This window comes from Pan paniscus, chromosome 11 (assembly GCF_029289425.2).
Source record: "Pan paniscus chromosome 11, NHGRI_mPanPan1-v2.0_pri, whole genome shotgun sequence".
In the NCBI taxonomy this organism is placed as follows: Eukaryota; Metazoa; Chordata; class Mammalia; order Primates; family Hominidae; genus Pan; species Pan paniscus.
This window is the reverse complement of record NC_073260.2, coordinates 65741929-65814017: the sequence shown is the minus strand read 5'-3', so window position 1 is coordinate 65814017 and position 72089 is coordinate 65741929.

Here is a 72089-nt window from a genome sequence, read left to right as displayed (position 1 = left end):
AGAATGTAATGGAATGGAATGGAATGGAACGAATCGGAATGGAATGGAACCAACCCGAATGGAATGGAATGGAATGAAATGGAATGGAATGGATTGGAACGGAATGCAATCAACACGAATGGAATGGAATGAAACGGAATGGAATGGAATGGAATGGAAAGGAATGGAATGGAATGGAATGGAATGGAATGGAATGGAATGGAATGGAAAGGAATGGAATGGATTGGGATGGAATGGAGTGGAATCAAACCAAATGGAATGGAATGGAGTGGATTGGAATGAAATGGAATGAAATGGAATGGAATGGAATGGAATGGAATGGAGTAAAGGAGAATGGAATGGAATGGAATGGAATGTAATCATCCCGAATGGCATGGAATGGAATGGAATGGAATGGAATGGAATGGATTGGAATGGAATGAAATGGAATGGAATGAAATGGAATGGAATCAACCCGAATGGAATGGAATGGAATGGAATGGAATGGAATGGAATGGAAAGGAATGGAATGGAATGGAATGGAATGGAATGGAATGGAAAGGAATGGAATGGATTGGGATGGAATGGAGTGGAATCAAACCAAATGGAATGGAATGGAGTGGATTGGAATGGAATGAAATGGAATGGAATGGAATGGAATGGAATGGAGTAAAGGAGAATGGAATGGAATGGAATGGAATGTAATCATCCCGAATGGCATGGAATGGAATGGAATGGAATGGAATGGAATGGAATGGAATGGAATGAAATGGAATGAAATGGAATGGAATGAAATGGAATGGAATCAACCCGAATGAAATGGAATGGAATGGAATGGAATGGAATGGAATGGAATGGAATGGAATCAACCCGAATCGAATGGAATGGAACGGAATGGAATGGAATGGAATGGAATGGAATCAACCCGAATGGAATGGAATGGAATGGCATGGAATAGAATGGAATGGAATTGAATGGAATCAACCCGAATGGAATGGAATGGAATGGAATGGAATGGAATGGAATCAACACGAATGGAATGGAATGGAATGGAATGGAATGGAATGGAATGGATTGGGATGGAATGGAATTGAATCAAACCAAATGGAATGGAATGGAGTGGATTGGAATGGAATGCAATCAACCCGAATGGAATGGAATGGAATGGAATGGAATGGAATGGAATGGAATGGAGTAAAGGAGAATGGAATGGAATGGAATGGAATGGAATCATCCCGAATGGCATGGAATGGAATGGAATGGAATGGAATGGAATGGAATGAAATGGAATGAAATGTAATGGAATGAAATGGAATGGAATCAACCCGAATGGAATGGAATGGAATGGAATGGAACGGAATGGAATCAACCTGAATGGAATGGAATGGAACGGAATGGAATGGAATGGAATGGAATGGAATGGAATGGAATGGAATGGAATGGAATCAACCCGAATGGAATGGAATGGAATGGCATGGAATAGAATGGAATGGAATGGAATGGAATCAACCCGAATGGAATGGAATGGAATGGCATGGAATAGAATGGAATGGAATGGAATCATCCCGAATGGCATGGAATGGAATGGAATAGAATGGAATGGAATGGAATGAAATGGAATGGAGTGAAATGGAATGGAATCAACCCGAATGGAATGGAATAGAATGGAATGGAACGGAATGGAATCAACCCGAATGGAATGGAATGGAACGGAATGGAATGGAATGTCATGGAATGGAATGGAACCAACCCGAATGGAATGGAATGCAATGGAATGGAATAGAATGGAATGGAATGGAATGGAATGGAATGGAATGGATTGGAATGGAATAGAATCAACCCGAATACAATGGAAAGGAAAGAAATGGAATGGAATCAACCCGAATGGAATGGAATGGAATGGAATGGAATGGATTGGAATGTAATGGAACGGAATGGAATCAACCCGAACGGAATGGAATGGAATGGAATGGAATGGAATGGATAGGAATGGAATGGAACCAAACCGAATGGAATGGAATCGAATGGAACGGAACGGAACGATATCAGACCGACTGCAATGGAATGGAATGGAATGGAATGCAATCAACACGAATGGAATGAAACGGAATGGAATGGAATCAACAAGAAAGGAATGGAATGGAATGGAATGGAATGGATTGAAATCAATCCGAATGGAATGGAGTGGAATGAAATGGAATTGAATGGAAAGGAATGGAATGGAATGGAATCAATCAAAATGGAATGGAATGGAATGGAATGGAATGGAATGGAATGGAATCAAACGGAATGGAATGGAAAGGAATGGAATGGAATGGAATAAACCCGAATGGAATGGAATGGAATGGAATGGAATGGAATCAAACGGAATGGAATGGAAAGGAATGGAATGGAATGGAATCAACCCGAATGGAATGGAATGGAATGGAATGGAATCACCATGAATGGAATGGAATGGAATGGAATGGAGTGGAATCACCAAGAATGGAATGGAATGGAATGGAATCGAATGGAAAGGAATCAACCGGAATGGAATGGAATAGAATGGAATGGAATCAACCCGAATGGAAAGGAATGGAAGGGAATGGGATGAATCAGAATGTAATGTAATGGAATGGAATGGAATACATAGGAATGGAATGGTACCAACACGAATGGAATGGAATCGAATGGAACGGAATGGAACGGAATCAGACCGACTGCAATGGAATGGAATGGAATGGTATGCAATCAACACGAATGGAAAGAAACGGAATGGAATGGAAAGGAATGGAATGGAATCAACCCGAATGGAATGGAATGGAGTGGAATGGAATGGAATCAACCAGAATGGAATGGAATGGAAGGGAATGGAATGGAATGGAATGGAATGGAATGGATTGAAATCAATCCGAATGGAATGTAGTGGAATGAAATGGAATGCAATGGAAAGGAATGGAATGGAATGGAATCAAGCAAAATGGAATGGAATGGAATGGAATGGAATGTAATCAAACGGAATGGAATGGAAAGGAATGGAATGGAATGGAATCAACCCGAATGGAATGGAATGGAATCAACATGAATGGAATGGAATGGAATGGAATGGAATGGAATGGAATGGAATCAACAGGAATGGAAGGGAATGTAATGGAATGGAATGGAAAGGAATCAACCGGAATGGAACGGAATGGTATGGAATGGAATCAACACGAATGGAAAGGAATGGAAGGGAATGGAATCAATCAGAATGTAATGGAATGGAATGGAATGGAATGAATCGGAATGGAATGGAACCAAATCGAATGGAATGGAATGGAATGAAATGGAATGGAATGGATTGGAACGGAATGCAATCAACACGAATGGAAAGGAATGAAACGGAATGGAATGGAATGGAATGCAATGGAATAAAACCGAATGGAATGGAATGGAATGGAATGGAATGGAATGGAATGGAATGGAGTGGAATGGAATGGATTGGGATGGAATGGAATGGAATCAAACCAAATGGAATGGAATGGAGTGTATTGGAATGGAATGCAATCAACCCGAATGGAATGGAATGGAATGGAATGGAACGGAATGGAGTAAAGGAGAATGGAAAGGAATGGAATGGAATGGAATCATCCCGAATGGCATGGAATGGAATGGAATGGAATGGAATGGAATGGAATGGAATGGAATGAAATGGAATGGAATGAAATGGAATGGAATCTACCCGAATGGAATGGAATGGAATGGAATGGAATGGAATGGAATGGAATCAACCCGAATGGAATGGAATGGAACGGAATGGAATGGAACGGAATGGAATGGAATGGAATGGAATGGAATAAACCCGAATAGAATGGAATGGAATGGCATGGATTAGAATGGAATGGAATTGAATGGAATCAACCCGAATGGAATGGAATGGAATGGAATGCAATGGAATGGAATGGAATCAACCAGAATGTAATGTAATGTAATGAAATGGAATGGAATGGAATCAACACGAATGGAATGGAATGGAATGGAATGAAAAGGAATGGAATGGAACCAACACGAATGGAATGGAATGGAATGAAATCGAATGGAATATAATGGAATGGAATGGAATGGAATCCACTCGAATGGAATGGATTGGAATGGAATGGAATGGAATCATCCCGAATGGCATGGAATGTAATGGAATGGAATGAAATCTACCCGAATGGATTGAAATGGAATGGAATGAAATGGAATGGAATCAATCCGAATGGAATGGAAAGGAATGGAATGGAATGGAATGGAACGGAATGGAATCAACCCGAATGGAATGGAATGGAATGGAATGGAATGGAATCAAACGGAATGGAATGCAATGGAATGGAATGGAATGGAATCAACCCGAATGGAATGGAATGGAATGCAATGGAATGGAATGAAATGGAATGGAATCAACCCGAATGGAACGGAATGGAATGGAATGGAATCATCCCGAATGGCATGGAATGGAATGGAATGGAACGGAATGGAATCAACGCGAATGGAATAGAATGGAATGGAATGGAATGGAATCAACGAGAATGGAATGGAGTGGAGTGGAATGGAATGGAATGGAATAAACCCGAATGGAGTGGAATGGAATGGAATGGAGTCAACCCGAATGGAATGCAATGTAATGGAATGGAATGGAATCAACCGGAAAGGAAAGGAATGGAATGGAATGGAATGGAATGGAATGGATTCAACCTAAATGGAATGGAATGGAATGGAATGGAATGGAATGGAATGGAATCAACCGGAATGAAATGGAATGGAATTTAGTCAAACGGAATGGAATTGAATGGAGTGGAATCAACCCGAATAGAATGGAATGGAATGGAATGGAATGGAATGGAATCTTATCAACCCGAATGGAATGGAATGGAATGGAATGGAATGGAATGGAATGGAATGGAATGCAATCAACACGAATGGAATGGAATGAAAGAGAATGGAATGGAATGGAATGGAATCAACCCGAATGGAATGGAATGGAATGGAATGGAATGGAATGGAATGCATTGGGATGGAATGGAAAGGAATCAAACCAAATGGAATGGAATGGAGTGGATTGGAATGGAATGCAATCAACCCGAATGGAATGGAATGGAATGGAATGGAATGGAATGGAATGGAATGGAGTAAAGGAGAATGGAATGGAATGGAATGGAATGGAATCATCCCGAATGGCATGGAATGGAATGGAATGGAATGGAATGAAATGTAATGGAATGAAATGGAATGGAATCAACCCGAATGGAATGGAATGGAATGGAATGGAACGAAATGGAATCAACCCGAATGGAATGGAATGGAACGGAATGGAATGGAATGGAATGGAATGGAATGGAATGGAATGGAATCAACCCGAATGGAATGGAAAGGATGGCATGGAATAGAATGGAATGGAATGGAATGCAATCAACCCGAATGGAATGGAATGGAATGGAATGGAATGGAATCAAACGGAACGGAATGGAAAGGAATGGAATGGAATGGAATCAACCCGAATGGAATGGAATGGAATGGAATGGAATGGAATGGAATGGAATCAACATGAATGGAATGGAATGGAATGGAATGGAATGGAATGGAATCACCAAGAATGGAAGGGAATGGAATGGAATGGAATGGAACGGAATCAACCGGAATGGAACGGAATGGAATGGAATGGAATCAACACGAATGGAAAGGAATGGAAGGGAATGGAATCAATCAGAATGTAATGGAATGGAATGGAATGGAATGAATCGGAATGGAATGCAACCAACCCGAATGGAATGGAATGGAATGAAATGGAATGGAATCGAACGGAATGCAATCAACACGAATGGAATGGAATGAAACGGAATGGAATGGAATGGAATGGAATGGAAGCAACCAGAATGGAATGGAATGGAATGGAAAGGAATGGAATGGATTGATATCAATCCGAATGGAATGGAGTGGAATGGAATGGAATGGAATGGAAAGGAATGGAATGAAATGGAATCAAGCAAAATGGAATGGAATGGAATGGAATGGAATGGAATGGAATGGAATCAAACGGAATGGAATGGAAAGGAATGGAATGGAATGGAATCAACCCGAATGGAATGGAATGGATTGGAATGGAATGGAATGGAATCAACATGAATGGAATGGAATGGAATGGAATGGAATCACCAAGAATGGAAGGGAATGGAATGGAATGGAATGGAAAGGAATCAACCGGAATGGAACGGAATGGAATGGAATGGAATCAACCCGAATGGAAACAATGGAAGGGAATGGAATCAACCAGAATGTAATGGAATGGAATGGAATGGAATGAATCGGAATGGAATGGATCCAACCCGAATGGAATGGAATGGAATGAAATGGAATGGAATGGAATGGAATGGAATGGAATGGAATCAACACGAATGGAATGGAATGGAACGGAATGGAATGGAATGGAATGGAATGGAATCAACCCGAGTGGAATGGAATGGAATGGAATGGAATGGAATGGAATGGAATGGAATGGAATGGAATGGAATGGATTGGTATGGAATCAACCCGAATGGAATGGAATGGAATGGAATGGAATCAACACGAATGGAATGGATTGGAATGGAATGGAATTAACCCGAATGGAATGGAATGGAATGGAATGGAGTAAACGCGAATGGAATGGAATGAAATGGAATGGAATGGAATCAACAGGAATGGAATGGAATGGAAAGGAATGGAATGGAATGGAATCAACCTAAATGGAATGGAAAGGACTGGAATGGAATGGAATGGAATCAACCAGAATGGAATGCTATGGAATGGAATGGAATGGAATGGAAGGGAATCAACCCGAATGGAATGGAATGGAATGGAAAGGAATGGAAAGGAATGGAATGGAATGGAATGGAATCATCCAGAATGGAATGGAATGGAATGGAATGGAATGGAATGGAATGGAATGGATAGGAATGGAATGGAACCAACCCGAATGGAATGGAATCGAATGGAACGGAATGGAACGATATCAGACCGACTGCAATGGAATGGAATGGAATGGAATGCAAACAACACGAATGGAATGAAACGGAGTGGAATGGAATCAACAAGAATGGAATGGAATGGAATGGAATGGAATGGAATGGAATGGAATGGAATGGAATGGAAAGGAATGGAATGGAGTCAACCCGAATGGAATGGAATGCAATGGAAGGGAATAGAATGGAATGGAATGGAATGGATTCAACCCGAATGGAATGGAATGGAATGGAATGGAGTGGAATGGAATGGAATAGAATCAACCCGAATACAATGGAAATGAAAGAAATGGAATGGAATCAACCCGAATGGAATGGAATGGAATGGAATGGAATGGAATGGAATGGAATGGAATGGAACGGAATGGAATCAACCCGAACGGAATGGAATGGAATGGAATGGAATGGATAGGAATGGAATGGAACCAACCCAAATGGAATGGAATCGAATGGAACGGAATGGAACGATATCAGACCGACTGCAATGGAATGGAATGGAATGGAATGCAATCAACACGAATGGAATGAAACGGAGTGGAATGGAATCAACAAGAAAGGAATGGAATGGAATGGAATGGAATGGAATGGAATCAACCCGAAAGGAATGGAATGGAACGGAATGGAATGGATTGGAATGGTATCATCTAGAATGGAATGGAATGGAAAGAACAGAATCAACCCGAATGGAATGGAATGGAATGGAATGGAATAGAATCAACCCGAATGGAATGGAATGGAAAGGAATGGAATGGAATGGAATCAACCCGAATGGAATAGAATGGAATGGGATGGAAGGGAATGCAAAGAAGTCAACCCGAATGGAATGGAGTGGTATGGAATGGAATGGAATGCAATGGAATGGAATGGCATGGAATCAACCGGAATGGAGTGGAATGGAATGGAGTGTAACGGAATGGTATCAACCCGATTGGAATGGAAGGGAATGGAATGGAATGGAATGGAAAGGAATGGAATGGAAAAGAATCAACTCGAATGTATTGTAATGGAATGGAATGGAAAGGAATGGAATGGAAAGTATCAACTCAAATGTAATGGAATTGAATGAAATGGAATGGAATCCATGCGAATGGAATGGAATGGAATGGGATGGAATGGAATGGGACGGAATTGAATGGAATGGAGTCAACCCGAATGGAATGGAATGGAATAGAATGGAATGGGATGGAATGGAATCAACCCGAATGGATTGGAACGGAATGGATTGAAAGGGAATGGAATCAACGTGAATGGAATGGAATGGAATGGAATGGAATGGAATGGAATGGAATGCAGTTTAATCAACCCGAATGTAATGGAATGGAATGGAATGAAATGGAATCAACCAGAATAGAATGGAATGGAATGGAATGGATTGGAATGGAATGCAATCAACCCAAATATAATGGAATGGAAGGGAATGGAATGGAATGGAATGGATTGGAATGGAATGGAATGGAATCAACCTAAATGGAATGGAAAGGAATGGAATGGAATTTAATGGAATCAACCAGAATGGAATGGAATTTATTTGAGTCAAACCGAATGGCATTGAATGGAATGGAATCAACTCGAATGGAATGGAATGGAATGGAATGGAATGGAATGGAATGAAATGGAATGGAATGGAACGGAATGGAATGGAATGTTATCAACCTGAATGGAAAGCTATGGAATGGAATGGAATGGAATGGAGGAGAATCAACCCGAATGGAATGGAATTGAAAGGAATGGAATGTAATGGAATGGAATGGAATCAACCAGAATGGATTGGAATGGAATGGAATGGAATGGAATGGAAACAACCGGAATGGAATGGAATGGAATTCAATGGAATGGAATGGAATCAACCCGAATTGAATGGAATGGAATGGAATGGAATGAAAGGGAATGGAACGGAACCAACCCGAATGGAATGGAATGGAATGAAATCGAATGGAGTAAAATGGAATGGAATGGAACGGAATGGAATGGAATCAACTCGAATGGAATGGAATGGAATGGAATGGAAAGGAATCATCCCGAATAGCATGGAATGTAATGGAATGGAATGGAATGGATTGGAATCAACCCGAATGCAATGGAATGGAATGCAATGGAATGGAATGAAATGGAATGGAATCAACCCGAATGGAATGGAATGGAATGGAATGGAACGGAATGGAATCAACCCGAATGGAATGGAATGGAATGGAATCAACCTGAATAGAATGGAATGGAATGGAATGGAATGGAATGGAATGGAATGAACCCGAATGGAATGGAATGGAATGGAAGGGAATGGAATGGAATAGAATGAAACCGAATGTAATGGAATGGAATGAAATGGAATGGAATCCACCCGAATGGAATGGAATGGAATGGAATGGAATCAACCCGAATGGCATGGAATGGCATGGAATGGAATGGAAATGAACGGAATGGAATAGAATGGAATCAACACGAATGGAATGGAATGGAATGGAATGGAATGGACTGCAATGGAATCAACCCGAATGGAATGGAATGGAATGGAATGGAATCAACCGGAATGGAATGGAATGGAATGGAATGGAATGGAATGGAATGGAATGGATTGGAATGGAGTGCAATCAACCCAAATGGAATGGAATGGAAAGCAATGGAATGGAATCAACCCGAATGGAATGGAATGGAATGGAATGGAATGGAATGGAATGGATTGGGATGGAATGGAATTGAATCAAACCAAATGGAATGGAATGGAGTGGATTGGAATGGAATGCAATCAACCCGAATGGAATGGAATGGAATGGAATGGAATGGAATGGAATGGAATGGAGTAAAGGAGAATGGAATGGAATGGAATGGAATGGAATGGTATGGAATCAACCTGAATGGAATGTAATGCAATGGAATAGAATGGAATGCTGTGGAATGAACCCGAAAGGAACGGAATGGAACGGGATGGAATGGAATGGAATGGAATGCAATGGAGTCAACCCGAATGGAATGGAATGGAATGGAATGGAACGGAATGGAATCAACCCAAATGGAATGGAATGGAACGGAATGGAATGGAATGGAATGGAATGGAATCAACCCGAATGGAATGGAATGGAATGGCATGGAATAGAATGGAATGGAATGGAATGGAATCAACCCGAATGGAATGGAATGGAATGGAATGGAATGGAATGGAATGGAATCATTCCGAATGGCATGGAATGGAATGGAATAGAATGGAATGGAATGGAATGAAATGGAATGGAATGAAATGGAATGGAATCAACACGAATGAAATGGAATGGAATGGAACGGAATGGAGTCAACCCGAATGGAATGGAATGGAACGGAATGGAATGGAATGGCATGGAATGGAATGGAATCAACCCGAATGGAATGGAATGCAATGGAATGGAATAGAATCAACACGAATGAAATGGAATGGAACGGAATGGAATGGAATGGCATGGAATGGAATGGAATCAACCCGAATGGAATGGAATGCAATGGAATGGAATAGAATGGAATGGAATGGAATGGAATCAACCCGAATGGAATGGAATGGAATGTAATGGAATGGAATGGAATGGAATGGAAGAGAATCAACCCGAATACAATGGAAAGGAAAGAAATGGAATGGAATCAGCACGAATGGAATGGAATGGAATGGAATTGAATGGAATGGAATGGAACGGAATGGATTCAACCCGAACGGAATGGAATGGAATGGAATGAAATGGAATTGCTAGGAATGGAATGGAACCAACCCGAATGGAATGGAATCGAATGGAACGGAATGGAACGATATCAGACCGACTGCAATGGAATGGAATGGAATGGAATGCAATCAACACGAATGGAATGAAACGGAATGGAATGGAATCAACAAGAAAGGAATGGAATGGAATGGAATGGAATGGAATGGAATGGAGTCAAATGGAATCAACCCGAAAGGAATGGAATGGAACGGAATGGAATGGATTGGAATGGTGTCATCTCGAATGGAATGGAATGGAAAGGAAGAGAATCAACCCGAATGGAATGGAATAGAATGGAATGGAATGGAATCAACCAGAATGGAATAGAATGTAATGGGATGGAAGGGAATGCAAAGAAGTCAACCCGAATGGAATGGAATGGAATGGAATGGAATGCAATGAAATTGAATGGCATGGAATCAACCGGAATGGAATGGAATGGAACGGAATGGTATCAACCCGATTGGAATGGAATGGAATGGAAAGGAATGGAATGGAAAGGAATGGAATGGAAAAGAATCAACTCGAATGTAATGGAATGGAATGGAATGGAAAGGAATGGAATGGAAAGTATCAACTCGAATGTAGTGGAATTGAATGAAATGGAATGGAATCCAAGCGAATGGAATGGAATGGGATGGGATGGAATGGAATGGCATGGAATTGAATGGAATGGAGTCAACCCGAATGGAATGGAATGGAATGGAATGGAATGGAATGGAATGGAATGGAATGGAATGGCATGGAATTGAATGGAATGGAGTCAACCCGAATGGAATGGAATGGAATGGAATGGAATGGAATGGAATGGAATGGATTGGAATGGAATGCAATCAACCCAAATGGAATGGAATGGAATGCAATGGAATGGAATCAACCCGAATGCAATGGAATGGAGTGGAATGGAATGGAATCAAACCGAATGGAACGGAATGGATTGGAATGGAATGGAATCAACAAGAATGGAATGGAATGGAATGGAATGGAATGGAATCAACCCGAATGGAATGGAAGGGAATGGAATGGAATGGAATGGAATGGAATGGAATGGAACGGAATGCAATCAACACGAATGGTATGGAATGAAAGGGAATGGAATGGAATGGAATCAACCCGAATGGAATGGAATGGAATGGAATGGAATGGAATGGAATGGATTGGGATGGAATGGAATGGAATCAAATCAAATGGAATGGAATGGAGTGGATTGGAATGGAATGCAATCAACCCGAATGGAATGGAATGGAATGGAATGGAATGGAATGGAATGGAATGGAATGGAATGGAATGGAATGGAGTAAAGGAGAATGGAATGGAATGGAATGGAATGGAATGGAATGGAATTATCCCGTATGGCATTGAATGGAATGGAATGGAATGGAATGAAATGTAATGGAATGAAATGGAATGGAATCAACCCGAATGGAATGGAATGGAATGGAATGGAACGGAATGGAATCAACCCGAATGGAATGGAATGGAACGGAATGGAATGGAATGGAATGGAATGGAATGGAATGGAATGGAATGGAATGGAATCAACACGAATGGAATGGAATTGAATGGAATGGCATGGAATCGAATGGAATGGAATGGAATGGAATCAACCCGAATGGAATGGAATGGAATGGAATGGAATGAAATGGAAGGAAATGGAGTCATCCCGAATGGCATGGAATGGAATGGAATGGAATGGAATGAAATGTAATGGAATGAAATGGAATGGAATTAACCCGAATGGAATGGAATGGAATGGAACGGAATGGAATCAACCCGAATGGAATGGAATGGAATGGAATGGAATGGAATGGAATGGAATCAACCCGAATGGAATGGAATGGAATGGAATGGAGTAAACGCGAATGGAATGGAATGAAATGGAATGGAATGGAATCAACAGGAATGGAATGCAATGGAAAGGAATGGAATGGAATGGAATCAACCTAAGTGGAATGGAAAGGACTGGAATGGATTGGAATGGAATCAACCAGAATGGAATGGAATGGAATGGAGTCAAACCGAATAGAATTGAATGGAATGGAATCAACCCTAATGGAATGGAATGAAATGGAATGGATGGAATGTTATCAACCCGAATGGAATGCTATGGAAAGGAATGGAATGGAATGGAAGGGAATCAACCCGAATGGAATGGAATGGAATGGAAAGGAATGGAATGGAATGGAATGGAATGGAATCATCCAGAATGGAATGGAATGGAATGGAATGGAACGGAATGGAATTAATCCGAATGGAATGCAATGGAATGGAATGGAATGGAATGGAAAGGAATGGAATGGAATCAACCCGAATGGAATGGAATCGAAAGGAATGGAATGGAATGGAATCAACAAGAAAGGAATGGAATGGAATTAAATGGAACGGAATGGAATGGAATGGAATCAACCCGAATGGAATGGAATGGAATGTAACTGAAAGGAACCCAATCAACCCGAATGGAATGGAATGTAATAGGAATGAAATGGAACAGAATTAACCCGAATGGATAGGAATGGAATGGAATGGAAACAACCCGAATGGAATGGAATGGAATGGGATGGAATGAAATCGAATGGAGTGGAATGGAATGGAATGGAATCAACTGAATGGAATGGAATGGAATGGAATGCAATGGAATGGAATAGAATGGAATGGAATCAACTCAAATGGAACGGAATGGAAAGGATTGGTATGGAATCAACATGAATGGAATGGAATGGAATGGAAGGGAAAGGAATGGAATTGAGTCAGCCCGAATGGAATGGAATGGAATGGAATGGAATAGAGTGGAATCAAACGTAACTGAATGGGATGGAATTGAATGGAATGGAATGGAATCAACACGAATGGAATAGAATGGAATGGAATGGAATGCAATGGAATGGAAAGGAATGGAAAGGAATGGAATCAACCCAAATGGAATGGAGTGGAGTGGAATGGAATGGAATGGAATGGAATGGAATGGAATTGAATGGAGTGGAATGGAATCAACCAGAATGGAATGGAATGGAATGGATTGCAATAGAATGGAATGGAACCAACCAGAATGGAATGCAATGGAATGGAATGGAATGGAATGGAATCAACCCGAGTGGAATGGAATGGAAAGCAATGGAATGGAATGAAATGGCATTTAATTAACCCGAAAGGAATGGAATGGAGTGGAATGGAATGGAACGCAATGGAATCAACCGGAATGGAATGGAATGGAATGGAATGGAATGGAATGAAACGGAACGGAATAAACCCTAAAGGAATGGAATGGAACGGAATGTGATGGAATGGAATCAACCCGAATGGAATGGAATGGAATCGAATGGAATGGAATGGAATGGAATAAACCTGAATGGAATGGAATGGAATGGAATGGAATCAACCCGAGTGGAATGGAATGGAATGGAATGGAATGGAATGGAATCAAACGGAACGGAATGGAAAGGAATGGAATGGAATGGAATCAACCCGAATGGAATGGAATGGAATGGAATGGAACGGAATGGAATCAACATGAATGGAATGGAATGAAATGGAATGGAATGGAATCACCAAGAATGGAAGGGAATGGAATGGAATGGAATGGAAAGGAATCAACCGGAATGGAACGGAATGGAATGGAATGGAATCAACACGAATGGAAAGGAATGGAAGGGAATGGAATCAATCAGAATGTAATGGAATGGAATGGAATGGAATGAATCGGAATGGAATGCAACCAACCCGAATGGAATGGAATGGAATGAAATGGAATGGAATCGAACGGAATGCAATCAACACGAATGGAATGGAATGAAACGGAATGGAATGGAATGGAATGGAATGGAAGCAACCAGAATGGAATGGAATGGAATGGAAAGGAATGGAATGGATTGATATCAATCCGAATGGAATGGAATGGAATGGAATGGAATGGAATGGAAAGGAATGGAATGAAATGGAATCAAGCAAAATGGAATGGAATGGAATGGAATGGAATGGAATGGAATGGAATGGAATGGAATCAAACGGAATGGAATGGAAAGGAATGGAATGGAATGGAATCAACCCGAATGGAATGGAATGGATTGGAATGGAATGGAATGGAATCAACATGAATGGAATGGAATGGAATGGAATGGAATCACCAAGAATGGAAGGGAATGGAATGGAATGGAATGGAAAGGAATCAACCGGAATGGAACGAAATGGAATGGAATGGAATCAACCCGAATGGAAACAATGGAAGGGAATGGAATCAACCAGAATGTAATGGAATGGAATGGAATGGAATGAATCGGAATGGAATGGATCCAACCCGAATGGAATGGAATGGAATGAAATGGAATGGAATGGAATGGAATGGAATGGAATGGAATCAACACGAATGGAATGGAGTGGAACGGAATGGAATGGAATGGAATGGAATGGAATCAACCCGAGTGGAATGGAATGGAATGGAATGGAATGGAATGGAATGGAATGGAATGGATTGGTATGGAATCAACCCGAATGGAATGGAATGGAATGGAATGGAATCAACACGAATGGAATGGATTGGAATGGAATGGAATTAACCCGAATGGAATGGAATGGAATGGAATGGAGTAAACGCGAATGGAATGGAATGAAATGGAATGGAATGGAATCAACAGGAATGGAATGGAATGGAAAGGAATGGAATGGAATGGAATCAACCTAAATGGAATGGAAAGGACTGGAATGGAATGGAATGGAATCAACCAGAATGGAATGCTATGGAATGGAATGGAATGGAATGGAAGGGAATCAACCCGAATGGAATGGAATGGAATGGAAAGGAATGGAAAGGAATGGAATGGAATGGAATGGAATCATCCAGAATGGAATGGAATGGAATGGAATGGAATGGAATGGAATGGATAGGAATGGAATGGAACCAACCCGAATGGAATGGAATCGAATGGAACGGAATGGAACGATATCAGACCGACTGCAATGGAATGGAATGGAATGGAATGCAAACAACACGAATGGAATGAAACGGAGTGGAATGGAATCAACAAGAATGGAATGGAATGGAATGGAATGGAATGGAATGGAATGGAATGGAATGGAATGGAATGGAATGGAAAGGAATGGAATGGAGTCAACCCGAATGGAATGGAATGCAATGGAAGGGAATAGAATGGAATGGAATGGAATGGATTCAACCCGAATGGAATGGAATGGAATGGAATGGAGTGGAATGGAATGGAATAGAATCAACCCGAATACAATGGAAATGAAAGAAATGGAATGGAATCAACCCGAATGGAATGGAATGGAATGGAATGGAATGGAATGGAATGGAATGGAACGGAATGGAATCAACCCGAACGGAATGGAATGGAATGGAATGGAATGGATAGGAATGGAATGGAACCAACCCAAATGGAATGGAATCGAATGGAACGGAATGGAACGATATCAGACCGACTGCAATGGAATGGAATGGAATGGAATGCAATCAACACGAATGGAATGAAACGGAGTGGAATGGAATCAACAAGAAAGGAATGGAATGGAATGGAATGGAATGGAATGGAATCAACCCGAAAGGAATGGAATGGAACGGAATGGAATGGATTGGAATGGTATCATCTAGAATGGAATGGAATGGAAAGAACAGAATCAACCCGAATGGAATGGAATGGAATGGAATGGAATAGAATCAACCCGAATGGAATGGAATGGAAAGGAATGGAATGGAATGGAATCAACCCGAATGGAATAGAATGGAATGGGATGGAAGGGAATGCAAAGAAGTCAACCCGAATGGAATGGAGTGGTATGGAATGGAATGGAATGCAATGGAATGGAATGGCATGGAATCAACCGGAATGGAGTGGAATGGAATGGAGTGTAACGGAATGGTATCAACCCGATTGGAATGGAAGGGAATGGAATGGAATGGAATGTAAAGGAATGGAATGGAAAAGAATCAACTCGAATGTATTGTAATGGAATGGAATGGAAAGGAATGGAATGGAAAGTATCAACTCAAATGTAATGGAATTGAATGAAATGGAATGGAATCCATGCGAATGGAATGGAATGGAATGGGATGGAATGGAATGGGACGGAATTGAATGGAATGGAGTCAACCCGAATGGAATGGAATGGAATAGAATGGAATGGAATGGAATGGAATCAACCCCAATGGATTGGAACGGAATGGATTGAAAGGGAATGGAATCAACGTGAATGGAATGGAATGGAATGGAATGGAATGGAATGGAATGGAATCCAGTTTAATCAACCCGAATGTAATGGAATGGAATGGAATGGAATGAAATGGAATCAACCGGAATAGAATGGAATGGAATGGAATGGATTGGAATGGAATGCAATCAACCCAAATATAATGGAATGGAAGGGAATGGAATGGAATGGAATGGATTGGAATGGAATGGAATGGAATCAACCTAAATGGAATGGAAAGGAATGGAATGGAATTTAATGGAATCAACCAGAATGGAATGGAATTTATTTGAGTCAAACCGAATGGCATTGAATGGAATGGAATCAACCCGAATGGAATGGAATGGAATGGAATGGAATGGAATGAAATGGAATGGAATGGAACGGAATGGAATGGAATGTTATCAACCTGAATGGAAAGCTATGGAATGGAATGGAATGGAATGGAGGAGAATCAACCCGAATGGAATGGAATTGAAAGGAATGGAATGTAATGGAATGGAATGGAATCAACCAGAATGGATTGGAATGGAATGGAATGGAATGGAATGGAAACAACCGGAATGGAATGGAATGGAATTCAATGGAATGGAATGGAATCAACCCGAATTGAATGGAATGGAATGGAATGGAATGAAAGGGAATGGAACGGAACCAACCCGAATGGAATGGAATGGAATGAAATCGAATGGAGTAAAATGGAATGGAATGGAACGGAATGGAATGGAATCAACTTGAATGGAATGGAATGGAATGGAATGGAATGGAAAGGAATCATCCCGAATAGCATGGAATGTAATGGAATGGAATGGAATGGATTGGAATCAACCCGAATGCAATGGAATGGAATGCAATGGAATGGAATGAAATGGAATGGAATCAACCCGAATGGAATGGAATGGAATGGAATGGAACGGAATGGAATCAACCCTAATGGAATGGAATGGAATGGAATCAACCTGAATAGAATGGAATGGAATGGAATGGAATGGAATGGAATGAACCCGAATGGAATGGAATGGAATGGAAGGGAATGGAATGGAATAGAATGAAACCGAATGTAATGGAATGGAATGAAATGGAATGGAATCCACCCGAATGGAATGGAATGGAATGGGATGGAATGGAATGGAATGGAATCAACCCGAATGGAATGGAATGGCATGGAATGGAATGGAAATGAACGGAATGGAATAGAATGGAATCAACACGAATGGAATGGAATGGAATGGAATGGAATGGAATGGAATGGAATGGACTGCAATGGAATCAACCCGAATGGAATGGAATGGAATGGAATGGAATCAACCGGAATGGAATGGAATGGAATGGAATGGAATGGAATGGAATGGATTGGAATGGAGTGCAATCAACCCAAATGGAATGGAATGGAAAGCAATGGAATGGAATCAACCCGAATGGAATGGAATGGAATTGAATGGAATGGAATGGAATGGAATTGAAAGGAACGGAATGGATTGATATCAATCTGAAGGGAATGGAGAGGAATCGAATGGAATGGAATGGAAAGGAATGAAATGAAATGGAATCAAGCAAAATGGAATGGAATGGAATGGAATGGAATGGAATCAAACGGAATGGAATGGAAAGGAATGGAATGGAATGGAATCAACCCGAATGGAATGGAATGGAATGGAATGGAATGGAATGGAATCAACATGAATGGAATGGAATGGAATGGAATGGAATGGAATGGAATGGAATGGAATGGAATCACCAAAAATGGAAGGGAATGGAATGGAATGGAATGGAATGGAATGGAAAGGAATCAACCGGAATGGAACGGAATGGAATGGAATGGAATCAACCCGAATGGAAAGGAATGGAAGGGAATGGAATCAACCAGAATGGAATGGAATGGAATGGAATGAATCGGAATGGAATGGATCCAACCCGAATGGAATGGAATTGAATGGAATGAAATGGAATTGAATGGAATGGAATGGAATGAAATGGAATGGAATGGAATGTAAGGGAATGGAATCAACAAGAATGGAATGGAATGGAACGGAATGGAATGGAATGGAATGGAATGGAATCAACCCGAATGGAATGGAATGGAATGGAATGGAATGGAATGGAATGGATTGGAATGGAATAAACCCAAATGGAATGGAATGGAATGAAGTGGAATCAACACGAATGGAATGGAATGGAATGGAATGAACACGAATGGAATGGAAAGGAATGGAATGGAATGGGATGGAATGGAGTGGAATGTAATAAACCCGAACGCAATGGAATGGAATGGATTGGAATGAAATGGAATCAACGAGAATGGAATGGAATGGAATGGAATGGAATGGAATGGAGTAAAAGCGAATGGAATGGAATGAAATGGAATGGAATGGAATCAACAGGAATGGAATGCAGTGGAAAGGAATGGAATGGAATGGAATGGAATCAACCTAAATGGAATGGAAAGGACTGGAATGGATTGGAATGGAATCAACCAGAATGGAATGGAATGGAATGGAGTCAAACCGAATAGAATTGAATGGAATGGAATCAACCCTAATGGAATGGAATGAAATGGAATGGAAAGGAATGTTATCAACCCGAATGGAATGCTATGGAAAGGAATGGAATGGAATGGAATGGAATGGAATGGAATCATCCAGAATGGAATGGAATGGAACGGAATGGAATCAATCCGAATGGAATGCAATGGAATGGAATGGAATGGAAAGGAATGGAATGGAATCAACCCGAATGGAATGGAATCGAAAGGAATGGAATGGAATGGAATCAACAAGAAAGGAATGGAATGGAATTAAATGGAACGGAATGGAATGGAATGGAATCAACCCGAATGGAATGGAATGGAATGGAATTGAAAGGAACCCAATCAACCCGAATGGAATGGAATGTAATAGGAATGAAATGGAACAGAATTAACCCGAATGGATAGGAATGGAATGGAATGGAAACAACCCGAATGGAATGGAATGGAATGGGATGGAATGAAATCGAATGGAGTGGAATGGAATGGAATGGAATCAACCGAATGGAATGGAATGGAATGGAATGCAATGGAATGGAATAGAATGGAATGGAATCAACTCAAATGGAACGGAATGGAAAGGATTGGTATGGAATCAACATGAATGGAATGGAATGGAATGGAAAGGAATGGAATTGAGTCAGCCCGAATGGAATGGAATGGAATGGAATGGAATGGAGTGGAATAGAGTGGAATCAAACGTAACTGAATGGGATGGAATTGAATGGAATGGAATGGAATCAACACGAATGGAATAGAATGGCATGGAATGGAATGCAATGGAATGGAAAGGAATGGAAAGGAATGGAATCAACCCAAATGGAATGGAGTGGAGTGGAATGTAATGGAATGCAATGGAATGGAATGGAATGGAATTGAATGGAGTGGAATGGAATCAACCAGAATGGAATGGAATGGAATGGATTGCAATAGAATGGAATGGAACCAACCAGAATGGAATGCAATGGAATGGAATGGAATGGAATGGAATCAACCCGAGTGGAATGGAATGGAAAGCAATGGAATGGAATGAAATGGCATGGAATTAACCCGAAAGGAATGGAATGGAGTGGAATGGAATGGAACGCAATGGAATCAACCGGAATGGAATGGAATGGAATGGAATGGAATGGAATGAAACCGAACTGAATAAACCCTATAGGAATGGAATGGAACGGAATGTGATGGAATGGAATCAACCCGATTGGAATGGAATGGAAGGGAATGGAATGGAATGGAATGGAATGGAATAAACCCGAATGGAATGGAATGGAATGGAATGGAATCAACCCGAGTGGAATGGAATGGAATGGAATGGAAAGGAATGTAATGGAGTCAACCTAAATGGAATGGAAAGGAATGGAATGGAATGGTATGGAATCAACAGGAATGAAATGGAATGGAATGTAGTCAAACCGAATGGAATCGAATGGAATGGAAAATACCTGAATGGAATGGAATGGAATGGAACGGAATGGAATGGAATGGAATGTTATCAACCCGAATGGAATGGTATGGAATGGAATGGAATGGAATGGAATGGAAGGGAATGAATCCGAATGGAATGGAATGGAATGGAATGGAAAGGGATGGAATGGAATGGAATCAACCAGAATGAAATGGAATGGAATGGAATGGAAAGGAATGGAATGGAATGGAATCAACCAGAATGGAATGGAATGGAATGGAATGGAATGGAATGGAATGAAACGGAATGGAATGGAATGGAATGGAATCAACACGAATGGAATGGTATGGAATGGAATGGAATCAACACGAATGGAATGGAATGGAATGAAATGGAATGGAATGGAATGGAATGGAATCAACCCGAAAGGAATGGAATGGAATGGAATGGAATTGAATGGAATGGAATGGAATGGCATCATCCCGAATGAAATGGAATGTAATGGAATCAAACCGAATGGAATGGAATGGAATGGGATGGAATGGAATTAAATGGAGTCAAACCGAATGGAATGGAATGGAATGGAATGGAAAGGAATGGAATCAAACCGAATGGAATGGAATGGAGTGGAATGGAATGGAATGGAATGGAATGGAATGGAATGGAATGGAATCAACCGGAATGGAAAAGAATGGAATGGAATGGAATGGAATGCAATGGAAAGGAATGGAATTGAATGGAGTGGAAAGGAATCAACCCGAATGGAATAGAATGTAATAGAATGGAATGGAATCAACCGGAATGGAATGCAATGGAATGGAATGGAATGGAATGGAATCAACTCGAAAGGAATGGAATGGAATGGAATTAACCTGAATGGAATGGAATGGAATGGAATGGAATGAAATGGCATGGAATTAACCCGAATGGAATGGAATGGAGTGTAATGGAATGCAACGCAATGGAATCAACCGGAATGGAATGGAATGGAATGGAATGGAATGGAATGAAACGGAATGGAAGAAACCCTAATGGAATGGAATGGAATGGAATGGAATGGAACGGAATGTGATGGAATGGAATGAACCCGAATGGAATGGAATGGAATGGAATAGAATCAACCCGAATGGAATAGAATGTAATGTAATGGAATGGTATGGAATCAACCCGAGTGGTATGTAATGTAATGGAATGGAATGGAATGATAAGGAATCAACCCGAAAGGAATGGAATGGAATGGAATGGGATGGAATGGAATTGAATGGAATGGAATAAACCCGAATGGAATGGAATGGAATGGAATGGAGTCAACCCGAATGGAATGCAATGTAATGGAATGGAATGGAATCAACCGGAATGGAATGGAATGGAATCAACCCGAATGGAATGGAATGGAATGGAATGGAATGAAACAGAAAGGAAAGGAACCAACCCGAATGGAATGGAATGGAATGAAATCGAATGGAATAAAATGGAATGGAATGGAACAGAATGGAATGGAATCAACTCGAATGGAATGGAATGGAATGGAATGGAAAGGAATCATCCCGAATAGCATGGAATGGAATGGAATGGAATGGAATGGATTGGAATCAACCCGAATGCAATGGAATGGAATGCAATGGAATGGAAAGGATTGGAATGAACCCGCAAGAAATGGAATGGAATGCAATGGAATGGAATGAAATGGAATGGAATCAAACGGAATGGAATGGAATGGAATGGAATGGAATGGAATGCAATGGAACGGAATGGAATCCACCCGAATGGAATGGAATGGAATGGAATGGAAACAACCCAAATAGAATGGAATAGAATGGAATGGAATGGAATGCAATGGAATGGAATAGAATCAAACCGAATGTAATGGAATGGAATGAAATGGAATGGAATCCACCCGAATGGAATGGAATGGAATGGAATGCAATGGAATGGAAAGGATTGGAATGAACCCGAAAGAAATGGAATGGAATGCAATGGAATGGAATGAAATGGAATGGAATCAAACGGAATGGAATGGAATGGAATGGAATGGAATGCAATGGAACGGAATGGAATCCAGCCGAATGGAATGGAATGGAATGGAATGGAAACAACCCGAATAGAATGGAATAGAATGGAATGGAATGGAATGCAATGGAATGGAATAGAATCAAACCGAATGTAATGGAATGGAATGAAATGGAATGGAATCCACCCGAATGGAATGGAATGGAATGGAATGGAATGGAATGGAATGGAATGGAATGGAATGGAATCAACCCGAATGGAAAGAATGGAATGGAATGGAATGGATTGGAACAGAATGGAATAGAATGGAATCAACCCGAATGGAATGCAATGGAATGGAATGGAATGGAATGCAATGGAATCAACCCGAATGGAATGGAATGGAATGGAAGGGAATGGAATGGAATGGAATGGAATGGAATCAACCGGAATGGAATGGAATGGAATGGAATGGATTGGAATGGAATGCAATCAACCCAAAAGGAATGGAATGGAATGCAATGGAATGGAATCAAACCAAGTGGAATGGAATGGAGTGGAATGGAGTGGAATCAAACAGAATGGAACGGAATGGAATGGAATGGAATGGAATCAACCAGAATGGAATGGAATGGAATGGAATGGAATGGAATGGATTGAAATCAATCCGAATGGAATGGAGTGGAATGAAATGGAATGGAATGGAAAGGAATGGAATGGAATGGAATCAACCCGAATGGAATGGAATGGAATGGAATGGAATGGAATGGAATGGAATCAACATGAATGGAATGGAATGGAATGGAATGGAATGGAATGGAATGGAATCACCAAGAATGGAAGGGAAAGGAATGGAATGGAATGGAAAGGAATCAACCGGAATGGAACGGAATGGAATGGAATGGAATCAACACGAATGGAAAGGAATGGAAGGGAATGGAATCAATCAGAATGTAATGGAATGGAATGGAATGGAATGAATCGGAATGGAATGCAACCAACCCGAATGGAATGGAATGGAATGAAATGGAATGGAATGGAACGGAATGCAATCAACACGAATGGAATGGAATGAAACGTTATGGAATGGAATGGAAAGGAATGGAATCAACCCGAATGGAATGGAGTGGAATGGAATGGAATGGAATGGATTGGGATGGAATGGAATAGAATCAAACCAAATGGAATGGAATGGAGTGGATTGGAATGGAATGCAATCAACCCGAATGGAATGGAATGGAATGGAATGGAATGGAATGGAATGGAATGGAGTAAAGGAGAATGGAATGGAATGGAATGGAATGGAATCATCCCGAATGGCATGGAATGGAATGGAATGGAATGGAATGCAATGGAATGAAATGGAATGGAATGAAATGGAATGGAATCAACCCAAATGGAATGGAATGGAATGGAATGGAATGGAATGGAATGGAATGGAATGGAATGGAATCAACCCGAATGGAATGGAATGGAACGGAATGGAATGGAATGGAATGGAATCAACCCGAATGGAATGGAATGGAATGGAATGGAATGGAATGGCATCATCCCGAATGGCATGGAATGGAATGGAATAGAATGGAATGGAATGGAATGAAATGGAATGCAATCAACCCGAGTGGAATGGAGTGGAATGGAATGGAACGGAATGGAATCAACCCGAATGGAATGGAATGGAACGGAATGGGATGGAATGGCATGGAATGGAATGGAATCAACCCGAATGGAATGGAATGCAATGGAATGGAATAGAATGGAATTGAATGGAATGGAATCAAACCGAATGGAATGGAATGGAATGGAATGGAATGGAATGGAATGCAGTGGAATGGAATGGAATAGAATCAACCCGAATACAATGGAAAGGAAAGAAATGGAATGGATTCAACACGAATGGAATGGAATGGAATGGAATGGAATGGAATGGAATGGAATGGAATGGAATGAAATGGAATGGAATGAAATGGAATGAAATCAACCCGAATGGAATGGAATGGAATTGAATGGAATGGAATGGAATGGAATGGTATGGAACGGAATGGAATTAACCCGATTTGAATATAATGGAATGGCATGGAATAGAATGGAATGGAATGGAATCAAACCGAATGGAATGGAATGGAATGGAATGGAATCATCCCGAATGGCATGGAATGGAATGGAATAGAATGTAATGGAATGGAATGAAATGGAATGGAATGAAATGGAATGGAATCAACCCGAATGGAATGGAATGGAACGGAATGGAATCAAACCGAATGGAATGGAATGGAACGGAATGGAATGGAATGGCATAGAATGGAATGGAATCAACACGAATGGAATGGAATGCAATGGAAGGGAATAGAATGGAATGGAATGGAATGGAATCAACCCGAATGGAATGGAATGGAATGGAATGGAGTGGAATGGAATGGAATAGAATCAACCCGAATACAATGGAAAGGAAAGAAATGGAATGGAATCAACCCGAATGGAATGGAATGGAATGGAATGGAATGGAATGGATAGGAATGGAATGGAACCAACCCGAATGGAATGGAATCGAATGGAACGGAATAGAGCGATATCAGACCGACTGCAATGCAATGGAATGGAATGGAATGCAATCAACACGAATTGAATGAAACGGAATGGAATGGAATCAACAAGAAAGGAATGGAATGGAATGGAATGAAATGGAATGGAATGGAATGGAATCAACCCGAAAGGAATGGAATGGAACGGAATGGAATGGATTGGAATGGTATCATCTCGAATGGAATGGAATGGAAAGGAACAAAATCAACCCGAATGGAATGGAATGGAATTGAATGGAATAGAATCAACCCGAATGGAATGGAATGGAATGGAATGGAATTGAATGGAATGCAATGGAATCAACCCGAATGGAATAGAATGAAATGGGATGGAATGGAATGCAAAGAAGTCAACCCGAATGGAATGGAATGGAATGGAATGGAATGGAATGCAATGGAATGGAATGGCATGGAATCAACCGGAATGGAATGGAATGGAATGGAGTGGAACAGAAAGGAATCAACCCGATTGGAATGGAATGGAATGGAATGGAATGGAAAGGAAAGGAATGGAATGGAAAAGAATCAACTCGAATGTTATGGAATGGAATGGAATGGAAAGGAATGGAATGGAAAGTATCAATTCGAATGTAATGGAATTGAATGAAATGGAATGGAACCCAGGCGAATGGAATGGAATGGAATGGGATGGAATGGAATGGGATGGAATTGAATGGACTGGAGTCAACCCGAATGGAATGGAATGGAATGGAATGGAATGGAATGGAATGGAATGGAGTCAACACGAATGGAATGGAACGGAATGGATTGAAATGGAAGGGAATCAACGTGAATGGAATGGAATGGAATGCAATGGAATGGAATGCAATTTAATCAACCCGAATGGAATGGAATGGAATGGAATGAAATGGAATCAACCAGAATAGAATGGAATGGAATGGAATGGATTGGAATGGAATGCAATCAACCAAAATATAATGGAATGGAAGGGAATGGAATGGAATGGAATGGATTGGAATGGAATGGAATGGAATGAACCTAAATGGAATGGAAAGGAATGGAATGGAATGGAATGGAATCAACCAGAATGGAATGGAATTTATTGGAGTCAAACCGAATGGCATTGAATGGAATGGAATCAACCCGAATGGAATGGAATGGAATGGAATGGAATGGAATGAAATGGAATGGAATGGAATGGAATGGAATGGAATGGAATGGAATGAAATGGAATGAAATGGAATGAAATGGAATGGAATGGAAAGGAATGGAATGGAATGTTATCAACCTGAATGGAATGCTATGGAATGGAATGGAATGGAATGGAGGAGAATCAACCAGAATGGAATGGAATTGAAAGGAATGGAATGTAATGGAATGGAATGGAATCAACCAGAATGGATTGGAATGGAATGGAATGGAATGGAAAGGAAACAACCGGAATGGAATGGAATGGAATTCAATGGAATGGAATGGAATCAACCCGAATGGAGTGGAATGGAATCAACCCGAATGGAATGGAGTGGAATGGAATGGAATGAAACGGAATGGAACGGAACCAACCCGAATGGAATGGAATGGAATGAAATCGAATGGAATAAAATGTAATGGAATGGAACGGAATGGAATGGAATCAACTCGAATGGAATGGAATGGAATGGAAAGGAATCATCCCGAATAGCATGGAATGGAATGGAATGGAATGGAATGGATTGGAATCAACCCGAATGCAATGGAATGGAATGCAATGGAATGGAATGAAATGGAATGGAATCAACCCGAATGGAATGGAATGGAATGGAGTGGAATTGAACGGAATGGAATCAACCCGAATGGAATGGAATGGAATGGAATCAACATGAATAGAATGGAATGGAATGGAATGGAATGGAATGGAGTGGAATTGAACGGAATGGAATCAACCCGAATGGAATGGAATGGAATGGAATCAACATGAATAGAATGGAATGGAATGGAATGGAATGGAATGGAATGGAATGGAATGGAATGGAATGGAGTCAACCCGAATGGAATGGAATGGAATGGAGTCAAACCGAATAGAATTGAATGGAATGGAATCAACCCTAATGGAATGGAATGCAATGGAAAGGAAAGGAATTTTATCAACCCGAATGGAATGCTATGGAATGGAATGGAATGGAATGGAAGGGAATCAACCCGAATGGAATGGAATGGAATGGAAAGGAATGGAATGGAGTGGAATGGAATGGAATGGAATCATCCAGAATGGAATGGAATGGAATGGAACGGAATGGAATCATCCAGAATGGAATGGAATGGAATGGAACGGAATGGAATCAATCCGAATGGAATGGAATGGAATGGAATGAAATAGAATGGAATGGAATGGAATGGAATGAAATAGAATGGAATGGAATGGAATGCAATGGAATCAACCCGAATGGAATGGAATGTAATGGAATGGAATGGAATGGAGTGGAATGGAATGGAATAGAATCAACCCGAATACAATGGAAATGAAAGAAATGGAATGGAATCAACCCGAATGGAATGGAATGGAATGGAACGGAATGGAACCAACCCGAACGGAATGGAATGGAATGGAATAGAATGGAATGGATAGGAATGGAATGGAACCAACCCGAATGGAATGGAATCGAATGGAACGGAATGGAACGATATCAGACCGACTGCAATGGAATGGAATGGAATGGAATGCAATCAACAGGAATGGAATGAAACGGAATGGAATGGAATCAACAAGAAAGGAATGGAATGGAATGGAATGGAATGGAATGGAATGGAATGGAAAGGAATGGAATCAACCCGAAAGGAATAGAATGGAACGGAATGGAATGGATTGGAATGGTATCATCTCGAATGGAATGGAATGGAAAGGAACAGAATCAACCCGAATGGAATGGAATGGAATGGAATGGAATAGAATCAACCCGAATGGAATGGAATGGAATGGAATGGAATGCCATGGAATGGAATGGCATGGAATCAACCGGAATGGAATGCAATGGAATGGAGTGGAACGGAATGGTATCAACCCGATTGGAATGGAATGGAATGGAAGGGAATGGAATGGAATGGAAATGAATGGAATGGAAAGTATCAACTCGAATGTAATGGAATTGAATGAAATGGAATGGAATCCACCCGAAAGGAATGGAATGGAATGGGATGGAATGGAATGGGATGGAATTGAATGGAATGGAGTCAACCCGAATGGAATGGAATGGAATGGAATGGAATGGAATGGAATGGAATGGAATGGAATCAACCCGAATGGATTGGAACGGAATGGATTGAAATGGAATGGAATCAACGTGAATGGAATGGAATGGAATGGAATGGAATGGAATGCAATTTAATCAACCCGAATGGAATGGAATGGAATGGAATGCAATTTAATCAACCCGAATGGAATGGAATGGAATGGAATGGAATGAAATGGAATAAACCGGAATAGAATGGAATGGAATGGAATGGATTGGAATGGAATGCAATCAACCAAAATATAATGGAATGGAAGGGAATGGAATGGAATGGATTGGAATGGAATGGAATGGAATGAATCTAAATGGAATGGAAAGGAATGGAATGGAATGGAATGGAATCAACCAGAATGGAATGGAATTTATTGGAGTCAAACCGAATGGCATTGAATGGAATGGAATCAACCCGAATGGAATGGAATGGAATGGAATGGAATGGAATGGAATGGAATGAAATGGAATGAAATGGAATGGAATGGAACGGAATGGAATGGAATGTTATCAACCTCAATGGAATGCTATGGAATGGAATGGAGTGGAATGGAGGAGAATCAACCAGAATGGAATGGAATTGAAAGGAATGGTATGTAATGGAATGGAATGGAATCAACCTGAATGGATTGGAATGGAATGGAATGGATTTCAATGGAATGGAATGGAATCAACCCGAAAGGAATGGAGTGGAATGGAATGGAATGAAACGGAATGGAACGGAACCAACCCGAATGGAATGGAATGGAATGAAATCGAATGGAATAAAATGGAATGGAATGGAACGTAATGGAATGGAATCAACTCGAATGGAACGGAATGGAATGGAATGGAATGGAATGGAATGGAATGGAATGGAAAGGAATCATACCGAATAGCACGGAATGGAATGGAATGGAATGGAATGGATTGGAATCAAGCCGAATGCAATGGAATGGAATGCAATGGAATGGAATGAAATGGAATGGAATCAACCCGAATGGAATGGAATGGAATGCAATGGAATGGAACGGAATGGAATCAACCCGAATGGAATGGAATGGAATGGAATCAACCTGAATAGAATGGAATGGAATGGAATGGAATGGAATGGAATGGAATGGAATGGAATGGAATGAACCCGAATGGAATGGAATGTAATGGAAGGGAATGGAACGATATCAGACCGACTGCAATGGAATGGAATGGAATGGAATGCAATCAACAGGAATGGAATGAAACGGAATGGAATGGAATCAATCCGAATGGAAAGGAATGGAAGGGAATGGTATCAACCAGAATGTAATGTAATGGAATGGAATGGAATGGAATGAATCGGAATGGAATGGATCCAACCCGAATGGAATGGAATGGAATGAAATGGAATGGAATGGAATGGAACGGAATGGAATGGAATGGAATCAACCCGAATGGAATGGAATGGAATGGAATGGAATGGATTGGAATGGAATTAACACAAATGGAATGGAATGGAATGAAGTGGAATCAACACGAATGGAATGGAATGGAATGGAATGGAATGAACACGAATGGAATGGAAAGGAATGGAATGGAATGGGATGGAATGGAGTGGAATGTAATAAACCCGAACGCAATGGAATGGAATGGATTGGAATGGAATGGAATCAACCCGAATGGAATGGAATGGAATGGAATGGAGTAAACGCGAATGTAATGGAATGAAATGGAATGGAATGGAATCAACAGGAATGGAATGGAATGGAAAGGAATGGAATGGAATGGAATGGAATCAACCTAAATGGAATGGAAAGGACTGGAATGGATTGGAATGGAAACAACCAGAATGGAATGGAATGGAATGGAGTCAAACCGAATAGAATTGAATGGAATAGAATCAACCCTTATGGAATGGAATGCAATGGAATTGAAAGGAATGTTATCAACCCGAATGGAATGCTATGGAATGGAATGGAATGGAATGGAAGGGAATCAACCCGAATGGAATGGAATGGAATGGAAAGGAATGGAATGGAATGGAATGGAATCATCCAGAATGGAATGGAATGGAATGGAATGGAACGGAATGGAATGAATCCGAATGGAATGGAATGGAATGGAATGGAATGGAATTGAATGGAATGGAAAGGAATGGAATGGAATCAACCCGAATGGAATGGAATCGAATGGAATGGAATGGAATGGAATCAAGAAGAAAGGAATGGAATGGAATTAAATGGAACGGAATGGAATGGAATGGAATCAACCCGAATGGAATGGAATGGAATGGAATTGAAAGGAACCTAATCAACCCAAATGGAATGGAATGTAATGGAATGAAATGGAATAGAATTAACCCGAATGGAAAGGAATGGAATGGAATGGAAACAACCCGAATGGAATGGAATGGAATGGGATGGAATGGGATCGAATGGAGTGGAATGGAATGGAATGGAATCAACCGAATGGAATGGAATGGAATGGAATCAACCTGAATAGAATGGAATGGAATGGAATGGAATGGAATGGAATGGAATGGAATGGAATGGAATGGAATGGAATGAACCCGAATGGAATGGAATGTAATGGAAGGGAATGGAATGGAATAGAGTGAAACCGAATGTAATGGAATGGAATGAAATGGAATGGAATCCACCCGAATGGAATGGAATGGAATGGGATGCAATGGAATGGAATGGAATCAACCCGAATGGAATGGAATGGCATGGAATGGAATGGAAAGGAACGGAATGGAAGAGAATGGAATCAACACGAATGGAATGGAATGAAATGGAATGGAATGGAATGCAATGGAATCAACCCGAATGGAATGGAATGGAATGGAATGGAATCAACCGGAATGGAATGGAATGGAATGGAATGGAATGGATTGGAATGGAATGCAATCAAACCAAATGGAATGGAATGGAATGCAATGGAATGGAATCAACCCGAATGGAATGGAATGGAGTGGAATGCAATGGAATCAAACCGAATGGAATGGAATGGAATGGAATGGAATGGAATCAACCAGAATGGAATGGAATGGAATGGAATGGAATGGAATGGAATTGAAAGGAATGGAATGGACTGATATCAATCCGAATGGAATGGAGTGGAATGGAATGGAATGGAATGGAAAGGAATGGAATGAAATGGAATCAAGCAAAATGGAATGGAATGGAATGGAATGGAATCAACCCGAATGGAATGGAATGGAATGGAATGGAATGGAATGGAATGGAATCAACATGAATGGAATGGAATGGAATGGAATGGAATGGAATGGAATCACCAAGAATGGAAGGGAATGGAATGGAATGGAATGGAAAGGAATCAACCGGAATGGAGCGGAATGGAATGGAATGGAATCAATCCGAATGGAAAGGAATGGAAGGGAATGGTATCAACCAGAATGTAATGTAATGGAATGGAATGGAATGGAATGAATCGGAATGGAATGGATCCAACCCGAATGGAATGGAATGGAATGAAATGGAATGGAATGGAATGGAACGGAATGGAATGGAATGGAATCAACCCGAATGGAATGGAATGGAATGGAATGGAATGGAATGGATTGGAATGGAATTAACACAAATGGAATGGAATGGAATGAAGTGGAATCAACACGAATGGAATGGAATGGAATGGAATGGAATGAACACGAATGGAATGGAAAGGAATGGAATGGAATGGGATGGAATGGAGTGGAATGTAATAAACCCGAACGCAATGGAATGGAATGGATTGGAATGGAATGGAATCAACCCGAATGGAATGGAATGGAATGGAATGGAGTAAACGCGAATGTAATGGAATGAAATGGAATGGAATGGAATCAACAGGAATGGAATGGAATGGAAAGGAATGGAATGGAATGGAATGGAATCAACCTAAATGGAATGGAAAGGACTGGAATGGATTGGAATGGAAACAACCAGAATGGAATGGAATGGAATGGAGTCAAACCGAATAGAATTGAATGGAATAGAATCAACCCTTATGGAATGGAATGCAATGGAATTGAAAGGAATGTTATCAACCCGAATGGAATGCTATGGAATGGAATGGAAGGGAATCAACCCGAATGGAATGGAATGGAATGGAAAGGAATGGAATGGAATGGAATGGAATCATCCAGAATGGAATGGAATGGAATGGAATAGAACGGAATGGAATGAATCCGAATGGAATGGAATGGAATGGAATGGAATGGAATTGAATGGAATGGAAAGGAATGGAATGGAATCAACCCGAATGGAATGGAATCGAATGGAATGGAATGGAATGGAATCAAGAAGAAAGGAATGGAATGGAATTAAATGGAACGGAATGGAATGGAATGGAATCAACCCGAATGGAATGGAATGGAATGGAATTGAAAGGAACCTAATCAACCCAAATGGAATGGAATGTAATGGAATGAAATGGAATAGAATTAACCCGAATGGAAAGGAATGGAATGGAATGGAAACAACCCGAATGGAATGGAATGGAATGGGATGGAATGGGATCGAATGGAGTGGAATGGAATGGAATGGAATCAACCGAATGGAATGGAATGGAATGGAATCAACCTGAATGGAATGGAATGGAATGGAATGGAATGGAATGGAATGGAATGGAATGAACCCGAATGGAATGGAATGTAATGGAAGGGAATGGAATGGAATAGAGTGAAACCGAATGTAATGGAATGGAATGAAATGGAATGGAATCCACCCGAATGGAATGGAATGGAATGGGATGCAATGGAATGGAATGGAATCAACCCGAATGGAATGGAATGGCATGGAATGGAATGGAAAGGAACGGAATGGAAGAGCATGGAATCAACACGAATGGAATGGAATGAAATGGAATGGAATGGAATGCAATGGAATCAACCCGAATGGAATGGAATGGAATGGAATGGAATCAACCGGAATGGAATGGAATGGAATGGAATGGAATGGATTGGAATGGAATGCAATCAAACCAAATGGAATGGAATGGAATGCAATGGAATGGAATCAACCCGAATGGAATGGAATGGAGTGGAATGCAATGGAATCAAACCGAATGGAATGGAATGGAATGGAATGGAATGGAATGGAATCAACCCGAGTGGAATGGAATGGAAATCAATGGAATGGAATGAAATGGCATTTAATTAACCCGAAAGGAATGGAATGGAGTGGAATGGAATGGAACGCAATGGAATCAACCGGAATGGAATGGAATGGAATGGAATGGAATGGAATGAAACGGAACGGAATAAACCCTAAAGGAATGGAATGGAACGGAATGTGATGGAATGGAATCAACCCGAATGGAATGGAATGGAATCGAATGGAATCGAATGGAATGGAATAAACCTGAATGGAATGGAATGGAATGGAATGGAATCAACCCGAGTGGAATGGAATGGAATGGAATGGAATGGAATGGAATCAAACGGAACGGAATGGAAAGGAATGGAATGGAATGGAATCAACCCGAATGGAATGGAATGGAATGGAATGGAACGGAATGGAATCAACATGAATGGAATGGAATGGAATGGAATGGAATGGAATCACCAAGAATGGAAGGGAATGGAATGGAATGGAATGGAAAGGAATCAACCGGAATGGAACGGAATGGAATGGAATGGAATCAACACGAATGGAAAGGAATGGAAGGGAATGGAATCAATCAGAATGTAATGGAATGGAATGGAATGGAATGAATCGGAATGGAATGCAACCAACCCGAATGGAATGGAATGGAATGAAATGGAATGGAATCGAACGGAATGCAATCAACACGAATGGAATGGAATGAAACGGAATGGAATGGAATGGAATGGAATGGAAGCAACCAGAATGGAATGGAATGGAGTGGAAAGGAATGGAATGGATTGATATCAATCCGAATGGAATGGAGTGGAATGGAATGGAATGGAATGGAAAGGAATGGAATGAAATGGAATCAAGCAAAATGGAATGGAATGGAATGGAATGGAATGGAATGGAATGGAATGGAATGGAATGGAATCAAACGGAATGGAATGGAAAGGAATGGAATGGAATGGAATCAACCCGAATGGAATGGAATGGATTGGAATGGAATGGAATGGAATCAATATGAATGGAATGGAATGGAATGGAATGGAATCACCAAGAATGGAAGGGAATGGAATGGAATGGAATGGAATGGAATCAACCGGAATGGAACGAAATGGAATGGAATGGAATCAACCCGAATGGAAACAATGGAAGGGAATGGAATCAACCAGAATGTAATGGAATGGAATGGAATGGAATGAATCGGAATGGAATGGATCCAACCCGAATGGAATGGAATGGAATGAAATGGAATGGAATGGAATGGAATGGAATGGAATGGAATCAACACGAATGGAATGGAATGGAACGGAATGGAATGGAATGGAATGGAATGGAATCAACCCGAGTGGAATGGAATGGAATGGAATGGAATGGAATGGAATGGAATGGAATGGATTGGTATGGAATCAACCCGAATGGAATGGAATGGAATGGAATGGAATCAACACGAATGGAATGGATTGGAATGGAATGGAATTAACCCGAATGGAATGGAATGGAATGGAATGGAGTAAACGCGAATGGAATGGAATGAAATGGAATGGAATGGAATCAACAGGAATGGAATGGAATGGAAAGGAATGGAATGGAATGGAATCAACCTAAATGGAATGGAAAGGACTGGAATGGAATGGAATGGAATCAACCAGAATGGAATGCTATGGAATGGAATGGAATGGAATGGAAGGGAATCAACCCGAATGGAATGGAATGGAATGGAAAGGAATGGAAAGGAATGGAATGGAATGGAATGGAATCATCCAGAATGGAATGGAATGGAATGGAATGGAATGGAATGGATAGGAATGGAATGGAACCAACCCGAATGGAATGGAATCGAATGGAACGGAATGGAACGATATCAGACCGACTGCAATGGAATGGAATGGAATGGAATGCAAACAACACGAATGGAATGAAACGGAGTGGAATGGAATCAACAAGAATGGAATGGAATGGAATGGAATGGAATGGAATGGAATGGAATGGAATGGAATGGAATGGAAAGGAATGGAATGGAGTCAACCCGAATGGAATGGAATGCAATGGAAGGGAATAGAATGGAATGGAATGGAATGGATTCAACCCGAATGGAATGGAATGGAATGGAATGGAGTGGAATGGAATGGAATAGAATCAACCCGAATACAATGGAAATGAAAGAAATGGAATGGAATCAACCCGAATGGAATGGAATGGAATGGAATGGAATGGAATGGAATGGAATGGAATGGAACGGAATGGAATCAACCCGAACGGAATGGAATGGAATGGAATGGAATGGATAGGAATGGAATGGAACCAACCCAAATGGAATGGAATCGAATGGAACGGAATGGAACGATATCAGACCGACTGCAATGGAATGGAATGGAATGGAATGCAATCAACACGAATGGAATGAAACGGAGTGGAATGGAATCAACAAGAAAGGAATGGAATGGAATGGAATGGAATGGAATGGAATCAACCCGAAAGGAATGGAATGGAACGGAATGGAATGGATTGGAATGGTATCATCTAGAATGGAATGGAATGGAAAGAACAGAATCAACCCGAATGGAATGGAATGGAATGGAATGGAATAGAATCAACCCGAATGGAATGGAATGGAAAGGAATGGAATGGAATGGAATCAACCCGAATGGAATAGAATGGAATGGGATGGAAGGGAATGCAAAGAAGTCAACCCGAATGGAATGGAGTGGTATGGAATGGAATGGAATGCAATGGAATGGAATGGCATGGAATCAACCGGAATGGAGTGGAATGGAATGGAGTGTAACGGAATGGTATCAACCCGATTGGAATGGAAGGGAATGGAATGGAATGGAATGTAAAGGAATGGAATGGAAAAGAATCAACTCGAATGTATTGTAATGGAATGGAATGGAAAGGAATGGAATGGAAAGTATCAACTCAAATGTAATGGAATTGAATGAAATGGAATGGAATCCATGCGAATGGAATGGAATGGAATGGGATGGAATGGAATGGGACGGAATTGAATGGAATGGAGTCAACCCGAATGGAATGGAATGGAATAGAATGGAATGGAATGGAATGGAATCAACCCCAATGGATTGGAACGGAATGGATTGAAAGGGAATGGAATCAACGTGAATGGAATGGAATGGAATGGAATGGAATGGAATGGAATGGAATCCAGTTTAATCAACCCGAATGTAATGGAATGGAATGGAATGGAATGAAATGGAATCAACCGGAATAGAATGGAATGGAATGGAATGGATTGGAATGGAATGCAATCAACCCAAATATAATGGAATGGAAGGGAATGGAATGGAATGGAATGGATTGGAATGGAATGGAATGGAATCAACCTAAATGGAATGGAAAGGAATGGAATGGAATTTAATGGAATCAACCAGAATGGAATGGAATTTATTTGAGTCAAACCGAATGGCATTGAATGGAATGGAATCAACCCGAATGGAATGGAATGGAATGGAATGGAATGGAATGAAATGGAATGGAATGGAACGGAATGGAATGGAATGTTATCAACCTGAATGGAAAGCTATGGAATGGAATGGAATGGAATGGAGGAGAATCAACCCGAATGGAATGGAATTGAAAGGAATGGAATGTAATGGAATGGAATGGAATCAACCAGAATGGATTGGAATGGAATGGAATGGAATGGAATGGAAACAACCGGAATGGAATGGAATGGAATTCAATGGAATGGAATGGAATCAACCCGAATTGAATGGAATGGAATGGAATGGAATGAAAGGGAATGGAACGGAACCAACCCGAATGGAATGGAATGGAATGAAATCGAATGGAGTAAAATGGAATGGAATGGAACGGAATGGAATGGAATCAACTTGAATGGAATGGAATGGAATGGAATGGAATGGAAAGGAATCATCCCGAATAGCATGGAATGTAATGGAATGGAATGGAATGGATTGGAATCAACCCGAATGCAATGGAATGGAATGGAATGGAATGGAACGGAATGGAATCAACCCTAATGGAATGGAATGGAATGGAATCAACCTGAATAGAATGGAATGGAATGGAATGGAATGGAATGGAATGGAATGAACCCGAATGGAATGGAATGGAATGGAAGGGAATGGAATGGAATAGAATGAAACCGAATGTAATGGAATGGAATGAAATGGAATGGAATCCACCCGAATGGAATGGAATGGAATGGGATGGAATGGAATGGAATGGAATCAACCCGAATGGAATGGAATGGCATGGAATGGAATGGAAATGAACGGAATGGAATAGAATGGAATCAACACGAATGGAATGGAATGGAATGGAATGGAATGGAATGGAATGGAATGGACTGCAATGGAATCAACCCGAATGGAATGGAATGGAATGGAATGGAATCAACCGGAATGGAATGGAATGGAATGGAATGGAATGGAATGGAATGGAATGGATTGGAATGGAGTGCAATCAACCCAAATGGAATGGAATGGAAAGCAATGGAATGGAATCAACCCGAATGGAATGGAATGGAATTGAATGGAATGGAATGGAATGGAATTGAAAGGAACGGAATGGATTGATATCAATCTGAAGGGAATGGAGAGGAATCGAATGGAATGGAATGGAAAGGAATGAAATGAAATGGAATCAAGCAAAATGGAATGGAATGGAATGGAATGGAATGGAATCAAACGGAATGGAATGGAAAGGAATGGAATGGAATGGAATCAACCCGAATGGAATGGAATGGAATGGAATGGAATGGAATGGAATCAACATGAATGGAATGGAATGGAATGGAATGGAATGGAATGGAATGGAATGGAATGGAATGGAATGGAATCACCAAAAATGGAAGGGAATGGAATGGAATGGAATGGAATGGAATGGAAAGGAATCAACCGGAATGGAACGGAATGGAATGGAATGGAATCAACCCGAATGGAAAGGAATGGAAGGGAATGGAATCAACCAGAATGGAATGGAATGGAATGGAATGAATCGGAATGGAATGGATCCAACCCGAATGGAATGGAATTGAATGGAATGAAATGGAATTGAATGGAATGGAATGGAATGAAATGGAATGGAATGGAATGTAAGGGAATGGAATCAACAAGAATGGAATGGAATGGAACGGAATGGAATGCAATGGAATGGAATGGAATCAACCCGAATGGAATGGAATGGAATGGAATGGAATGGAATGGAATGGATTTTAATGGAATAAACCCAAATGGAATGGAATGGAATGAAGTGGAATCAACACGAATGGAATGGAATGGAATGGAATGAACACGAATGGAATGGAAAGGAATGGAATGGAATGGGATGGAATGGAGTGGAATGTAATAAACCCGAACGCAATGGAATGGAATGGATTGGAATGAAATGGAATCAACCAGAATGGAATGGAATGGAATGGAATGGAATGGAATGGAGTAAAAGCGAATGGAATGGAATGAAATGGAATGGAATGGAATCAACAGGAATGGAATGCAGTGGAAAGGAATGGAATGGAATGGAATGGAATCAACCTAAATGGAATGGAAAGGACTGGAATGGATTGGAATGGAATCAACCAGAATGGAATGGAATGGAATGGAGTCAAACCGAATAGAATTGAATGGAATGGAATCAACCCTAATGGAATGGAATGAAATGGAATGGAAAGGAATGTTATCAACCCGAATGGAATGCTATGGAAAGGAATGGAATGGAATGGAATGGAATGGAATCATCCAGAATGGAATGGAATGGAATGGAATGGAACGGAATGGAATCAATCCGAATGGAATGCAATGGAATGGAATGGAATGGAAAGGAATGGAATGGAATCAACCCGAATGGAATGGAATCGAAAAGAATGGAATGGAATGGAATCAACAAGAAAGGAATGGAATGGAATTAAATGGAACGGAATGGAATGGAATGGAATCAACCCGAATGGAATGGAATGGAATGGAATTGAAAGGAACCCAATCAACCCGAATGGAATGGAATGTAATAGGAATGAAATGGAACAGAATTAACCCGAATGGATAGGAATGGAATGGAATGGAAACAACCCGAATGGAATGGAATGGAATGGGATGGAATGAAATCGAATGGAGTGGAATGGAATGGAATGGAATCAACCGAATGGAATGGAATGGAATGGAATGCAATGGAATGGAATAGAATGGAATGGAATCAACTCAAATGGAACGGAATGGAAAGGATTGGTATGGAATCAACATGAATGGAATGGAATGGAATGGAAAGGAATGGAATTGAGTCAGCCCGAATGGAATGGAATGGAATGGAATGGAATGGAGTGGAATAGAGTGGAATCAAACGTAACTGAATGGGATGGAATTGAATGGAATGGAATGGAATCAACACGAATGGAATAGAATGGAATGGAATGGAATGCAATGGAATGGAAAGGAATGGAAAGGAATGGAATCAACCCAAATGGAATGGAGTGGAGTGGAATGTAATGGAATGCAATGGAATGGAATGGAATGGAATTGAATGGAGTGGAATGGAATCAACCAGAATGGAATGGAATGGAATGGATTGCAATAGAATGGAATGGAACCAACCAGAATGGAATGCAATGGAATGGAATGGAATGGAATGGAATCAACCCGAGTGGAATGGAATGGAAAGCAATGGAATGGAATGAAATGGCATGGAATTAACCCGAAAGGAATGGAATGGAGTGGAATGGAATGGAACGCAATGGAATCAACCGGAATGGAATGGAATGGAATGGAATGGAATGGAATGAAACCGAACTGAATAAACCCTAAAGGAATGGAATGGAACGGAATGTGATGGAATGGAATCAACCCGATTGGAATGGAATGGAAGGGAATGGAATGGAATGGAATGGAATGGAATAAACCCGAATGGAATGGAATGGAATGGAATGGAATCAACCCGAGTGGAATGGAATGGAATGGAATGGAAAGGAATGTAATGGAGTCAACCTAAATGGAATGGAAAGGAATGGAATGGAATGGTATGGAATCAACAGGAATGAAATGGAATGGAATGTAGTCAAACCGAATGGAATCGAATGGAATGGAAAAAACCTGAATGGAATGGAATGGAATGGAACGGAATGGAATGGAATGGAATGTTATCAACCCGAATGGAATGGTATGGAATGGAATGGAATGGAATGGAATGGAAGGGAATGAATCCGAATGGAATGGAATGGAATGGAATGGAAAGGGATGGAATGGAATGGAATCAACCAGAATGAAATGGAATGGAATGGAATGGAAAGGAATGGAATGGAATGGAATCAACCAGAATGGAATGGAATGGAATGGAATGGAATGGAATGGAATGAAACGGAATGGAATGGAATGGAATGGAATCAACACGAATGGAATGGTATGGAATGGAATGGAATCAACACGAATGGAATGGAATGGAATGAAATGGAATGGAATGGAATGGAATGGAATCAACCCGAAAGGAATGGAATGGAATGGAATGGAATTGAATGGAATGGAATGGAATGGCATCATCCCGAATGAAATGGAATGTAATGGAATCAAACCGAATGGAATGGAATGGAATGGGATGGAATGGAATTAAATGGAGTCAAACCGAATGGAATGGAATGGAATGGAATGGAATGGAATGGAATCAAACCGAATGGAATGGAATGGAGTGGAATGGAATGGAATGGAATGGAATGGAATGGAATCAACCGGAATGGAAAAGAATGGAATGGAATGGAATGGAATGCAATGGAAAGGAATGGAATTGAATGGAGTGGAAAGGAATCAACCCGAATGGAATAGAATGTAATAGAATGGAATGGAATCAACCGGAATGGAATGCAATGGAATGGAATGGAATGGAATGGAATCAACTCGAAAGGAATGGAATGGAATGGAATTAACCTGAATGGAATGGAATGGAATGGAATGGAATGAAATGGCATGGAATTAACCCGAATGGAATGGAATGGAGTGTAATGGAATGCAACGCAATGGAATCAACCGGAATGGAATGGAATGGAATGGAATGGAATGGAATGAAACGGAATGGAAGAAACCCTAATGGAATGGAATGGAATGGAATGGAATGGAACGGAATGTGATGGAATGGAATGAACCCGAATGGAATGGAATGGAATGGAATAGAATCAACCCGAATGGAATAGAATGTAATGTAATGGAATGGTATGGAATCAACCCGAGTGGTATGTAATGTAATGGAATGGAATGGAATGATAAGGAATCAACCCGAAAGGAATGGAATGGAATGGAATGGGATGGAATGGAATTGAATGGAATGGAATAAACCCGAATGGAATGGAATGGAATGGAATGGAGTCAACCCGAATGGAATGCAATGTAATGGAATGGAATGGAATCAACCGGAATGGAATGGAATGGAATCAACCCGAATGGAATGGAATGGAATGGAATGGAATGAAACAGAAAGGAAAGGAACCAACCCGAATGGAATGGAATGGAATGAAATCGAATGGAATAAAATGGAATGGAATGGAACAGAATGGAATGGAATCAACTCGAATGGAATGGAATGGAATGGAATGGAAAGGAATCATCCCGAATAGCATGGAATGGAATGGAATGGAATGGAATGGATTGGAATCAACCCGAATGCAATGGAATGGAATGCAATGGAATGGAAAGGATTGGAATGAACCCGCAAGAAATGGAATGGAATGCAATGGAATGGAATGAAATGGAATGGAATCAAACGGAATGGAATGGAATGGAATGGAATGGAATGGAATGCAATGGAACGGAATGGAATCCACCCGAATGGAATGGAATGGAATGGAATGGAAACAACCCAAATAGAATGGAATAGAATGGAATGGAATGGAATGCAATGGAATGGAATAGAATCAAACCGAATGTAATGGAATGGAATGAAATGGAATGGAATCCACCCGAATGGAATGGAATGGAATGGAATGCAATGGAATGGAAAGGATTGGAATGAACCCGAAAGAAATGGAATGGAATGCAATGGAATGGAATGAAATGGAATGGAATCAAACGGAATGGAATGGAATGGAATGGAATGGAATGCAATGGAACGGAATGGAATCCAGCCGAATGGAATGGAATGGAATGGAATGGAAACAACCCGAATAGAATGGAATAGAATGGAATGGAATGGAATGCAATGGAATGGAATAGAATCAAACCGAATGTAATGGAATGGAATGAAATGGAATGGAATCCACCCGAATGGAATGGAATGGAATGGAATGGAATGGAATGGAATGGAATGGAATCAACCCGAATGGAAAGAATGGAATGGAATGGAATGGATTGGAACAGAATGGAATAGAATGGAATCAACCCGAATGGAATGCAATGGAATGGAATGGAATGGAATGCAATGGAATCAACCCGAATGGAATGGAATGGAATGGAAGGGAATGGAATGGAATGGAATGGAATGGAATCAACCGGAATGGAATGGAATGGAATGGAATGGATTGGAATGGAATGCAATCAACCCAAAAGGAATGGAATGGAATGCAATGGAATGGAGTCAAACCAAGTGGAATGGAATGGAGTGGAATGGAGTGGAATCAAACAGAATGGAACGGAATGGAATGGAATGGAATGGAATCAACCAGAATGGAATGGAATGGAATGGAACGGAATGGAATGGATTGAAATCAATCCGAATGGAATGGAGTGGAATGAAATGGAATGGAATGGAAAGGAATGGAATGGAATGGAATCAAGCAAAATGGAATGGAATGGAATGGAATGGAATCAAACGGAATGGAATGGAAAGGAATGGAATGGAATGGAATCAACCCGAATGGAATGGAATGGAATGGAATGGAATGGAATGGAATCAACATGAATGGAATGGAATGGAATGGAATGGAATGGAATGGAATGGAATCACCAAGAATGGAAGGGAAAGGAATGGAATGGAATGGAAAGGAATCAACCGGAATGGAACGGAATGGAATGGAATGGAATCAACACGAATGGAAAGGAATGGAAGGGAATGGAATCAATCAGAATGTAATGGAATGGAATGGAATGGAATGAATCGGAATGGAATGCAACCAACCCGAATGGAATGGAATGGAATGAAATGGAATGGAATGGAACGGAATGCAATCAACACGAATGGAATGGAATGAAACGTTATGGAATGGAATGGAAAGGAATGGAATCAACCCGAATGGAATGGAGTGGAATGGAATGGAATGGAATGGATTGGGATGGAATGGAATAGAATCAAACCAAATGGAATGGAATGGAGTGGATTGGAATGGAATGCAATCAACCCGAATGGAATGGAATGGAATGGAATGGAATGGAATGGAATGGAATGGAGTAAAGGAGAATGGAATGGAATGGAATGGAATGGAATCATCCCGAATGGCATGGAATGGAATGGAATGGAATGGAATGCAATGGAATGAAATGGAATGGAATGAAATGGAATGGAATCAACCCAAATGGAATGGAATGGAATGGAATGGAATGGAATGGAATGGAATGGAATGGAATGGAATCAACCCGAATGGAATGGAATGGAACGGAATGGAATGGAATGGAATGGAATCAACCCGAATGGAATGGAATGGAATGGAATGGAATGGAATGGCATCATCCCGAATGGCATGGAATGGAATGGAATAGAATGGAATGGAATGGAATGAAATGGAATGCAATCAACCCGAGTGGAATGGAATGGAATGGAATGGAACGGAATGGAATCAACCCGAATGGAATGGAATGGAACGGAATGGGATGGAATGGCATGGAATGGAATGGAATCAACCCGAATGGAATGGAATGCAATGGAATGGAATAGAATGGAATTGAATGGAATGGAATCAAACCGAATGGAATGGAATGGAATGGAATGGAATGGAATGGAATGCAGTGGAATGGAATGGAATAGAATCAACCCGAATACAATGGAAAGGAAAGAAATGGAATGGATTCAACACGAATGGAATGGAATGGAATGGAATGGAATGGAATGGAATGGAATGGAATGAAATGGAATGGAATGAAATGGAATGAAATCAACCCGAATGGAATGGAATGGAATGGAATGGAATGGAATGGAATGGTATGGAACGGAATGGAATTAACCCGATTTGAATATAATGGAATGGCATGGAATAGAATGGAATGGAATGGAATCAAACCGAATGGAATGGAATGGAATGGAATGGAATCATCCCGAATGGCATGGAATGGAATGGAATAGAATGTAATGGAATGGAATGAAATGGAATGGAATGAAATGGAATGGAATCAACCCGAATGGAATGGAATGGAACGGAATGGAATCAAACCGAATGGAATGGAATGGAACGGAATGGAATGGAATGGCATAGAATGGAATGGAATCAACACGAATGGAATGGAATGCAATGGAAGGGAATAGAATGGAATGGAATGGAATGGAATCAACCCGAATGGAATGGAATGGAATGGAATGGAGTGGAATGGAATGGAATAGAATCAACCCGAATACAATGGAAAGGAAAGAAATGGAATGGAATCAACCCGAATGGAATGGAATGGAATGGAATGGAATGGAATGGATAGGAATGGAATGGAACCAACCCGAATGGAATGGAATCGAATGGAACGGAATAGAGCGATATCAGACCGACTGCAATGCAATGGAATGGAATGGAATGCAATCAACACGAATTGAATGAAACGGAATGGAATGGAATCAACAAGAAAGGAATGGAATGGAATGGAATGAAATGGAATGGAATGGAATGGAATCAACCCGAAAGGAATGGAATGGAACGGAATGGAATGGATTGGAATGGTATCATCTCGAATGGAATGGAATGGAAAGGAACAAAATCAACCCGAATGGAATGGAATGGAATTGAATGGAATAGAATCAACCCGAATGGAATGGAATGGAATGGAATGGAATTGAATGGAATGCAATGGAATCAACCCGAATGGAATAGAATGAAATGGAATGGAATGGAATGCAAAGAAGTCAACCCGAATGGAATGGAATGGAATGGAATGCAATGGAATGGAATGGCATGGAATCAACCGGAATGGAATGGAATGGAATGGAGTGGAACAGAAAGGAATCAACCCGATTGGAATGGAATGGAATGGAATGGAATGGAAAGGAAAGGAATGGAATGGAAAAGAATCAACTCGAATGTAATGGAATGGAATGGAATGGAAAGGAATGGAATGGAAAGTATCAATTCGAATGTAATGGAATTGAATGAAATGGAATGGAACCCAGGCGAATGGAATGGAATGGAATGGGATGGAATGGAATGTAATGGAATTGAATGGACTGGAGTCAACCCGAATGGAATGGAATGGAATGGAATGGAATGGAATGGAATGGAATGGAATGGAGTCAACACGAATGGAATGGAACGGAATGGATTGAAATGGAAGGGAATCAACGTGAATGGAATGGAATGGAATGCAATGGAATGGAATGCAATTTAATCAACCCGAATGGAATGGAATGGAATGGAATGAAATGGAATCAACCAGAATAGAATGGAATGGAATGGAATGGATTGGAATGGAATGCAATCAACCAAAATATAATGGAATGGAAGGGAATGGAATGGAATGGAATGGATTGGAATGGAATGGAATGGAATGAACCTAAATGGAATGGAAAGGAATGGAATGGAATGGAATGGAATCAACCAGAATGGAATGGAATTTATTGGAGTCAAACCGAATGGCATTGAATGGAATGGAATCAACCCGAATGGAATGGAATGGAATGGAATGGAATGGAATGAAATGGAATGGAATGGAATGGAATGGAATGGAATGGAATGGAATGAAATGGAATGAAATGGAATGAAATGGAATGGAATGGAACGGAATGGAATGGAATGTTATCAACCTGAATGGAATGCTATGGAATGGAATGGAATGGAATGGAGGAGAATCAACCAGAATGGAATGGAATTGAAAGGAATGGAATGTAATGGAATGGAATGGAATCAACCAGAATGGATTGGAATGGAATGGAATGGAATGGAAAGGAAACAACCGGAATGGAATGGAATGGAATTCAATGGAATGGAATGGAATCAACCCGAATGGAGTGGAATGGAATCAACCCGAATGGAATGGAGTGGAATGGAATGGAATGAAACGGAATGGAACGGAACCAACCCGAATGGAATGGAATGGAATGAAATCGAATGGAATAAAATGTAATGGAATGGAACGGAATGGAATGGAATCAACTCGAATGGAATGGAATGGAATGGAAAGGAATCATCCCGAATAGCATGGAATGGAATGGAATGGAATGGAATGGATTGGAATCAACCCGAATGCAATGGAATGGAATGCAATGGAATGGAATGAAATGGAATGGAATCAACCCGAATGGAATGGAATGGAATGGAGTGGAATTGAACGGAATGGAATCAACCCGAATGGAATGGAATGGAATGGAATCAACATGAATAGAATGGAATGGAATGGAATGGAATGGAATGGAGTGGAATTGAACGGAATGGAATCAACCCGAATGGAATGGAATGGAATGGAATCAACATGAATAGAATGGAATGGAATGGAATGGAATGGAATGGAATGGAATGGAATGGAATGGAATGGAATGGAATCAACCCGAATGGAATGGAATGGAATGGAGTCAAACCGAATAGAATTGAATGGAATGGAATCAACCCTAATGGAATGGAATGCAATGGAAAGGAAAGGAATTTTATCAACCCGAATGGAATGCTATGGAATGGAATGGAATGGAATGGAAGGGAATCAACCCGAATGGAATGGAATGGAATGGAAAGGAATGGAATGGAGTGGAATGGAATGGAATGGAATCATCCAGAATGGAATGGAATGGAATGGAACGGAATGGAATCATCCAGAATGGAATGGAATGGAATGGAACGGAATGGAATCAATCCGAATGGAATGGAATGGAATGGAATGAAATAGAATGGAATGGAATGGAATGCAATGGAATCAACCCGAATGGAATGGAATGTAATGGAATGGAATGGAATGGAGTGGAATGGAATGGAATAGAATCAACCCGAATACAATGGAAATGAAAGAAATGGAATGGAATCAACCCGAATGGAATGGAATGGAATGGAACGGAATGGAACCAACCCGAACGGAATGGAATGGAATGGAATAGAATGGAATGGATAGGAATGGAATGGAACCAACCCGAATGGAATGGAATCGAATGGAACGGAATGGAACGATATCAGACCGACTGCAATGGAATGGAATGGAATGGAATGCAATCAACAGGAATGGAATGAAACGGAATGGAATGGAATCAACAAGAAAGGAATGGAATGGAATGGAATGGAATGGAATGGAATGGAATGGAAAGGAATGGAATCAACCCGAAAGGAATAGAATGGAACGGAATGGAATGGATTGGAATGGTATCATCTCGAATGGAATGGAATGGAAAGGAACAGAATCAACCCGAATGGAATGGAATGGAATGGAATGGAATAGAATCAACCCGAATGGAATGGAATGGAATGGAATGGAATGCCATGGAATGGAATGGCATGGAATCAACCGGAATGGAATGCAATGGAATGGAGTGGAACGGAATGGTATCAACCCGATTGGAATGGAATGGAATGGAAGGGAATGGAATGGAATGGAAATGAATGGAATGGAAAGTATCAACTCGAATGTAATGGAATTGAATGAAATGGAATGGAATCCACCCGAAAGGAATGGAATGGAATGGGATGGAATGGAATGGGATGGAATTGAATGGAATGGAGTCAACCCGAATGGAATGGAATGGAATGGAATGGAATGGAATGGAATGGAATGGAATGGAATGGAATGGAATCAACCCGAATGGATTGGAACGGAATGGATTGAAATGGAATGGAATCAACGTGAATGGAATGGAATGGAATGGAATGGAATGGAATGCAATTTAATCAACCCGAATGGAATGGAATGGAATGGAATGCAATTTAATCAACCCGAATGGAATGGAATGGAATGGAATGGAATGAAATGGAATAAACAGGAATAGAATGGAATGGAATGGAATGGATTGGAATGGAATGCAATCAACCAAAATATAATGGAATGGAAGGGAATGGAATGGAATGGATTGGAATGGAATGGAATGGAATGAATCTAAATGGAATGGAAAGGAATGGAATGGAATGGAATGGAATCAACCAGAATGGAATGGAATTTATTGGAGTCAAACCGAATGGCATTGAATGGAATGGAATCAACCCGAATGGAATGGAATGGAATGGAATGGAATGGAATGGAATGGAATGAAATGGAATGAAATGGAATGGAATGGAACGGAATGGAATGGAATGTTATCAACCTCAATGGAATGCTATGGAATGGAATGGAATGGAATGGAGGAGAATCAACCAGAATGGAATGGAATTGAAAGGAATGGTATGTAATGGAATGGAATGGAATCAACCTGAATGGATTGGAATGGAATGGAATGGATTTCAATGGAATGGAATGGAATCAACCCGAAAGGAATGGAGTGGAATGGAATGGAATGAAACGGAATGGAACGGAACCAACCCGAATGGAATGGAATGGAATGAAATCGAATGGAATAAAATGGAATGGAATGGAACGTAATGGAATGGAATCAACTCGAATGGAACGGAATGGAATGGAATGGAATGGAATGGAATGGAATGGAATGGAAAGGAATCATACCGAATAGCACGGAATGGAATGGAATGGAATGGAATGGATTGGAATCAAGCCGAATGCAATGGAATGGAATGCAATGGAATGGAATGAAATGGAATGGAATCAACCCGAATGGAATGGAATGGAATGCAATGGAATGGAACGGAATGGAATCAACCCGAATGGAATGGAATGGAATGGAATCAACCTGAATAGAATGGAATGGAATGGAATGGAATGGAATGGAATGGAATGGAATGGAATGGAATGGAATGAACCCGAATGGAATGGAATGTAATGGAAGGGAATGGAACGATATCAGACCGACTGCAATGGAATGGAATGGAATGGAATGCAATCAACAGGAATGGAATGAAACGGAATGGAATGGAATCAATCCGAATGGAAAGGAATGGAAGGGAATGGTATCAACCAGAATGTAATGTAATGGAATGGAATGGAATGGAATGAATCGGAATGGAATGGATCCAACCCGAATGGAATGGAATGGAATGAAATGGAATGGAATGGAATGGAACGGAATGGAATGGAATGGAATCAACCCGAATGGAATGGAATGGAATGGAATGGAATGGATTGGAATGGAATTAACACAAATGGAATGGAATGGAATGAAGTGGAATCAACACGAATGGAATGGAATGGAATGGAATGGAATGAACACGAATGGAATGGAAAGGAATGGAATGGAATGGGATGGAATGGAGTGGAATGTAATAAACCCGAACGCAATGGAATGGAATGGATTGGAATGGAATGGAATCAACCCGAATGGAATGGAATGGAATGGAATGGAGTAAACGCGAATGTAATGGAATGAAATGGAATGGAATGGAATCAACAGGAATGGAATGGAATGGAAAGGAATGGAATGGAATGGAATGGAATCAACCTAAATGGAATGGAAAGGACTGGAATGGATTGGAATGGAAACAACCAGAATGGAATGGAATGGAATGGAGTCAAACCGAATAGAATTGAATGGAATAGAATCAACCCTTATGGAATGGAATGCAATGGAATTGAAAGGAATGTTATCAACCCGAATGGAATGCTATGGAATGGAATGGATGGGAATCAACCCGAATGGAATGGAATGGAATGGAAAGGAATGGAATGGAATGGAATGGAATCATCCAGAATGGAATGGAATGGAATGGAATGGAACGGAATGGAATGAATCCGAATGGAATGGAATGGAATGGAATGGAATGGAATTGAATGGAATGGAAAGGAATGGAATGGAATCAACCCGAATGGAATGGAATCGAATGGAATGGAATGGAATGGAATCAAGAAGAAAGGAATGGAATGGAATTAAATGGAACGGAATGGAATGGAATGGAATCAACCCGAATGGAATGGAATGGAATGGAATTGAAAGGAACCTAATCAACCCAAATGGAATGGAATGTAATGGAATGAAATGGAATAGAATTAACCCGAATGGAAAGGAATGGAATGGAATGGAAACAACCCGAATGGAATGGAATGGAATGGGATGGAATGGGATCGAATGGAGTGGAATGGAATGGAATGGAATCAACCGAATGGAATGGAATGGAATGGAATCAACCTGAATGGAATGGAATGGAATGGAATGGAATGGAATGGAATGGAATGGAATGGAATGAACCCGAATGGAATGGAATGTAATGGAAGGGAATGGAATGGAATAGAGTGAAACCGAATGTAATGGAATGGAATGAAATGGAATGGAATCCACCCGAATGGAATGGAATGGAATGGGATGCAATGGAATGGAATGGAATCAACCCGAATGGAATGGAATGGCATGGAATGGAATGGAAAGGAACGGAATGGAAGAGCATGGAATCAACACGAATGGAATGGAATGAAATGGAATGGAATGGAATGCAATGGAATCAACCCGAATGGAATGGAATGGAATGGAATGGAATCAACCGGAATGGAATGGAATGGAATGGAATGGAATGGATTGGAATGGAATGCAATCAAACCAAATGGAATGGAATGGAATGCAATGGAATGGAATCAACCCGAATGGAATGGAATGGAGTGGAATGCAATGGAATCAAACCGAATGGAATGGAATGGAATGGAATGGAATGGAATGGAATCAACCCGAGTGGAATGGAATGGAAAGCAATGGAATGGAATGAAATGGCATTTAATTAACCCGAAAGGAATGGAATGGAGTGGAATGGAATGGAACGCAATGGAATCAACCGGAATGGAATGGAATGGAATGGAATGGAATGGAATGAAACGGAACGGAATAAACCCTAAAGGAATGGAATGGAACGGAATGTGATGGAATGGAATCAACCCGAATGGAATGGAATGGAATCGAATGGAATGGAATGGAATGGAATAAACCTGAATGGAATGGAATGGAATGGAATGGAATCAACCCGAGTGGAATGGAATGGAATGGAATGGAATGGAATGGAATCAAACGGAACGGAATGGAAAGGAATGGAATGGAATGGAATCAACCCGAATGGAATGGAATGGAATGGAATGGAACGGAATGGAATCAACATGAATGGAATGGAATGGAATGGAATGGAATGGAATCACCAAGAATGGAAGGGAATGGAATGGAATGGAATGGAATGGAAAGGAATCAACCGGAATGGAACGGAATGGAATGGAATGGAATCAACACGAATGGAAAGGAATGGAAGGGAATGGAATCAATCAGAATGTAATGGAATGGAATGGAATGGAATGAATCGGAATGGAATGCAACCAACCCGAATGGAATGGAATGGAATGAAATGGAATGGAATCGAACGGAATGCAATCAACACGAATGGAATGGAATGAAACGGAATGGAATGGAATGGAATGGAATGGAAGCAACCAGAATGGAATGGAATGGAATGGAAAGGAATGGAATGGATTGATATCAATCCGAATGGAATGGAGTGGAATGGAATGGAATGGAATGGAAAGGAATGGAATGAAATGGAATCAAGCAAAATGGAATGGAATGGAATGGAATGGAATGGAATGGAATGGAATGGAATGGAATGGAATGGAATCAAACGGAATGGAATGGAAAGGAATGGAATGGAATGGAATCAACCCGAATGGAATGGAATGGATTGGAATGGAATGGAATGGAATCAACATGAATGGAATGGAATGGAATGGAATGGAATCACCAAGAATGGAAGGGAATGGAATGGAATGGAATGGAATGGAATCAACCGGAATGGAACGAAATGGAATGGAATGGAATCAACCCGAATGGAAACAATGGAAGGGAATGGAATCAACCAGAATGTAATGGAATGGAATGGAATGGAATGAATCGGAATGGAATGGATCCAACCCGAATGGAATGGAATGGAATGAAATGGAATGGAATGGAATGGAATGGAATGGAATGGAATCAACACGAATGGAATGGAATGGAACGGAATGGAATGGAATGGAATGGAATGGAATCAACCCGAGTGGAATGGAATGGAATGGAATGGAATGGAATGGAATGGAATGGAATGGATTGGTATGGAATCAACCCGAATGGAATGGAATGGAATGGAATGGAATCAACACGAATGGAATGGATTGGAATGGAATGGAATTAACCCGAATGGAATGGAATGGAATGGAATGGAGTAAACGCGAATGGAATGGAATGAAATGGAATGGAATGGAATCAACAGGAATGGAATGGAATGGAAAGGAATGGAATGGAATGGAATCAACCTAAATGGAATGGAAAGGACTGGAATGGAATGGAATGGAATCAACCAGAATGGAATGCTATGGAATGGAATGGAATGGAATGGAAGGGAATCAACCCGAATGGAATGGAATGGAATGGAAAGGAATGGAAAGGAATGGAATGGAATGGAATGGAATCATCCAGAATGGAATGGAATGGAATGGAATGGAATGGAATGGATAGGAATGGAATGGAACCAACCCGAATGGAATGGAATCGAATGGAACGGAATGGAACGATATCAGACCGACTGCAATGGAATGGAATGGAATGGAATGCAAACAACACGAATGGAATGAAACGGAGTGGAATGGAATCAACAAGAATGGAATGGAATGGAATGGAATGGAATGGAATGGAATGGAATGGAATGGAATGGAATGGAATGGAATGGAATGGAAAGGAATGGAATGGAGTCAACCCGAATGGAATGGAATGCAATGGAAGGGAATAGAATGGAATGGAATGGAATGGATTCAACCCGAATGGAATGGAATGGAATGGAATGGAGTGGAATGGAATGGAATAGAATCAACCCGAATACAATGGAAATGAAAGAAATGGAATGGAATCAACCCGAATGGAATGGAATGGAATGGAATGGAATGGAATGGAATGGAATGGAACGGAATGGAATCAACCCGAACGGAATGGAATGGAATGGAATGGAATGGATAGGAATGGAATGGAACCAACCCAAATGGAATGGAATCGAATGGAACGGAATGGAACGATATCAGACCGACTGCAATGGAATGGAATGGAATGGAATGCAATCAACACGAATGGAATGAAACGGAGTGGAATGGAATCAACAAGAAAGGAATGGAATGGAATGGAATGGAATGGAATGGAATCAACCCGAAAGGAATGGAATGGAACGGAATGGAATGGATTGGAATGGTATCATCTAGAATGGAATGGAATGGAAAGAACAGAATCAACCCGAATGGAATGGAATGGAATGGAATGGAATAGAATCAACCCGAATGGAATGGAATGGAAAGGAATGGAATGGAATGGAATCAACCCGAATGGAATAGAATGGAATGGGATGGAAGGGAATGCAAAGAAGTCAACCCGAATGGAATGGAGTGGTATGGAATGGAATGGAATGCAATGGAATGGAATGGCATGGAATCAACCGGAATGGAGTGGAATGGAATGGAGTGTAACGGAATGGTATCAACCCGATTGGAATGGAAGGGAATGGAATGGAATGGAATGTAAAGGAATGGAATGGAAAAGAATCAACTCGAATGTATTGTAATGGAATGGAATGGAAAGGAATGGAATGGAAAGTATCAACTCAAATGTAATGGAATTGAATGAAATGGAATGGAATCCATGCGAATGGAATGGAATGGAATGGGATGGAATGGAATGGGACGGAATTGAATGGAATGGAGTCAACCCGAATGGAATGGAATGGAATAGAATGGAATGGAATGGAATGGAATCAACCCCAATGGATTGGAACGGAATGGATTGAAAGGGAATGGAATCAACGTGAATGGAATGGAATGGAATGGAATGGAATGGAATGGAATGGAATCCAGTTTAATCAACCCGAATGTAATGGAATGGAATGGAATGGAATGAAATGGAATCAACCGGAATAGAATGGAATGGAATGGAATGGATTGGAATGGAATGCAATCAACCCAAATATAATGGAATGGAAGGGAATGGAATGGAATGGAATGGATTGGAATGGAATGGAATGGAATCAACCTAAATGGAATGGAAAGGAATGGAATGGAATTTAATGGAATCAACCAGAATGGAATGGAATTTATTTGAGTCAAACCGAATGGCATTGAATGGAATGGAATCAACCCGAATGGAATGGAATGGAATGGAATGGAATGGAATGAAATGGAATGGAATGGAACGGAATGGAATGGAATGTTATCAACCTGAATGGAAAGCTATGGAATGGAATGGAATGGAATGGAGGAGAATCAACCCGAATGGAATGGAATTGAAAGGAATGGAATGTAATGGAATGGAATGGAATCAACCAGAATGGATTGGAATGGAATGGAATGGAATGGAATGGAAACAACCGGAATGGAATGGAATGGAATTCAATGGAATGGAATGGAATCAACCCGAATTGAATGGAATGGAATGGAATGGAATGAAAGGGAATGGAACGGAACCAACCCGAATGGAATGGAATGGAATGAAATCGAATGGAGTAAAATGGAATGGAATGGAACGGAATGGAATGGAATCAACTTGAATGGAATGGAATGGAATGGAATGGAATGGAAAGGAATCATCCCGAATAGCATGGAATGTAATGGAATGGAATGGAATGGATTGGAATCAACCCGAATGCAATGGAATGGAATGCAATGGAATGGAATGAAATGGAATGGAATCAACCCGAATGGAATGGAATGGAATGGAATGGAACGGAATGGAATCAACCCTAATGGAATGGAATGGAATGGAATCAACCTGAATAGAATGGAATGGAATGGAATGGAATGGAATGGAATGAACCCGAATGGAATGGAATGGAATGGAAGGGAATGGAATGGAATAGAATGAAACCGAATGTAATGGAATGGAATGAAATGGAATGGAATCCACCCGAATGGAATGGAATGGAATGGGATGGAATGGAATGGAATGGAATCAACCCGAATGGAATGGAATGGCATGGAATGGAATGGAAATGAACGGAATGGAATAGAATGGAATCAACACGAATGGAATGGAATGGAATGGAATGGAATGGAATGGAATGGACTGCAATGGAATCAACCCGAATGGAATGGAATGGAATGGAATGGAATCAACCGGAATGGAATGGAATGGAATGGAATGGAATGGAATGGAATGGAATGGATTGGAATGGAGTGCAATCAACCCAAATGGAATGGAATGGAAAGCAATGGAATGGAATCAACCCGAATGGAATGGAATGGAATTGAATGGAATGGAATGGAATGGAATTGAAAGGAACGGAATGGATTGATATCAATCTGAAGGGAATGGAGAGGAATCGAATGGAATGGAATGGAAAGGAATGAAATGAAATGGAATCAAGCAAAATGGAATGGAATGGAATGGAATGGAATGGAATCAAACGGAATGGAATGGAAAGGAATGGAATGGAATGGAATCAACCCGAATGGAATGGAATGGAATGGAATGGAATGGAATGGAATCAACATGAATGGAATGGAATGGAATGGAATGGAATGGAATGGAATGGAATGGAATGGAATGGAATCACCAAAAATGGAAGGGAATGGAATGGAATGGAATGGAATGGAATGGAAAGGAATCAACCGGAATGGAACGGAATGGAATGGAATGGAATCAACCCGAATGGAAAGGAATGGAAGGGAATGGAATCAACCAGAATGGAATGGAATGGAATGGAATGAATCGGAATGGAATGGATCCAACCCGAATGGAATGGAATTGAATGGAATGAAATGGAATTGAATGGAATGGAATGGAATGAAATGGAATGGAATGGAATGTAAGGGAATGGAATCAACAAGAATGGAATGGAATGGAACGGAATGGAATGCAATGGAATGGAATGGAATCAACCCGAATGGAATGGAATGGAATGGAATGGAATGGAATGGAATGGATTTTAATGGAATAAACCCAAATGGAATGGAATGGAATGAAGTGGAATCAACACGAATGGAATGGAATGGAATGGAATGAACACGAATGGAATGGAAAGGAATGGAATGGAATGGGATGGAATGGAGTGGAATGTAATAAACCCGAACGCAATGGAATGGAATGGATTGGAATGAAATGGAATCAACCAGAATGGAATGGAATGGAATGGAATGGAATGGAATGGAGTAAAAGCGAATGGAATGGAATGAAATGGAATGGAATGGAATCAACAGGAATGGAATGCAGTGGAAAGGAATGGAATGGAATGGAATGGAATCAACCTAAATGGAATGGAAAGGACTGGAATGGATTGGAATGGAATCAACCAGAATGGAATGGAATGGAATGGAGTCAAACCGAATAGAATTGAATGGAATGGAATCAACCCTAATGGAATGGAATGAAATGGAATGGAAAGGAATGTTATCAACCCGAATGGAATGCTATGGAAAGGAATGGAATGGAATGGAATGGAATGGAATCATCCAGAATGGAATGGAATGGAATGGAATGGAACGGAATGGAATCAATCCGAATGGAATGCAATGGAATGGAATGGAATGGAAAGGAATGGAATGGAATCAACCCGAATGGAATGGAATCGAAAGGAATGGAATGGAATGGAATCAACAAGAAAGGAATGGAATGGAATTAAATGGAACGGAATGGAATGGAATGGAATCAACCCGAATGGAATGGAATGGAATGGAATTGAAAGGAACCCAATCAACCCGAATGGAATGGAATGTAATAGGAATGAAATGGAACAGAATTAACCCGAATGGATAGGAATGGAATGGAATGGAAACAACCCGAATGGAATGGAATGGAATGGGATGGAATGAAATCGAATGGAGTGGAATGGAATGGAATGGAATCAACCGAATTGAATGGAATGGAATGGAATGCAATGGAATGGAATAGAATGGAATGGAATCAACTCAAATGGAACGGAATGGAAAGGATTGGTATGGAATCAACATGAATGGAATGGAATGGAATGGAAAGGAATGGAATTGAGTCAGCCCGAATGGAATGGAATGGAATGGAATGGAATGGAGTGGAATAGAGTGGAATCAAACGTAACTGAATGGGATGGAATTGAATGGAATGGAATGGAATCAACACGAATGGAATAGAATGGAATGGAATGGAATGCAATGGAATGGAAAGGAATGGAAAGGAATGGAATCAACCCAAATGGAATGGAGTGGAGTGGAATGTAATGGAATGCAATGGAATGGAATGGAATGGAATTGAATGGAGTGGAATGGAATCAACCAGAATGGAATGGAATGGAATGGATTGCAATAGAATGGAATGGAACCAACCAGAATGGAATGCAATGGAATGGAATGGAATGGAATGGAATCAACCCGAGTGGAATGGAATGGAAAGCAATGGAATGGAATGAAATGGCATGGAATTAACCCGAAAGGAATGGAATGGAGTGGAATGGAATGGAACGCAATGGAATCAACCGGAATGGAATGGAATGGAATGGAATGGAATGGAATGAAACCGAACTGAATAAACCCTAAAGGAATGGAATGGAACGGAATGTGATGGAATGGAATCAACCCGATTGGAATGGAATGGAAGGGAATGGAATGGAATGGAATGGAATGGAATAAACCCGAATGGAATGGAATGGAATGGAATGGAATCAACCCGAGTGGAATGGAATGGAATGGAATGGAAAGGAATGTAATGGAGTCAACCTAAATGGAATGGAAAGGAATGGAATGGAATGGTATGGAATCAACAGGAATGAAATGGAATGGAATGTAGTCAAACCGAATGGAATCGAATGGAATGGAAAAAACCTGAATGGAATGGAATGGAATGGAACGGAATGGAATGGAATGGAATGTTATCAACCCGAATGGAATGGTATGGAATGGAATGGAATGGAATGGAATGGAAGGGAATGAATCCGAATGGAATGGAATGGAATGGAATGGAAAGGGATGGAATGGAATGGAATCAACCAGAATGAAATGGAATGGAATGGAATGGAAAGGAATGGAATGGAATGGAATCAACCAGAATGGAATGGAATGGAATGGAATGGAATGGAATGGAATGAAACGGAATGGAATGGAATGGAATGGAATCAACACGAATGGAATGGTATGGAATGGAATGGAATCAACCAGAATGGAATGGAATGGAATGGAATGGAATGGAATGGAATGAAACGGAATGGAATGGAATGGAATGGAATCAACACGAATGGAATGGTATGGAATGGAATGGAATCAACCCGAAAGGAATGGAATGGAATGGAATGGAATTGAATGGAATGGAATGGAATGGCATCATCCCGAATGAAATGGAATGTAATGGAATCAAACCGAATGGAATGGAATGGAATGGGATGGAATGGAATTAAATGGAGTCAAACCGAATGGAATGGAATGGAATGGAATGGAATGGAATGGAATCAAACCGAATGGAATGGAATGGAGTGGAATGGAATGGAATGGAATGGAATGGAATGGAATGGAATGGAATCAACCGGAATGGAAAAGAATGGAATGGAATGGAATGGAATGCAATGGAAAGGAATGGAATTGAATGGAGTGGAAAGGAATCAACCCGAATGGAATAGAATGTAATAGAATGGAATGGAATCAACCGGAATGGAATGCAATGGAATGGAATGGAATGGAATGGAATCAACTCGAAAGGAATGGAATGGAATGGAATTAACCTGAATGGAATGGAATGGAATGGAATGGAATGAAATGGCATGGAATTAACCCGAATGGAATGGAATGGAGTGTAATGGAATGCAACGCAATGGAATCAACCGGAATGGAATGGAATGGAATGGAATGGAATGGAATGAAACGGAATGGAAGAAACCCTAATGGAATGGAATGGAATGGAATGGAATGGAACGGAATGTGATGGAATGGAATGAACCCGAATGGAATGGAATGGAATGGAATAGAATCAACCCGAATGGAATAGAATGTAATGTAATGGAATGGTATGGAATCAACCCGAGTGGTATGTAATGTAATGGAATGGAATGGAATGATAAGGAATCAACCCGAAAGGAATGGAATGGAATGGAATGGGATGGAATGGAATTGAATGGAATGGAATAAACCCGAATGGAATGGAATGGAATGGAATGGAGTCAACCCGAATGGAATGCAATGTAATGGAATGGAATGGAATCAACCGGAATGGAATGGAATGGAATCAACCCGAATGGAATGGAATGGAATGGAATGGAATGAAACAGAAAGGAAAGGAACCAACCCGAATGGAATGGAATGGAATGAAATCGAATGGAATAAAATGGAATGGAATGGAACAGAATGGAATGGAATCAACTCGAATGGAATGGAATGGAATGGAATGGAAAGGAATCATCCCGAATAGCATGGAATGGAATGGAATGGAATGGAATGGATTGGAATCAACCCGAATGCAATGGAATGGAATGCAATGGAATGGAAAGGATTGGAATGAACCCGCAAGAAATGGAATGGAATGCAATGGAATTGAATGAAATGGAATGGAATCAAACGGAATGGAATGGAATGGAATGGAATGGAATGGAATGCAATGGAACGGAATGGAATCCACCCGAATGGAATGGAATGGAATGGAATGGAAACAACCCAAATAGAATGGAATAGAATGGAATGGAATGGAATGCAATGGAATGGAATAGAATCAAACCGAATGTAATGGAATGGAATGAAATGGAATGGAATCCACCCGAATGGAATGGAATGGAATGGAATGCAATGGAATGGAAAGGATTGGAATGAACCCGAAAGAAATGGAATGGAATGCAATGGAATGGAATGAAATGGAATGGAATCAAACGGAATGGAATGGAATGGAATGGAATGGAATGCAATGGAACGGAATGGAATCCAGCCGAATGGAATGGAATGGAATGGAATGGAAACAACCCGAATAGAATGGAATAGAATGGAATGGAATGGAATGCAATGGAATGGAATAGAATCAAACCGAATGTAATGGAATGGAATGAAATGGAATGGAATCCACCCGAATGGAATGGAATGGAATGGAATGGAATGGAATGGAATGGAATGGAATCAACCCGAATGGAAAGAATGGAATGGAATGGAATGGATTGGAACAGAATGGAATAGAATGGAATCAACCCGAATGGAATGCAATGGAATGGAATGGAATGGAATGCAATGGAATCAACCCGAATGGAATGGAATGGAATGGAAGGGAATGGAATGGAATGGAATGGAATGGAATCAACCGGAATGGAATGGAATGGAATGGAATGGATTGGAATGGAATGCAATCAACCCAAAAGGAATGGAATGGAATGCAATGGAATGGAGTCAAACCAAGTGGAATGGAATGGAGTGGAATGGAGTGGAATCAAACAGAATGGAACGGAATGGAATGGAATGGAATGGAATCAACCAGAATGGAATGGAATGGAATGGAATGGAATGGAATGGATTGAAATCAATCCGAATGGAATGGAGTGGAATGAAATGGAATGGAATGGAAAGGAATGGAATGGAATGGAATCAAGCAAAATGGAATGGAATGGAATGGAATGGAATCAAACGGAATGGAATGGAAAGGAATGGAATGGAATGGAATCAACCCGAATGGAATGGAATGGAATGGAATGGAATGGAATGGAATCAACATGAATGGAATGGAATGGAATGGAATGGAATGGAATGGAATGGAATCACCAAGAATGGAAGGGAAAGGAATGGAATGGAATGGAAAGGAATCAACCGGAATGGAACGGAATGGAATGGAATGGAATCAACACGAATGGAAAGGAATGGAAGGGAATGGAATCAATCAGAATGTAATGGAATGGAATGGAATGGAATGAATCGGAATGGAATGCAACCAACCCGAATGGAATGGAATGGAATGAAATGGAATGGAATGGAACGGAATGCAATCAACACGAATGGAATGGAATGAAACGTTATGGAATGGAATGGAAAGGAATGGAATCAACCCGAATGGAATGGAGTGGAATGGAATGGAATGGAATGGATTGGGATGGAATGGAATAGAATCAAACCAAATGGAATGGAATGGAGTGGATTGGAATGGAATGCAATCAACCCGAATGGAATGGAATGGAATGGAATGGAATGGAATGGAATGGAATGGAGTAAAGGAGAATGGAATGGAATGGAATGGAATGGAATCATCCCGAATGGCATGGAATGGAATGGAAAGGAATGGAATGCAATGGAATGAAATGGAATGGAATGAAATGGAATGGAATCAACCCAAATGGAATGGAATGGAATGGAATGGAATGGAATGGAATGGAATGGAATGGAATGGAATCAACCCGAATGGAATGGAATGGAACGGAATGGAATGGAATGGAATGGAATCAACCCGAATGGAATGGAATGGAATGGAATGGAATGGAATGGCATCATCCCGAATGGCATGGAATGGAATGGAATAGAATGGAATGGAATGGAATGAAATGGAATGCAATCAACCCGAGTGGAATGGAATGGAATGGAATGGAACGGAATGGAATCAACCCGAATGGAATGGAATGGAACGGAATGGGATGGAATGGCATGGAATGGAATGGAATCAACCCGAATGGAATGGAATGCAATGGAATGGAATAGAATGGAATTGAATGGAATGGAATCAAACCGAATGGAATGGAATGGAATGGAATGGAATGGAATGGAATGCAGTGGAATGGAATGGAATAGAATCAACCCGAATACAATGGAAAGGAAAGAAATGGAATGGATTCAACACGAATGGAATGGAATGGAATGGAATGGAATGGAATGGAATGGAATGAAATGGAATGGAATGAAATGGAATGAAATCAACCCGAATGGAATGGAATGGAATGGAATGGAATGGAATGGAATGGTATGGAACGGAATGGAATTAACCCGATTTGAATATAATGGAATGGCATGGAATAGAATGGAATGGAATGGAATCAAACCGAATGGAATGGAATGGAATGGAATGGAATCATCCCGAATGGCATGGAATGGAATGGAATAGAATGTATTGGAATGGAATGAAATGGAATGGAATGAAATGGAATGGAATCAACCCGAATGGAATGGAATGGAACGGAATGGAATCAAACCGAATGGAATGGAATGGAACGGAATGGAATGGAATGGCATAGAATGGAATGGAATCAACACGAATGGAATGGAATGCAATGGAAGGGAATAGAATGGAATGGAATGGAATGGAATCAACCCGAATGGAATGGAATGGAATGGAATGGAGTGGAATGGAATGGAATAGAATCAACCCGAATACAATGGAAAGGAAAGAAATGGAATGGAATCAACCCGAATGGAATGGAATGGAATGGAATGGAATGGAATGGATAGGAATGGAATGGAACCAACCCGAATGGAATGGAATCGAATGGAACGGAATAGAGCGATATCAGACCGACTGCAATGCAATGGAATGGAATGGAATGCAATCAACACGAATTGAATGAAACGGAATGGAATGGAATCAACAAGAAAGGAATGGAATGGAATGGAATGAAATGGAATGGAATGGAATGGAATCAACCCGAAAGGAATGGAATGGAACGGAATGGAATGGATTGGAATGGTATCATCTCGAATGGAATGGAATGGAAAGGAACAAAATCAACCCGAATGGAATGGAATGGAATTGAATGGAATAGAATCAACCCGAATGGAATGGAATGGAATGGAATGGAATTGAATGGAATGCAATGGAATCAACCCGAATGGAATAGAATGAAATGGGATGGAATGGAATGCAAAGAAGTCAACCCGAATGGAATGGAATGGAATGGAATGGAATGGAATGCAATGGAATGGAATGGCATGGAATCAACCGGAATGGAATGGAATGGAATGGAGTGGAACAGAAAGGAATCAACCCGATTGGAATGGAATGGAATGGAATGGAATGGAAAGGAAAGGAATGGAATGGAAAAGAATCAACTCGAATGTAATGGAATGGAATGGAATGGAAAGGAATGGAATGGAAAGTATCAATTCGAATGTAATGGAATTGAATGAAATGGAATGGAACCCACGCGAATGGAATGGAATGGAATGGGATGGAATGGAATGGGATGGAATTGAATGGACTGGAGTCAACCCGAATGGAATGGAATGGAATGGAATGGAATGGAATGGAATGGAATGGAATGGAGTCAACACGAATGGAATGGAACGGAATGGATTGAAATGGAAGGGAATCAACGTGAATGGAATGGAATGGAATGCAATGGAATGGAATGCAATTTAATCAACCCGAATGGAATGGAATGGAATGGAATGAAATGGAATCAACCAGAATAGAATGGAATGGAATGGAATGGATTGGAATGGAATGCAATCAACCAAAATATAATGGAATGGAAGGGAATGGAATGGAATGGAATGGATTGGAATGGAATGGAATGGAATGAACCTAAATGGAATGGAAAGGAATGGAATGGAATGGAATGGAATCAACCAGAATGGAATGGAATTTATTGGAGTCAAACCGAATGGCATTGAATGGAATGGAATCAACCCGAATGGAATGGAATGGAATGGAATGGAATGGAATGAAATGGAATGGAATGGAATGGAATGGAATGGAATGGAATGGAATGAAATGGAATGAAATGGAATGAAATGGAATGGAATGGAACGGAATGGAATGGAATGTTATCAACCTGAATGGAATGCTATGGAATGGAATGGAATGGAATGGAGGAGAATCAACCAGAATGGAATGGAATTGAAAGGAATGGAATGTAATGGAATGGAATGGAATCAACCAGAATGGATTGGAATGGAATGGAATGGAATGGAAAGGAAACAACCGGAATGGAATGGAATGGAATTCAATGGAATGGAATGGAATCAACCCGAATGGAATGGAATGGAATCAACCCGAATGGAATGGAGTGGAATGGAATGGAATGAAACGGAATGGAACGGAACCAACCCGAATGGAATGGAATGGAATGAAATCGAATGGAATAAAATGTAATGGAATGGAACGGAATGGAATGGAATCAACTCGAATGGAATGGAATGGAATGGAAAGGAATCATCCCGAATAGCATGGAATGGAATGGAATGGAATGGAATGGATTGGAATCAACCCGAATGCAATGGAATGGAATGCAATGGAATGGAATGAAATGGAATGGAATCAACCCGAATGGAATGGAATGGAATGGAGTGGAATTGAACGGAATGGAATCAACCCGAATGGAATGGAATGGAATGGAATCAACATGAATAGAATGGAATGGAATGGAATGGAATGGAGTGGAATTGAACGGAATGGAATCAACCCGAATGGAATGGAATGGAATGGAATCAACATGAATAGAATGGAATGGAATGGAATGGAATGGAATGGAATGGAATGGAATGGAATGGAATGGAATCAACCCGAATGGAATGGAATGGAATGGAGTCAAACCGAATAGAATTGAATGGAATGGAATCAACCCTAATGGAATGGAATGCAATGGAAAGGAAAGGAATTTTATCAACCCGAATGGAATGCTATGGAATGGAATGGAATGGAATGGAAGGGAATCAACCCGAATGGAATGGAATGGAATGGAAAGGAATGGAATGGAGTGGAATGGAATGGAATGGAATCATCCAGAATGGAATGGAATGGAATGGAACGGAATGGAATCATCCAGAATGGAATGGAATGGAATGGAACGGAATGGAATCAATCCGAATGGAATGGAATGGAATGGAATGGAATGGAATGGAATGGAATGGAAAGGAATGGAATGGAATCAATCCGAATGGAATGGAATGCAATGGAATGAAATAGAATGGAATGGAATGGAATGCAATGGAATCAACCCGAATGGAATGGAATGTAATGGAATGGAATGGAATGGAGTGGAATGGAATGGAATAGAATCAACCCGAATACAATGGAAATGAAAGAAATGGAATGGAATCAACCCGAATGGAATGGAATGGAATGGAACGGAATGGAACCAACCCGAACGGAATGGAATGGAATGGAATAGAATGGAATGGATAGGAATGGAATGGAACCAACCCGAATGGAATGGAATCGAATGGAACGGAATGGAACGATATCAGACCGACTGCAATGGAATGGAATGGAATGGAATGCAATCAACAGGAATGGAATGAAACGGAATGGAATGGAATCAACAAGAAAGGAATGGAATGGAATGGAATGGAATGGAATGGAATGGAATGGAAAGGAATGGAATCAACCCGAAAGGAATAGAATGGAACGGAATGGAATGGATTGGAATGGTATCATCTCGAATGGAATGGAATGGAAAGGAACAGAATCAACACGAATGGAATGGAATGGAATGGATTGGAATGGTATCATCTCGAATGGAATGGAATGGAAAGGAACAGAATCAACCCGAATGGAATGGAATGGAATGGAATGGAATAGAATCAACCCGAATGGAATGGAATGGAATGGAATGGAATGCCATGGAATGGAATGGCATGGAATCAACCGGAATGGAATGCAATGGAATGGAGTGGAACGGAATGGTATCAACCCGATTGGAATGGAATGGAATGGAAGGGAATGGAATGGAATGGAAATGAATGGAATGGAAAGTATCAACTCGAATGTAATGGAATTGAATGAAATGGAATGGAATCCACCCGAAAGGAATGGAATGGAATGGGATGGAATGGAATGGGATGGAATTGAATGGAATGGAGTCAACCCGAATGGAATGGAATGGAATGGAATGGAATGGAATGGAATGGAATGGAATGGAATGGAATCAACCCGAATGGATTGGAACGGAATGGATTGAAATGGAATGGAATCAACGTGAATGGAATGGAATGGAATGGAATGGAATGGAATGCAATTTAATCAACCCGAATGGAATGGAATGGAATGGAATGCAATTTAATCAACCCGAATGGAATGGAATGGAATGGAATGGAATGAAATGGAATAAACCGGAATAGAATGGAATGGAATGGAATGGATTGGAATGGAATGCAATCAACCAAAATATAATGGAATGGAAGGGAATGGAATGGAATGGATTGGAATGGAATGGAATGGAATGAATCTAAATGGAATGGAAAGGAATGGAATGGAATGGAATGGAATCAACCAGAATGGAATGGAATTTATTGGAGTCAAACCGAATGGCATTGAATGGAATGGAATCAACCCGAATGGAATGGAATGGAATGGAATGGAATGGAATGGAATGGAATGAAATGGAATGAAATGGAATGGAATGGAACGGAATGGAATGGAATGTTATCAACCTCAATGGAATGCTATGGAATGGAATGGAATGGAATGGAGGAGAATCAACCAGAATGGAATGGAATTGAAAGGAATGGTATGTAATGGAATGGAATGGAATCAACCTGAATGGATTGGAATGGAATGGAATGGATTTCAATGGAATGGAATGGAATCAACCCGAAAGGAATGGAGTGGAATGGAATGGAATGAAACGGAATGGAACGGAACCAACCCGAATGGAATGGAATGGAATGAAATCGAATGGAATAAAATGGAATGGAATGGAACGTAATGGAATGGAATCAACTCGAATGGAACGGAATGGAATGGAATGGAATGGAATGGAATGGAATGGAATGGAAAGGAATCATACCGAATAGCACGGAATGGAATGGAATGGAATGGAATGGATTGGAATCAAGCCGAATGCAATGGAATGGAATGCAATGGAATGGAATGAAATGGAATGGAATCAACCCGAATGGAATGGAATGGAATGCAATGGAATGGAACGGAATGGAATCAACCCGAATGGAATGGAATGGAATGGAATCAACCTGAATAGAATGGAATGGAATGGAATGGAATGGAATGGAATGGAATGGAATGGAATGAACCCGAATGGAATGGAATGTAATGGAAGGGAATGGAACGATATCAGACCGACTGCAATGGAATGGAATGGAATGGAATGCAATCAACAGGAATGGAATGAAACGGAATGGAATGGAATCAATCCGAATGGAAAGGAATGGAAGGGAATGGTATCAACCAGAATGTAATGTAATGGAATGGAATGGAATGGAATGAATCGGAATGGAATGGATCCAACCCGAATGGAATGGAATGGAATGAAATGGAATGGAATGGAATGGAACAGAATGGAATGGAATGGAATCAACCCGAATGGAATGGAATGGAATGGAATGGAATGGATTGGAATGGAATTAACACAAATGGAATGGAATGGAATGAAGTGGAATCAACACGAATGGAATGGAATGGAATGGAATGGAATGAACACGAATGGAATGGAAAGGAATGGAATGGAATGGGATGGAATGGAGTGGAATGTAATAAACCCGAACGCAATGGAATGGAATGGATTGGAATGGAATGGAATCAACCCGAATGGAATGGAATGGAATGGAATGGAGTAAACGCGAATGTAATGGAATGAAATGGAATGGAATGGAATCAACAGGAATGGAATGGAATGGAAAGGAATGGAATGGAATGGAATGGAATCAACCTAAATGGAATGGAAAGGACTGGAATGGATTGGAATGGAAACAACCAGAATGGAATGGAATGGAATGGAGTCAAACCGAATAGAATTGAATGGAATAGAATCAACCCTTATGGAATGGAATGCAATGGAATTGAAAGGAATGTTATCAACCCGAATGGAATGCTATGGAATGGAATGGAATGGAATGGAAGGGAATCAACCCGAATGGAATGGAATGGAATGGAAAGGAATGGAATGGAATGGAATGGAATCATCCAGAATGGAATGGAATGGAATGGAATGGAACGGAATGGAATGAATCCGAATGGAATGGAATGGAATGGAATGGAATGGAATTGAATGGAATGGAAAGGAATGGAATGGAATCAACCCGAATGGAATGGAATCGAATGGAATGGAATGGAATGGAATCAAGAAGAAAGGAATGGAATGGAATTAAATGGAACGGAATGGAATGGAATGGAATCAACCCGAATGGAATGGAATGGAATGGAATTGAAAGGAACCTAATCAACCCAAATGGAATGGAATGTAATGGAATGAAATGGAATAGAATTAACCCGAATGGAAAGGAATGGAATGGAATGGAAACAACCCGAATGGAATGGAATGGAATGGGATGGAATGGGATCGAATGGAGTGGAATGGAATGGAATGGAATCAACCGAATGGAATGGAATGGAATGGAATCAACCTGAATAGAATGGAATGGAATGGAATGGAATGGAATGGAATGGAATGGAATGGAATGGAATGAACCCGAATGGAATGGAATGTAATGGAAGGGAATGGAATGGAATAGAGTGAAACCGAATGTAATGGAATGGAATGAAATGGAATGGAATCCACCCGAATGGAATGGAATGGAATGGGATGCAATGGAATGGAATGGAATCAACCCGAATGGAATGGAATGGCATGGAATGGAATGGAAAGGAACGGAATGGAAGAGAATGGAATCAACACGAATGGAATGGAATGAAATGGAATGGAATGGAATGCAATGGAATCAACCCGAATGGAATGGAATGGAATGGAATGGAATCAACCGGAATGGAATGGAATGGAATGGAATGGAATGGATTGGAATGGAATGCAATCAAACCAAATGGAATGGAATGGAATGCAATGGAATGGAATCAACCAGAATGGAATGGAATGGAGTGGAATGCAATGGAATCAAACCGAATGGAATGGAATGGAATGGAATGGAATGGAATCAACCAGAATGGAATGGAATGGAATGGAATGGAATGGAATGGAATTGAAAGGAATGGAATGGACTGATATCAATCCGAATGGAATGGAGTGGAATGGAATGGAATGGAATGGAAAGGAATGGAATGAAATGGAATCAAGCAAAATGGAATGGAATGGAATGGAATGGAATCAACCCGAATGGAATGGAATGGAATGGAATGGAATGGAATGGAATGGAATCAACATGAATGGAATGGAATGGAATGGAATGGAATGGAATGGAATGGAATCACCAAGAATGGAAGGGAATGGAATGGAATGGAATGGAAAGGAATCAACCGGAATGGAGCGGAATGGAATGGAATGGAATCAATCCGAATGGAAAGGAATGGAAGGGAATGGTATCAACCAGAATGTAATGTAATGGAATGGAATGGAATGGAATGAATCGGAATGGAATGGATCCAACCCGAATGGAATGGAATGGAATGAAATGGAATGGAATGGAATGGAACGGAATGGAATGGAATGGAATCAACCCGAATGGAATGGAATGGAATGGAATGGAATGGATTGGAATGGAATTAACACAAATGGAATGGAATGGAATGAAGTGGAATCAACACGAATGGAATGGAATGGAATGGAATGGAATGAACACGAATGGAATGGAAAGGAATGGAATGGAATGGGATGGAATGGAGTGGAATGTAATAAACCCGAACGCAATGGAATGGAATGGATTGGAATGGAATGGAATCAACCCGAATGGAATGGAATGGAATGGAATGGAGTAAACGCGAATGTAATGGAATGAAATGGAATGGAATGGAATCAACAGGAATGGAATGGAATGGAAAGGAATGGAATGGAATGGAATGGAATCAACCTAAATGGAATGGAAAGGACTGGAATGGATTGGAATGGAAACAACCAGAATGGAATGGAATGGAATGGAGTCAAACCGAATAGAATTGAATGGAATAGAATCAACCCTTATGGAATGGAATGCAATGGAATTGAAAGGAATGTTATCAACCCGAATGGAATGCTATGGAATGGAATGGAATGGAATGGAAGGGAATCAACCCGAATGGAATGGAATGGAATGGAAAGGAATGGAATGGAATGGAATGGAATCATCCAGAATGGAATGGAATGGAATGGAATGGAACGGAATGGAATGAATCCGAATGGAATGGAATGGAATGGAATGGAATGGAATTGAATGGAATGGAAAGGAATGGAATGGAATCAACCCGAATGGAATGGAATCGAATGGAATGGAATGGAATGGAATCAAGAAGAAAGGAATGGAATGGAATTAAATGGAACGGAATGGAATGGAATGGAATCAACCCGAATGGAATGGAATGGAATGGAATTGAAAGGAACCTAATCAACCCAAATGGAATGGAATGTAATGGAATGAAATGAAATAGAATTAACCCGAATGGAAAGGAATGGAATGGAATGGAAACAACCCGAATGGAATGGAATGGAATGGGATGGAATGGGATCGAATGGAGTGGAATGGAATGGAATGGAATCAACCGAATGGAATGGAATGGAATGGAATCAACCTGAATAGAATGGAATGGAATGGAATGGAATGGAATGGAATGGAATGGAATGGAATGGAATGAACCCGAATGGAATGGAATGTAATGGAAGGGAATGGAATGGAATAGAGTGAAACCGAATGTAATGGAATGGAATGAAATGGAATGGAATCCACCCGAATGGAATGGAATGGAATGGGATGCAATGGAATGGAATGGAATCAACCCGAATGGAATGGAATGGCATGGAATGGAATGGAAAGGAACGGAATGGAATAGAATGGAATCAACACGAATGGAATGGAATGAAATGGAATGGAATGGAATGCAATGGAATCAACCCGAATGGAATGGAATGGAATGGAATGGAATCAACCGGAATGGAATGGAATGGAATGGAATGGAATGGATTGGAATGGAATGCAATCAAACCAAATGGAATGGAATGGAATGCAATGGAATGGAATCAACCCGAATGGAATGGAATGGAGTGGAATGCAATGGAATCAAACCGAATGGAATGGAATGGAATGGAATGGAATGGAATCAACCAGAATGGAATGGAATGGAATGGAATGGAATGGAATGGAATGGAATTGAAAGGAATGGAATGGACTGATATCAATCCGAATGGAATGGAGTGGAATGGAATGGAATGGAATGGAAAGGAATGGAATGAAATGGAATCAAGCAAAATGGAATGGAATGGAATGGAATGGAATCAACCCGAATGGAATGGAATGGAATGGAATGGAATGGAATGGAATGGAATCAACATGAATGGAATGGAATGGAATGGAATGGAATGGAATGGAATCACCAAGAATGGAAGGGAATGGAATGGAATGGAATGGAAAGGAATCAACCGGAATGGAGCGGAATGGAATGGAATGGAATCAATCCGAATGGAAAGGAATGGAAGGGAATGGTATCAACCAGAATGTAATGTAATGGAATGGAATGGAATGGAATGAATCGGAATGGAATGGATCCAACCCGAATGGAATGGAATGGAATGAAATGGA